The 72,089-nt window shown below is 33.2% G+C and overlaps 6 protein-coding genes across 8 annotated transcripts; 5 read left to right on the top strand and 1 right to left on the bottom strand.

The window, feature by feature from the left end:
* Positions 1–23,095: 23,095 nt before the first annotated feature.
* Trmt112 (tRNA methyltransferase subunit 11-2) lies at positions 23,096–38,101 on the bottom strand. Its single transcript, XM_076442301.1, has 6 exons — positions 37,568–38,101; positions 37,281–37,382; positions 24,262–36,565; positions 23,948–24,151; positions 23,620–23,680; positions 23,096–23,473 (listed from the first exon to the last, which is right to left on the bottom strand). Exons 1-3 carry the CDS (start codon positions 37,643–37,645, stop codon positions 36,371–36,373), a joined length of 375 nt encoding a protein of 124 aa, XP_076298416.1. The 5' UTR covers positions 37,646–38,101; the 3' UTR covers positions 23,096–23,473; positions 23,620–23,680; positions 23,948–24,151; positions 24,262–36,370.
* LOC143217736 (HIG1 domain family member 1A, mitochondrial-like) lies at positions 24,973–26,801 on the top strand. Its single transcript, XM_076442300.1, has 3 exons — positions 24,973–25,357; positions 25,814–25,962; positions 26,346–26,801. Exons 1-3 carry the CDS (start codon positions 25,290–25,292, stop codon positions 26,537–26,539), a joined length of 411 nt encoding a protein of 136 aa, XP_076298415.1. The 5' UTR covers positions 24,973–25,289; the 3' UTR covers positions 26,540–26,801.
* LOC143217734 (uncharacterized) lies at positions 27,183–33,577 on the top strand. 3 transcript variants are annotated; one of them, XM_076442296.1, is made up of 11 exons: positions 27,183–27,361; positions 27,687–27,831; positions 28,056–28,178; positions 29,387–29,586; positions 30,063–30,272; positions 31,866–32,034; positions 32,110–32,182; positions 32,300–32,459; positions 32,863–33,000; positions 33,098–33,211; positions 33,304–33,577. In XM_076442296.1, exons 1-11 carry the CDS (start codon positions 27,288–27,290, stop codon positions 33,524–33,526), a joined length of 1,629 nt encoding a protein of 542 aa, XP_076298411.1. In that variant the 5' UTR covers positions 27,183–27,287; the 3' UTR covers positions 33,527–33,577. The 3 variants fall into 3 exon arrangements, with proteins under 3 accessions (XP_076298411.1, XP_076298413.1, XP_076298412.1); XM_076442298.1 differs by lacking the exon at positions 30,063–30,272 and having other exon boundaries at positions 27,186–27,361; XM_076442297.1 differs by lacking the exon at positions 28,056–28,178 and having other exon boundaries at positions 27,190–27,361.
* Edem2 (ER degradation enhancer, mannosidase alpha-like 2) lies at positions 37,823–49,655 on the top strand. Its single transcript, XM_076442295.1, has 17 exons — positions 37,823–38,938; positions 39,024–39,069; positions 40,672–40,772; positions 40,958–40,997; positions 41,081–41,193; positions 41,287–41,440; positions 41,530–41,658; positions 41,721–41,892; positions 41,975–42,132; positions 42,323–42,427; positions 42,500–42,844; positions 42,938–43,102; positions 44,289–44,387; positions 44,472–44,789; positions 45,312–45,522; positions 45,676–45,788; positions 46,340–49,655. The coding sequence occupies exons 1-17, from the start codon at positions 38,817–38,819 to the stop codon at positions 47,975–47,977; spliced, it is 4,029 nt and encodes a 1,342-aa protein (XP_076298410.1). The 5' UTR covers positions 37,823–38,816; the 3' UTR covers positions 47,978–49,655.
* A 139-nt stretch (positions 49,656–49,794) lies between these two features.
* LOC143217735 (uncharacterized) lies at positions 49,795–54,027 on the top strand. Its single transcript, XM_076442299.1, has 5 exons — positions 49,795–50,532; positions 50,785–50,969; positions 51,052–51,188; positions 51,267–51,495; positions 51,577–54,027. The coding sequence occupies exons 2-5, from the start codon at positions 50,785–50,787 to the stop codon at positions 51,734–51,736; spliced, it is 711 nt and encodes a 236-aa protein (XP_076298414.1). The 5' UTR covers positions 49,795–50,532; the 3' UTR covers positions 51,737–54,027.
* A 510-nt stretch (positions 54,028–54,537) lies between these two features.
* Positions 54,538–70,614, top strand: Crz (corazonin). Its single transcript, XM_076442303.1, has 3 exons — positions 54,538–55,518; positions 69,780–70,010; positions 70,220–70,614. Exons 2-3 carry the CDS (start codon positions 69,780–69,782, stop codon positions 70,331–70,333), a joined length of 345 nt encoding a protein of 114 aa, XP_076298418.1. The 5' UTR covers positions 54,538–55,518; the 3' UTR covers positions 70,334–70,614.
* The last annotated feature ends 1,475 nt before the right edge of the window (positions 70,615–72,089 follow it).

Genomic DNA, 72,089 nt, shown 5'->3' with positions numbered 1-72,089 from the left:
CAATTGTTACTTTCAACAATTGCGTCCGTTGCCGGTTGCGGCCCGCGCGTATTCTTATGTTTTCACTTTTGGCCCACTGCAGTCCGCGGGGGTTGCTCATCTCACTGGTTTAAATAAATAAATTTATATATTTTTCTATTTGTGAATTATATTATTCTAATAATTTATTGTGAAAATAATTGTTTAAATAAATAAAAACAAATAACAAATTTGTATAGATTATAAAAATCTATTTATTTTAACAATAAATTATTGAAATAACAATTCAAATAATGAATATGGAAACAAATTATAAAAATTTATTTATTTAAATTATTTTAACAATAAATTATTATTGAGAAATAACAATTCAAATAATTAATATAGAAACAAATTATAAAAATTTATTTATTTAAACAATTATTTTAACAATAAATTATTATTGAAATAACAATTCAAATAATTACTATAGAAACAAATTATAAAAATTTATTTATTTAAACAATTGTTTTAAATTATTGAAATGGTATTTCAAACAATAAATATAGAAACAAATTATAAATATTTATTTATTTATAAATTGTTTAAATAATAAATATTAGGTCGAACACAATATAGAATACAGAATGACAGAGAACCGAAATCCGGAACCGAAATCCTGAACCGAAATACATAATATCGGTTCTCCAAAATCGTAACCGTAACCGATATAAGCCAGAACTGCCAGCCAGTACCGATATTCTCGTAACAGTTATAAGTGTTATAACATAACATCATTTCGGTTCTTAATAACTATTTCAATCAGAACCGAAAAATAACAGTTTAAACAGTTATTTTCATAACCGTTCCAATCCCTGTCTGTAGCGTAGATTTACCACTATTTTAATATACTATACGATTTGAACTTTTTTTGGAAACTAGAGCAATTAGTTTACTGCAGGATGTGAAAAGAAGTTTTTTAAAAAATTGCAATTGATCAGAATTGTAGAAAAAATACTAAGAGTTGCGTTTTACAACTTTTTAATGTGGGTCTATCTACAGGGTGATTCACGCAATTGTTACAAGTCATAACTCCGTTTTTATTGCATTTACAAAAAAATGCCAAAGGAGAAAGATAAATGGTTCGAAGAGAACTACATCTGTAGGCCTTTCGATTTTTTTTAGATGCAGCAGTGCATGTGCAATTAACAATTGCATCATTTCATTAAATAGAAATGCATATTGTTTTTTACACAGATCGATTCTTCTGTTCATCCTACGTAAAAAATGATTAGGGTACACACGGCAAAAAATTATTAGATCTCGAGATATTTTCAAAAAATGTCTTTATTGAAGAAGATGCTCAAACGCTTCTCCATTACATTCTAAACATTTCTTATAACGTTTTTTTATTGTTTGCATAACTGCGTTTATACATCAATACGTTGGCCAGCCCGTGCACCTGATTTAAGTCCCCTTGACTTTTTCTGTGGGGTTATTTGAAAGATAGAATTTATTCAAACCCCATAGATTCTGTAGAGAATCTGAGAGAAAGAATCATAGTGGAATGTTCAGCAATAACTGCAGATAATTTAAACGCAGTTATGCAAACAATAAAAATACGTTATAAGAAATGTTTAGAATGTAATGGAGAAGCGTTTGAGCATCTTCTTCAATAAAGACATTTTTTGAAAATATCTCGATATCTAATAATTTTTTGCCATGTGTACCCTAATCATTTTTTACGTAGAATGAACAGAAGAATCGATCTGTGTAAAAAACAATATGCATTCCTATTTAAAGAAATGATGCAATTGTTAATTGCACATGCACTGCTGCATCTAAAAAAATTTAAGTCCTACAGATGTAGTTCTCTTCGAACCATTTATCTTTCTCCTTTGGCATTTTTTTGTAAATGCAATAATAACGGAGTTATGACTTGTAACAATTGCGTGAATCACCCTGTATAATTAAAATTTAAAAAATACGTTTTATAGATTTGTGTCAATTAAACATATTCTGAAAATTTCAGGGTAACCCTAAAGTTATTCTTCTAAATTTTCGTAGAAAGAATTGGTTTTCAATTTGGTTTAATTAATAATAACTGTGCCTAAAAATATGAAAAAAATTGGAGACAATATTGATGACAGTAAGTATTTCATCATTAAATTAATTTCCAAGATGGTGGCTTTTAAACATCGATATAAAATCTGTGTTTCTTCGAAATCTTCCGGCTTTTCTATTTTTTAAAACTAGAGTTTGCAACAAAGGCTCGGGAAAAATTAAAATACTTCTATGAATATAATTTATATTATTAGAGATTTGTATATTAGTTACATATTTGATATAAAACAATATAAACTGTATGTCCTAATCCTGGCCAATGATGATGTACGATCTGATCCAGTCTAAAGATGATGTAGGATCTGATCCAGGCTAAAGATGATGTAGGATCTGTTCTAGGCTAAAGATGATGTAGGATCTGATCCAGGCTAAAGATGATGTAGGATCTTGTCCATGCTAAAGATGATGTAGGATCTTGTCCATGCTAAAGATGATGTAGGATCTTGTCCATGCTAAAGATGATGTAGGATCTTGTCCATGCTAAAGATGATGTAGGATCTTGTCCATGCTAAAGATGATGTAGGAGCTGATCCAGGCTAAGTACTAGAGTAGGGGGCAGCACTATATGGGCACGGCCAAAACCCGGGCGTGAGCACTCTCATATACTCTCTGCCGAGACGCTGCGATATCGGAAGGTGGTTTAAGACTGTATACAGGGTGTCCCAAAATTCGTGAAAATCCCGAAAGGGGGTGGTTCCTGAGACCATTCTAAGAGACATTTTCCTTTGCACCAATGTCAACTGCGGCTTTGTTTAGGAGTTATTAACGAAAAACACGGACCAATCAGAGCGCGCCCTGGCCCGGCGCGCCACGCCGCGCCGGCAAGCGAGTGTCGGTGGTACGCCGCGACATCGCAACGAACAAGAGTTTCTCGATAATGTGAACCCTCTCCGATTTTGATGAGCTTTGGATATGTTGTCAAGACCATGATTCTGAACAACATTTCTCTTTAGACTTTTTGGCGATCGGCTTTAGTTTACGAGATAAGTAACTTGTAATTGTAAATCGATCGATGTACTATCTGAACTATCTCCTCTCCGATTTCGATGCGCTTTGGATACGTTGTCAAGACCATGATTCTGAACAACATTTCTCTTTAGACTTTTTGTCAATTGTTCATGTTTTCGCGATGCTGGTGGCGCAACTTGGTGGCTTTGTCTAATAGGCTACATTCAAATCAATACCCCGGCTGGTGGAGGCGCCACCAAATGTTGCCCGGCCGGTTGCCGATGCCGTCCACCAGATCGGCAACTATTTTTGGTGGCTCCACCAGTTACCGTAGTCTAATAGGTTACATTTGTTTCAATGCCCCACGACGTGCTGAGCCACTGGTGGCGCAACCAAGTTGCGCCACCAGTGGCCTAGTCTAATAACGGCCTTAATCTCGGTAAAATATATATACATACCGAACAATACCGGTAACGGTACTATGCCAAGTGGCTGAAATAACACCGAAACCGTTAATATACTTTTTCGTGCAAAAGCTCCTGAAAAACGAAGTTTGGGCTTTTGTTGTGCCATGGCCGAACTGCAATGTGCCACCAGCCGTACCCTTAGGAGTTAATAGCCGTAATAACCATAAAGACATTAAAGACCAAATCGGTCTAACCAGATTCCTTGGGGTTACCGTGCGCTCGCTACCCCCGCCATATAAAAGATTCTGTAGACTTTTTCAAATACAGTGATATCCAATATTAATACAGTATGATTGTTTAAACATGTTTAAACAACGGTTTTGGAAACAGCGGGACAAACGATTTTTTCGAATCCATATTTATTAAGCTTAAGATTTTTAAAACTAAGAAAATGAAAAAACACTATCCGATTACCCGAAATGTCATCGAAAACGGTCAACACATAAACCAGATATACATAGTAGGCATTGAAAGATGTAAAGAAAAGAATCTTTGAATTTTTCTGCTCACGATTGATCTAAATCGCAGTTTCTTATAATTGTTTTAATTTTTAATTGTTTTCGAGTATCCATATTTCCATGCGAAATAGAACTACTGTTTCGGATTTTGTTCAAATTTGGATATGTTGCAGTCTTTAGTGAAATATGAGAAAACGTATCTCAAACAATTCCTTGAAGTCTTGAAAATTGTTGGTTTTACGGACGTGTAATATGAGGTGTCACAAGTTTTTCCTTAAATTATAACGGCCAAACTAACTGTTTACCCCGACACGAGCACTTCGTTTAAAATCAGGTATGAAGGGTTGGATCAGTCCGGTAGTGGAGAAAGTGTAAGTGGGTGAATTAAAACCACTGGTTTAAACAGGGAAGCCGGGTTTCTGCGACTTCAAGATCACTTTTAATAATAATTTTAAACACGCGGTACAAATAACTGACAATTGAGATGTCGTTTCGGAGGAACGACTCACGGTTCTCGTTTCGGAGGAACAGAGATCTCTCTCAGTCATCAATCTCGACTGTTGCGGATCGGGGTCCTCGCGTAATACGCGGGCATCCCCACCATACTCTCATACTGGGGAGCTCGTTAGAAATCGTTCAAATTGAACGCGAACGGTAAAGACAATAACACGGGACGAGACGGTAGCACAATGCTTTGAACGTATTTACAATCGCCTGTCAAATACTAACAAAACGATGAAAATTAGTTTTTGGTGCTCATATACAGGGTGCTCGACATAATAAAAAGAGACACCTAGCACATATTTTTAAATTTCTTATATTTAAAGGTGGAAAGTGTACACTCCGTTATGAATAAAACCACTAGAAACGGTCCTAATTCCGTCGAGTTTAGGCTTTTCTTAATCGGCAGAACGCCACGAATTGGCTCGTGTGACTTTCGTGAGGGCAGCACGGAAAATAATTAAGTTCAGCATTCGCTCCTTAGCGGTTTCATGCCGAGCTACCTGTCTGGCCGGGGGATTGTCGGGCCGTGTTTATTGCACTACTATTGTGTTCTGGGCTCAGGCCTCAGGGCTCAACCCTCGGGCGTCGGTCGTGTTCATTGTAGCCTCGAGTTGGCCGAAAGTATTCATGGATTTATTCATTTTCGAGAAAATAGAATAAAAATAAAATCACTAACCAGTGTTGGGCAAAAATTCAATCGACGATTGACGACTAAATTTCTACTTCAATCGTTAATCGCGATTAACAATTAATATCCTCGTTTAGTCGTTAATTGTGGTTAACGAATAAATACCGATTGATCGTTATATTTGCGGATAAGATTAAATACTTATTAATCGTTAATTGCGGATAACGATTAAATTTCTACTTTAGTCGTTAATCGCGACTAACGATTATCAATCGTCAATCGGATGACCGATTAAATGCCCAACTCATCTGTCACCAACTCCTCAAATCACTCGCCGATGTCGAGCCGCTCTCGAGCCGCCCGATGTGTAACGGATAGACTTGGGATCTGTATGCATTTATAGCAAAATTGAGTAGATGAAATTGATAGTTGTTGGAAAATTTTTAAAATTGAAAATGTCAATATATGATTTCTCGTTTATTAAAATCATTAAGGAAAGGGATGACATTCTTTTGAGTTTCTATTTCTTGTAATCAACGCTGACGTTTTTTATTTTGCATAAAGACCCGCTGTCTATCCGTAACACATCGGGCGGGTGGCCCGAACGTGGTCGACCTCGTCGGGCGCGTTCGGACAGAAGCGGACAATAATAACTCGCTCTCTTTTGTGGCAGCTAATTTCCTACATTTGCCACAAGATGGACAGATAGTCAAAGAAAGACCTTTCTCGCTGCTACCTGATCCGTCACCGATCTCTATATATACAGTCTTAAACCACCTTCCGATATCGCAGCGTCTCGGGCAGGGCCCGCCTTACTGATGAGTCCTCTAGCGGTTCAGGACTGGTCGGTCAGAGCTGTGACACACCTTTTTTGGCCATTCCGTCGCGATCCAGGCGGCGACCCTTGCAGCGACCCGTGCAGCTATTGGGTCGCTGCAAGGGTCGCTGCAAGGGTCGCTGCACGGGTCGCCGCAAGTTTCTGTGTTAAAGTCGAATAACTTTCGATAGAAAAGAGATAGAACGATGAATTTTTTTTTAAATTAAAGCTCTAACTTTGCAGAATATGCGGAAAGTAGGGAAATGATGGTACGAACGTTTTTTAACCTTGACAAAATTCGTTAAACCTGCACAATTTCAATAAAACTTTTTTGCAACATGCTGTACATCATTTCCCGTACATTCTTCCACGCTTATTTCAAATCTGGTCTCAGAATTTGTCTACCACCTCAGGATTTTCCAAAAAATCGAATTTTTTGTCAACGAAACATCATGAAATCATATTTTCGTTGAAATCCGATTGAGCTACACTTTTTTTGACCAACGATGCCTTTTTAAGTGAAAGGTAACAACCCTGGAACAGACATTTTCTGACGTAAGGATCGACAGCGTCGGTCCTGAAATTACATATTTCATTCACGTAGTGAAAAAACATTTTAGATTTGTCTATGTCCAACAAGTGATCCAATACACTGCCTCGTAAGTACGAGCGATAGCGGAACAGCAGTGGGTTAGGATACGATACCGTTACCGCCCACTACATACTACGCAATTGTAGGGGATGGCGGCAAGACGCCAACACGCATGGATTCGAACTGGTGACATTGTACTTGGTGTAAGCCTGAGAAGAAGGTTCCCAGGCAGGATTACGGTGACGTGTCTAGGTGCGAATGCGCGGACGATTGGATCAGAGTGGAGGAGGCAGGACTCGTTTCACACGCATTTTCGGCTGTATTGAAATACTTATTACAGCGGTCACACATACTACGCAGCGTGCGCCATCGAAGTCAACACATTGAGACTACGGGCGCGCGGCTGGGGTCGGGCTAGGCAGACCACGGGCGCGCGGCTGGGGTCGGGCTAGGCAGACCCAGGCAGACCCAACCCGGTAGACTCGATTTCTTTCAGTGCCGTTCCCGGGGCTGTTCTCTACAGAGAGATTTATGACAGGTCATTACTATTGAGCTGGAAGTCGACACTTCCTCGACCAACACGTTTTGACTGTAATTTTCAAATCACTCGACGAAGTCGAGCCACTCTCGGGCCGCTTGATATGTCACGAATAGACTGCGGATCTTTATGCATTTATAGCAAACTTGAGTAGATGAAATTGATAGTTGTTGGAAAATTTTTTAAATTGAAGATGTCAATATATGATTTCTCCTCTATTAAAATCATTAAGGGAAGAGATGACATTCAATTTAGTTTCTATTTCCTGTAATCGACGCTGACATTTTTTATTTTGCAGAAAGATCCGCAGACTATCCGTGACACACCATCGGGTGGCCCGGTGGCCCGAGAGTGGCTCGACTTCGTCGAGCGCGTTCAGACGTCAGACAGAAGCGGACAAGTTCGTGCGAACTGGTGCGAACGCAGAATTGAATCTCGAGTAGCGCGAAAACTCGCTCGCCCGAACTTGTCCGATTCTTTCCGAACCCGCCCGACGAGATCGAGACACTCCCGGGCAGCCCGATGCACTCGGGTAGCTGGAAACGCGCTCGAGCCGAAAATTATAAATTAAGTTTCTTTTCCCTTCTACGACACATTTTTTTTGCACGAAGACGTTTCAACCCTCTACACCTACCGAACCTTAAAAGTAACTGGTAAATGTTTCTTTGTATGAAAATGATGAGATTGATTTTATTTAGACTTTATGCAGCTCTCCTATTGTAATATGTTAATGTATTAGCTCGTTCGGAAAGTCATTTCGTTTTCTCCTTTGCTGAAGAAATAATTCAATTCAATTTAGTTTCTATTTCCTGTAATCGACGCTGACATTTTTTATTTTGCAGAAAGATCCGCAGTCTAGTAATGACAAACGGAAGCATTGCCATCCCTACACGATAAACAAAATTACTTTCCGAACGACCTGATAGTATGTAGTATGTAATTTAAATAAAAATATTAATTTTTGTCAGTAAAAAGAAAGACTGCTGCTGCTGCTGCTACACATTTGTACAATAGACATTTACTTTACCGACATCTTAATGTGGAAGATCCACATCAGCGCGACCAGCTCTGTATCACCTTACCGGGGCGAGAGACCCCCTGCTCCCTAGTACAAGGCCTGTACGTGCCTGTATGGCGCTGCGTACGGCATTCGAAACATTGGCGCGACTGTGTTGCCCTCTTACGGTGAGGCAAAATCCCCCACCGTTTTCCGTGCAGCCTCGCGGCAGCAGGGATCCAAAACGCGACATTGCTGCCCGGTGCAGCCCTGGTTGTCTGGTACCACGTCCGGCTAGGCCCTTCATTCCAAATTGTAATATTGCAATATTCCAATATCATTTTCAATATTTCAAGTACTATTTAAAACTATTAATGAGTTTTAACAACAAAATATTTTAAATAGAAAACTAAATTTTGACAAATAAGATAAGATTATAGCAAGCTTGCTATAAATGTCGAAAACTCGAGTCTGGCCAGAGACATTCAATTTTCAGGAAACACTATTCTATGATGACGAACGGAGAAAAGGGAAGTGAAGCTCGAGGGCTTCGGTCGCCGTGGGATGGAGTGAAACATTGTAACATGATACGGGTCGGGTCGGGTATATCGGTGTGAGACTACTAAATCAAACAACAAAGCTTAATTATTTATCATTACTTTTTTTATAGGATTTTCCTTAACATATTTGGTGAATTTTGGTTCTTTTTATGAAAATGATACCAAAATTATATAATTCCGATGATATTTGCTTATGCAATGAGCGACGCAAGTTTCGGACACAATGAAGGACAGCGTGGGGAAAAAAAGAGACGCGGAAAGTCCTTATTCTTTTAAGATTTCGACTTCGACTTCGTCTGCTAGCTCTTCGCCTCGTCGCACAATGTACTCATAAATGAATCATGTTTCAGGAAGTGGTTCAGTTCAGAATGAAATAAAATAATGTTACACGCACTTTTTAAATAGCGTCATATATGGTGCAAGAAACATTCGTATAGAGTCAAATAGAATTATTTTTTTAGATATCTTCGTACGAAATACTGCCTCTAAATAACATTGTATGGATAGGAGCCGTCGAAAATTAGTTTAATTAGTTAATACTTTTATCTTGTTACTACCTCTACTTTAATAATTGCAGTCAATAATGCTGTCGAGCATTACAACAAGTATGGGATAAATAAGAAAAAAAATTAATTTTCTGTTTCCTACTAAGGATCTTAATAAGAACGATTGAATTTTGTCGTTACACAACATAACAAAATATTTTTTAAGAATCATTATTTTATATATAACGCAATAATGTTCAAATTACTTTTAAATTCCAATACATTTGTAGAATATTACGTAGTAATTACTTCCATTTTTCCTACATCTATAAACTATCGATTATATTGTAAACAATTATTACAATGGTGATAATAAGGAAAATAAGAATGCAATAAGAGAATTATACATATATAGTATTATAAGGCAATTACAGAATAGGTAATGTCAGCATTCTACTATATCATTCTTCTTCAACTTGAAGAATATCTCGTCGATTGTGGAACTTTTAGCGCTGTGGTATATCAGATCACTGTAACTTTCACGTTATCCCCGCGCCCGTTGCGCCCGGTTACCGGGCTCGCTGAATAGCACAGGGGCTGGCAGCAGTGATGCCAGAATCGGGGACGCGAGGACGCTTCCCCTCCAGCACAGGTTCCCCCTCTCTGACGGACCGTCCTCGCCGTAGCTTCTGCTGCGCACGCGCTACACACGAACGTACTTCTACTCTGCCCGTGTGAGTGCATGCTCGATTGCACGCGCGCTACACAAACAAGCGTACCTCTACCATGTCCGTGTGACTACCTGCTCGACCGAACGCGTCGGCGACGCGTTCCTTCGATTTTCACCAATTTTCATGTTGCCGAAATTTCGGAAGCACGAGTCGGAAAGTCGGGATCTGGAGACGGCGCGCATTTGAATCCCGGGACGGCGCGGCGCGGCGCGGTGCACATTTTGCTATAACTTTTGATCTAAAAAAGATATCGAAGCGAAATTTGGACTAAATTTTTTTTTTAAAAACCGGGTTTAATGGTTCATCCTAAAATATGTTTTGTATTTCTTAAAAAATTTTTCTCGTTGATTTTTAAAGTTAAGGTAGTCCAGAAGGCCCCCAACACAAATTGATTTTTAGTCGAACCATGCTCAATAAACAATTACGAAAAAATTTATAAATATTCCACTTAATAGCACACATGATTGAGATTTTTTTCAGATTTTTCAGATTATGCAGACATGTTTAAAAAAATTAAAAATCTCGAAACATTCGAAGAAAATGCATATTTCGTATTGAACTTTTCGAGATACCAGTTTTATAAAAATTCATTAGTCCGATATTATTGAAACAATTGTCCTTAATTTTTCTCAGAATTTTTTATAAATTGTATCGTTGTTAAAAAATCAAAATCAATTTTTTCGATACTTCTTTGTTGATGTATTATGTAATACTGAATATTTTTATAATCAGAAAAATAATGTACAGACTTGATAATGCAATATAAAATATTTTATTTACGTTATATTTCAATATACATATGTGCATCACTCCTAACAATTTTGGTAATCACATAATTATTGTAACGACATTTTACATATATCAGGTCGTTAAGTATGAAACTAGACAAATAAAACACAAATTTCAAACACATTTGTCAAGTTTCATACATCTCCGGTTACGAAAATCGATTTTAAATGGTCCCTGCCTTTCTACAACATAAAAAAACACATAGTCAAAGGTATAATTACAAAGTACTTACAGAATGAAATATTAATGTAACAATACACTTCTCTTTTCTTTGAAGTCATTCTTGAATCTGCTAATATTGATTTTACGTTACCGCGATTTTAAATGGTCCTCTGTCTTTCTACAACATAAAAAAAACACATAGTTAAAGTTATAATTACAAAGTACTTACAGAATGAAATATTAATGTAACGATACACTTCGCTTTTCTTTGAAGTCATTCTTGAATCTGCTATTTCATTACCGCTGACACCCACGCGTTGCTATATTCAAAGAAAAAGTAGACATAATAAAAATCGTAATTCTAATTGCAATCTTGTAGGACTCAATATAAATAGTAACGTATACTTATCCTTTTTTATCGATGAATATGGTCACTCACTAAAATAAATTCCTAATAAGATAAAAAAATGTTAAAAACCCATTAAAAAGTATTAAAAACGCGACAAAGAAACTGTAGGCTGTTTACTATAATAATAATAATAATAATAATAGTATTTTATTTCCCATTTCGGGGTACAAACGCGGACCTCCGCTCCGCTTACAAACTTCACCTTCCTTATCTCTTCATTCTTAACTTAAATTTACACTTAAACACGAGAGAGAGAGAGAGAGAGAGAGAGAGAGAGAGAGAGAGAGAGAGAGCACACCGTTCACTCATTCACACACTCTGGACCCCCGGTTCCGCTGCTCATCCTTTCTCTCATCTCTTCCACTCTCTTCATCCATACTGTTGGCTGTTTACTATATGAACTAAACTATCGAACGATTAACGAAGAAAACACGACCTCATTAGTTCGAAAACGAGTGCAAAGTTAATTGATTATAACTTTGCGAGGGCGATGAATTTTCATATAAATGCTTTCCCGACATAAGGGATAAATGTCTGTCATCGACAGACATGGTGCCACTAGACTCCTGTCTAGCTTTCAAGGATGTGCGCACCACACACATGGAATTTAATAGGCCAGCGCCTATTTTATTCCTTTTTTGAGATTTTATGTCGGGAAGCAAAGAGAAAATTCGCTCGGCCTCGGCATTCGAGTGCGGAAGACATCTGACCGTGTTTATTAGAGAAGTTAAAAGGGGGAAACGAAGAACATGATTCGGGTCTGTTTGGTTACAGATGTCTACCCACATATCGTCAAAAGACAGATTCGACCATTGGTCCCTCTGCGACCGGGAAGTGCCGTAGTACAAGAAGTCCCACTCTTTTTGTAGATCTACGGCACTCCAATTCCCTAATTTATAAGCGACAGCTACGAGATTTTGAAAAGTTAAATCTCTGTCGCTGTTAAATAGGGAATCGGGCGATTTGAAGACCGTCAATTGTCTGAGGAAAATATCGTCATGAGGAAGACGATTTCTCAATTCATTGCATAAGGTCACATAAAACCTTAAGCAATTTTTCTTTAAGGTGAACACCTCAACTTCCGCCATTCCATCCCTAACTGCCTCTTCCAAATAATCGTGGCATCTGGAACCAAGCTCCACTTGATCTAGTGGAACTTGATTTGATTCCAACGAGAAATCTATCGCCCTCACCTCACTAAGCCAATCCAAAAGCGCTGGTTTTAAAATCAATATTAGCAGATTCAAGAGAATGACTTCAAAGAAAAGATAAGTATAAACTATACTATAAAGTTATACATTAATATTTTATTCTATACTTTGCAATCATGACTTTAACTAATTTTTTTTTTGTTACGTTACAGTAAGGCAGGGACCATTTAAAATCGATTTTCGTAACCGGAGATGTATGAAACTTGACAAATGTGTTTGAAATTTGTGTTTTATTTGTCTAGTTTCATACTTAACGACCTGATATATGTAAAATGTCGTTACAATAATTATGTGATTACCAAAATTGTTAGGAGTGATGCACATGTGTATATTGAAATATAACGTAAATAAAATATTTTATATTGCATTATCAAGTCTGTACATTATTTTTCTGATTATAAAAATATTCAGTATTACATAATACATCAACAAAGAAGTATCGAAAAAATTGATTTTGATTTTTTAACAACGATACAATTTATAAAAAATTCTGAGAAAAATTAAGGACAATTGTTTCAATAATATCGGACTAATGAATTTTTATAAAACTGGTATCTCGAAAAGTTCAATACGAAATATGCATTTTCTTCGAATGTTTCGAGATTTTCAATTTTTTTAAACATGTCTGCATAATCTGAAAAATCTGAAAAAATCTCAATCATGTGTGCTATTAAGTGGAATATTTATAAATTTTTTCGTAATTGTTTATTGAGCATGGTTCGACTAAAAATCAATTTGTGTTGGGGGCCTTCTGGACTACCTTAACTTTAAAAATCAACGAGAAAAATTTTTTAAGAAATACAAAACATATTTTATGATGAACCATTAAACCCGGTTTTTTAAAAAAAAATTTAGTCCAAATTTCGCTTCGATATCTTTTTTAGATCAAAAGTTATAGCAAAATGTGCACCGCGCCGCGCCGCGCCGTCCCGGGATTCAAATGCGCGCCGTCTCCAGATCCCGACTTTCCGACTCGTGCTTCCGAAACTTCGGCAACATGAAAATTGGTGAAAATCGAAGGAACGCGTCGCCGACGCGTTCGGTCGAGCAGGTAGTCACACGGACATGGTAGAGGTACGCTTGTTTGTGTAGCGCGCGTGCAATCGAGCATGCACTCACACGGGCAGAGTAGAAGTACGTTCGTGTGTAGCGCGTGCGCAGCAGAAGCTACGGCGAGGACGGTCCGTCAGAGAGGGGGAACCTGTGCTGGAGGGGAAGCATCCTCGCGTCCCCGATTCTGGCCAGTGATGGGATTGTTGGCGCTTTTCACGCGCACGCGCGACGACTCTAGCCTCAGTCAAGTACGAAGATCGGGTACCTTGGTCGCCCTGCTAATTTCCCGCCATATAGTCTCCCACTACTTTCCCCCCAGTAGTTCCCCACTTTCGGACGTAGACGTAGACACGGCCCTGACGAAACTCGCGCATGCGTGCGAAAAGCGCCAACAATCCCATCACTGATTCTGGCATCACTGAGCTCTGGCATCACTGCGCCATCATACACTTGCTCCGTGTAAATTTTGTCTAGCAAGCTGGTAGCAGAGAGTATATGAGAGTGCTCACGCCCGGGTTTTGGCCGTGCCGCTTTTGTCTCCACATCATGTTTAGCCTGGAACAGCTCCTACATCATCTTTAGCATGGAACAGAACCTACATCATCTTTAGCAAGAAACAGAACCCACTTTACTGTTAGCACATCTGACGACATCTGTGACAATCTGTGTCGCTCGAATATTTCTCTTACGCCCTCTAGGATATATTCTGACTGGAGTGAGAAACAGGAGGCCACCAGAGGCCACCGACGGCATTTCGTCGGTGCAGAAAACACTGTATACGCGCTACACTCACCAGCGTACCTTTACTATATCCGTGTGCGCTGCTTGTGCGCTTATGCCAGCCACAATCTATTTTTAGCACTTGCCATGTTGCCATGTTGTATTGCTTTACAGCTTACGGAAACGAAACTGAAATTCGACTGTCGAGCCGTCGAGCGTATGAATCGCAATCTGGAGCTAGCCTTCGGGTCCCCGTGCAGCGAGGATTTTTTTTTTATTTTTATTTTTCATTACTTTTTTAATTACATTTTTTAACCTTCCAAAAAATTAAAAATGTTAAAACTATGTTCAAAATATGTATTCATTTTAAATAGAAACGTTTTGTTACTGTCATAATTGCATTAATAAAAATTGGTATATGATCGAGAACAGGTTGATGGTATTTATTTGGACTGATTGGAGAATACGAAAATGCAGGAAGTATTTTTTAGTTTATGAAACAATTTGTAGATTTATTAGTTGTCAAACAAATAATAAAATAAATTGTATAATATATATAAATTGATTTTATACTAGCATACACAAGTTGATTTATTAAAAAATACAGTCATAACTATAATTATAATAGAATTTCATAAAATGTATATTGAGGTTATTGCAAACTCATCTTTTTTCGCAATGATGCTCTAATTTCATTGCTTCTCTCGAATGTCCATTTCCTTCCGAGACAGTGGCGTTTCTAGCAGGTGTAAATAAAAAATGTTGATATAAAATGTATCATAATTAAACTACAATTATTCTAATAACGTGGAATGTAGTACATATTAAGTTTTAGTTACCCGGATTTTCTTCTTCGACGTTAAGCACTCTTTACTGCTTCTCGTAATTTACGTATATGCAACATTAGGGTGGACCTTATTTTTCGACCATGAAATTTTTTTGGTCCCGTAAACCAGAATTGTGACAAATGTTGAGAAAATGGTCTGGAAAAATTTTGGGGCCGTTTGAATAATGGGAAAATGAGTTTTTAATGGAAAATGGGAATTTTTTAAATCTTGACATAAATAGACGTTATGATATATCGTTGAATTTGTCTTTTTTCTCTTTAAGAATCCATATATAGCATAAACAGTTGTTGATAGAAAAAACATCCGTGACCTTGAAAACTTTAAATAATGACTTTGAAAAAATTTTTTTCCTTTGATACTATATCCACCTCCTTATATACTACAACTTTTGTTTGAAGAGTTTTTTCATATATACATAACTGGCAGAGATATTACATATAAATAAATTCATTAATACGCTCCAATCTACAAAAGAACAAGAAAGCGAGCTAATAAAAACGTGGTAAGAATAGTTCTAATATCGGAAAAAGAAGTTATTATGAATAATAAGTAGTCTGACTGAAACATGGACTGAAGGTGGTCAATGATACCGCTGAACGGGGCGTTAAACTAATGGAGGATCATAATAAAATTTTATCTAGAAACAAAGAGGAGAAATAATATATGTATACTATACAAACTGTGATGGAAAGCAGTATCCTGACGCCACAAAGCAGAATTTGTCAAAGGATTTGTAAATATTTTTTAATATAGCGAGAAACACCTGATCAATCCCTACATGATTAATTGCATTTTTAAGAGGCATTGAAGACTGCTTGTTAACTGGGAGTTATTAAATTTTTCATTTTCCTCAGAGTCAGTAAGTTCTTTATTTTTTTCGAAGTCATTAAGTTTTCCATTTTTCTTGGAGTTATTAAATTTTTCATTTTCTTCAGTGTCGTCAAGTTTTTTCATAGAGTCATTGAAGTTTCCATTTTTCTTGGAGTCATTCAATTTTTCATTTTCTTCAGAGTCATTAAGTTCTTTATTTTTCTCGGAGTCATTAAGTTTTTCATTTTTCTTGGAGTCATTGAAAAGTCCCTCTTTGTCGTTTACGCGCTGTCGTTAAAAAAGTTCTGGTATGTTGCTAGTCTAAAAATATGATCAATGCTATTTTTCAGTTTCTCTAAAAAATCTGCATTTGTCTAATTTTTGCGTGTTTTTCAGTTTGTGTAATTAACATTTTGAACCAAAAAATCGGGAAAAAATCTCAAATATCAATTTCAATTAAATGCAGTTATATGATTAAATTAATGCAAGTAAATAGGAAAAATTGACCGAAAATTGAATGGCGCAACGGCTGTTTTAATAATTCGAAGGACTACCTCGTCCGGCTAGAACCTTCATTCCAAATTGTAATATTCCAATATTTCAGTATCATTTTAAATATTTCAAGTACTATTTAAAACTATTAATGAGTTTTAACAACAAAATATTTTAAATGAAAAACTAAATTTTGACAAATAAAATACGATTATAGCAAGCTTGCTATAAATGTCGAAAACTCGAGTCTGGCCAGAGACATTATTTTCAGGAAACACTATTCTATGATGACGAACGGAAAAAAGGGAAGTGAAGCTCGAGGGCTTCGGTTGCCGCGGAGTGGAGTGAAACATTGTAACATGATACGGGTCGGGTCGGGTATATCGATGTAAAATAACACAATATTTTTTAAGAATTATTATTTTATATTAAAACGTTTGTAGCTTATTGCAACGTTGACCGATTTTGACGAAATTTTCAGAATATGTTTAATTGACACATATCTATAAAACGTATTTTTTAAATTTTCAATGTAGGCCCATATAAAGATGTTGTAAAATGCAACTTTTAGTAAGTAAGTAAATACGTATTTATTTATTTATTTCAGCCTCGTGGCCCAGAAATTGGACTTGGATTATAATTCTCGAAGCCATTCATCCCTCTATTTATCCATTCATCCGTTCCTCCATCCATCCATCCATATCGCATGCCACATCAAATACCTTATTGTCTATGTTGATCTATCCCAATCCCAATGTCTCCCCGCTAATCCCGCCTCTCTCTTGATTATCTCTTGTGATTAATTCTTTCCTTTTTTCTCTATACTCCTAACCCATTCTACAATTTCTCCCACTCTTTTCTCCTGTACTATCTTTTCTATACTTATGTTAATTTTTTCTACCCCTTCACAGTCTTCTGCCAGGTGTTTTAGTTTCCCCAAGTGTCTCTCATTTTTTCTACAATTCCGATCAGTTGCTATTTTTGAAAAAATTATTTTCACATCCTGTACTAAACTAATTGTTCTAGCTTCCCAAAAAGTTCAAATCGTATAGTACAATATTAAAGAAGTTATCATTTTTAGAGCGTCCGAAAATTTTTGCGAGTCACAGTGTCACGTCTGCCGACGTGTTGCCATAGGTTATAAGCATAGCCAATAAGAGTAGGATATTGTAACCGTAATTATTAAGAATATTGATTAGTTATAAGTAGTCATACTTCGCTCCGTTCATCAGATCCGATTCTCACCTCATACCATATACCCATTCTTATCTTAACCCTTGTATAATAATCATATCTTAATGTATTCCCCGTAGCAGTATCACGTAGCATTCACCGTAATCATTAATCGCGCGCTTCTCATAACATCCATAGCGTTATGTCTAACGAGACATCCGGTAGAAAATAAGACACCTATGTATTCGACCTCACGATCCTAAAAAGAGTTCAGTTAGTTCAGTTCAATTCGGACAGCCAGTCTGACACGTTCGTTCAAGACTCCAGCGAGGCTCGCCGCCTCCTGGATGTCCCGGTCCAGACTCCGACGAGTCCTCGCTCTCATCCGCCTTTGAGCGGTCCTGATATAACACGCGCTTCTAGTTCATTATAATTTCATTTCATACGTTACAAATATATTCCCAGTTATTAATTTAATAAGTGAGTCTCGCTTAGTTCTTCTCCCTACATCCTCGCGCTTGCAATACTCTCCTATTCAATTCGCGTTCGTCGCTATCAATTACGAAAGCTCGTGCGCGTCAACGAACGCGAGACGGAGGACAACAGCGGGGTATCTCCCGCCAACCGAGGATCACCGACGACGTGATCTTCCCAGGACGAGTGAGGATCATCGTCCTTCCTACGACGATCCAGCCTGATTCGACTGCAGCCGTCAGCGAGCAACGGAAGCAGTTCGCATAAAGGAAGCCTGCCTGTCTTCACCGATCGCTATACTCAACTGTCCGATAAGTTGCTAGATATTTCCCTGCGAAGATTCGTGCCGTCTCAGTTATCTCTGTTCTCGTCCGCCGCTTTGGGGCGAATCTACTGTAAGCGTTAAGTAGAATACGCATGTTCGCGAAAGTCGTGGTTCCCAGTCAGACGTCGGACGTAACGTGCCGCGTGGACAAAAGGTTGTATCGCATTTGAGAGCGTCCAGTAAGGGGAATGGGTCGCGGAACGATAGTTTTCGCGAAAGTCAGACTCCGGGACGTAACACACAGTATGTACATATATCGCACAGAACACAATTCTTCTTTCTATTAAATCGCATTTCTTAGGTCAAACAATTGCGTTTTGTAATGTATAATAACATGTAATAATAATGTAAAATGTAATAACGTTAAAAATTACTTAATATACACCCGCGGTAAAATCAGTAAGTATAACTTTCGTCCTCACAGCAGAAACGTCGAAAAAATTTTGACAATGATGTCCCACAATAAAAAAAATCTGAAAAAACTTGTCGACACTGCCTGCTGTAGTACTTTATCAAGGAACCAAACAGTAGAATAGCATGTGTCACGTCTGCCGACGTGTTGCCATAGGTTATAAGCATAGCCAATAAGAGTAGGATATTGTAACCGTAATTATTAAGAATATTGATTAGTTATAAGTAGTCATACTTCGCTCCGTTCATCAGATCCGATTCTCACCTCATACCATATACCCATTCTTATCTTAACCCTTGTATAATAATCATATCTTAATGTATTCCCCGTAGCAGTATCACGTAGCATTCACCGTAATCATTAATCGCGCGCTTCTCATAACATCCATAGCGTTATGTCTAACGAGACATCCGGTAGAAAATAAGACACCTATGTATTCGACCTCACGATCCTAAAAAGAGTTCAATTCGAACAGCCAGTCTGACACGTTCGTTCAAGACTCCAGCGAGGCTCGCCGCCTCCTGGATGTCCCGGTCCAGACTCCGACGAGTCCTCGCTCTCATCCGCCTTTGAGCGGTCCTGATATAACACGCGCTTCTAGTTCATTATAATTTCATTTCATACGTTACAAATATATTCCCAGTTATTAATTTAATAAGTGAGTCTCGCTTAGTTCTTCTCCCTACATCCTCGCGCTTGCAATACTCTCCTATTCAATTCACGTTCGTCGCTATCAATTACGAAAGCTCGTGCGCGTCAACGAACGCGAGACGGAGGACAACAGCGGGGTATCTCCCGCCAACCGAGGATCACCGACGACGTGATCTTCCCAGGACGAGTGAGGATCATCGTCCTTCCTACGACGATCCAGCCTGATTCGACTGCAGCCGTCAGCGAGCAACGGAAGCAGTTCGCATAAAGGAAGCCTGCCTGTCTTCACCGATCGCTATACCCAACTGTCCGATAAGTTGCTAGATATTTCCCTGCGAAGATTCGTGCCGTCTCAGTTATCTCTGTTCTCGTCCGCCGCTTTGGGGCGAATCTACTGTAAGCGTTAAGTAGAATACGCATGTTCGCGAAAGTCGTGGTTCCCAGTCAGACGTCGGACGTAACGTGCCGCGTGGACAAAAGGTTGTATCGCATTTGAGAGCGTCCAGTAAGGGGAATGGGTCGCGGAACGATAGTTTTCGCGAAAGTCAGACTCCGGGACGTAACACATGTTTTCATATTTTCTAGAAATCTGCATTTTTCCGATTTTTGGGGGTTTTTCATTGTTTACGACTACAGTTTGCAACCAAAAAATCTGAAAAAATTCTATAAAATGCGTCTTAGGATCCAAAATATGTAACATTTTTTTTAGAATTTTAGAACGTATTTGAGACCGGAAAATTGCGCTCGACTGTGCAACAGGCCTAACGGTTCTGGAGAACCGATTACACTGTCCAACACCAAAGTTTTCAATATACTGTTGGGTCCTTCTTATAGAGTTTTTTGCGCTGATTCCGAATCTGTCCTTAATTTTTCTCCTATACGCACAGTTTTTGAAAAACATGGCTTTGAAAAAAAACATATTTTTCAACTTTAAACAAATATTGTGGTTATTATAAAAGATATTGAATTGTTCTTTACAGCAAAAGATTCTGTAGACTTTCCCGAATACAGTGATATCCATATTAATACATTATGATTGTTTAAACATGTTTAAACAATGATTAAAGACGGAGAGACACTACTTTTGCACCAATTTTTGAGGATATTTTTCAATTTATCTCAAAAAATTAGGGTCCAGCGGAAAATCGAACTATACCACGCGATAGAGCAGACTTTTATCTTGAGAAACCACCCTTTCAAGTTTGTAACGTCGACGTTTTTTTCGAACCAGAAAACAAAATAACTAATATAGAATATTAGAATGTAATGGAGAAGCGTTTGAGCATCTTCTTCAATAAAGACATTTTTTGAAAATATCTCGAGATCTAATAATTTTTTGCCATGTGTACCCCAATCATTTTTTACGTAGAATGAACAGAAGAATCGATCTGTGTAAAAAACAATATGCATTTCTATATAAAGAAATGATGCAATTGTTAATTGCACATGCACTGCTGCATCTAAAAAAAGTTAAAGACCTACAGATGTAGTTTTCTTCGAACCATTTATCTTTCTCCTTTTGCATTTTTTTGTAAATGCAATAATAACCGAGTTATGACTTGTAACAATTGCGTGAATCACCCTGTATACTTAAAATTTAAAAAATACGTTTTATAGATTTGTGTCAATTAAACATATTCTGAAAATTTCAGGGTAACCCTAAAGTTATTCTTCTAAATTTTCGTAGAAAAAATTGGTTTTCAATTTGGTTTAATTAATAATAACTGTGCCTAAAAATATGAAAAAAATTGGAGACAGTATTGATGACAGTAAGTATTTCATCATTAAATTAATTTCCAAGATGGTGGCTTTTAAACTTCGATATAAAATCTGTGTTTCTTCGAAATCTTCCGGCTTTTCTATTTTTTAAAACTAGAGTTTGCAACAAAGGCTCGGGAAAAATTAAAATACTTCTATGAATATAATTTATATTATTAGAGATTTGTATATTAGTTACATATTTGATATAAAACAATATAAACTGTATGTCCTAATCCTGGCCAATGATGATGTACGATCTGATCCAGTCTAAAGATGATGTAGGATCTGATCCAGGCTAAAGATGATGTAGGATCTGTTCTAGGCTAAAGATGATGTAGGATCTGATCCAGGCTAAAGATGATGTAGGATCTGATCCAGGCTAAAGATGATGTAGGATCTGTTCTAGGCTAAAGATGATGTAGGATCTTGTCCATGCTAAAGATGATGTAGGATCTTGTCCATGCTAAAGATGATGTAGGAGCTGATCCAGGCTAAGTACTAGACTAGGGGGCAGCACTATATGGGCACGGCCAAAACCCGGGCCTGAGCACTCTCATATACTCTCTGCTGGTAGCAATACATCGATGGCAAGAAATAGAAATTAAATTGAATGTTATTTCTTCCCTGAATGATTGTAATAGAGCAGAAATCATGTATTGACATTTTCAATTTTTCAACGAATTTGAATTTCATCATTTTCATCTACTCAATTTTTTTTGTAAATGCATAAAGATCCGTAATCTAGCAATGCAATAACTAATCACAAGCGAGGTAAATGTAAATTGTGTAAAACTAGCAGTACTACCTTAAAATGTTGTAAATGTGATCAATTTATATGTAAAAAACCATTTTGTAACCTGCATAATATGTCTTCAGAATCAAATATCGCGCGATTCCTAAAATAGTTAATATATATAATACTATTATTACTTTATATCTTAATAAAACATACAGAATAAACGTCTGTATCTCAAATACAGTTTATAATAGATAATTTCATGATACAATGTCAAATTCTTTGAAATTATCCTGTCCATTCTTCCTGCGTACTGGGTATGTACATGTACATGGCGCACCCGGTGATCCCCCTCACCCCCCACATAAGCCAAGCGTAGGCATTGTCGATGAGCATATAGCTTATACATCTTTCGAGAACGTGACGTCACACCGTCTTCATCTTTTCCGAGGGCCAAATTATCTGCGCCGGGTCTATAGGTATTATATATGGTCTAAGAACCCAACCCACTGAATCAGACTCTCAATCTCCCCTACCAGTCTCTTTGTTTCCCGCGTAGTTTTCAAATGTTCTCATCAATGTGTAGTACACATTGTGTACTTATTATTATGTAGTATAGCTAATTTTCGAAAATAAAAAAGTGCAATAATGGAGATAAGTATTATTTATTAACTTTTTAGGTCTTTATCTTTGTATGTAGCACATTTACTTAATAGAATCTATTGTTTTTTCAATACATTTCAATTTAGTATTAATAACATTTTAATAATATCACATCTAAATTTTTACAAAATCATATGTATTATATACATACAGAGTTTTTAGAAAATATGTTTTACATAGTACTTTTCACAAGTTTTACACTATATTTATTAGTTAATAATGCCACGGCGTTGTTATGTCCCCAATTGTAAGGGAAAGTATAATAGTACGCTGAAAGAAAATAATTATATTTCTATATTTAAATTCCCCAAAAATGAGCAATTGCGGAAAAATGGATGGCTGCTATTCCCCGTAAAAATTGGACACCAACATAATATTCTGCAGTTTGTAGTCTGCATTTTGCAGAAACTGATATCCAAAGGTATCAGAATATTCCATCTCCTAACGGTGTACTGGAGAATGTTTTGTTCAGATGTCCAAGATTTATTATGGAAAATGCAATACCTTCCATTTTTTTCCAATTCACCATCAAAATGTGTGGTACCATAAAGAAAAGATCCTGTAGAGCGCAGGGAAAGAATAATTGAAAAGCATGAAAATTTAGTTATAGAGTTTATTGATTCTGATCTAAATAATTAATGGTTTTTGAAATTTAATAAACAATTATAAAGAAAAGCTTGTAATTTCGAACCATTGGAGTATTAAAACAACAAATTCAAAAATTTATTTTTGCATGCTTATATGTAGTGATACTTTTGATTTCTTGGTACTTAAAATACAGATTGTGATTAGTGATGACACGAAATTACAAGTTTTTCAACAAGGTAATGACGTATTATTTCATTAATTCCGATGATGATAGTAATGATCTTCATAATCTTTCTGTTGATGTCAGCAGTTTTTCAGTGATTATTTATCCACCAATTGTATTGTTGATGATTCCATTAAGATTTATATATCCAGTTATGGGTTCCATTCTGTTACAAAAAAATTAGATTTTAATATATGTAAATTATTAATTGTGGAGGATAAAGGTACAATTGTAAATAATGTATATTTTGATCATTTACAAAGGGGTAGTCTTTCCACTACTACAGAAGATATAACAATTGTATTTACTCACATGTATGCAATAATTGAAGCCATAATAAATGTTCCTAATTTGGAATCAGATTTTCTGAAATCTGAAAATCATAAACACATTTTATGTAAATTAACATATTAGCATACAATCAGATATTCATCATTTAGCATTTTTAGATAGATGCATTTGTGGTAAAGATTATCACAGTATTTTGTGTAAATTATTATGAATGTTTTCTAATATTTTACTAAATGATTATGTTATAACTATAAACAATAGTCAATTAGAAATTAATGCACATATCATTTCCAAAAATTGACAACAATTATAAAATTATCCTTTATAAGACAATATTATAATATATTACCTGCACAACTTTTCTCTTCCGTAACTTATTACCCAACCTCTTTGATGTATACACGCAGTCACTTAACCTCTTCGACTTCGTCACAATAATTTCGTCTATTTCAGGCTTCTATTGACTTCCATATCCCTTCATTCATTTTTAAATGTTGCATTTTAGATCAAAGATGATTTCCCATTACTTCATGCTTCTATTTTCTTAAAACCACTGGAAATATTTCACATATTATGTATCACAACACCAAACTATTCCGAGAGTCCACAAAATGTATACCGCATTTATAAATACTAATATGCTTTAATATCACTTCTACTTACCATAGTTATAATATTTACACATTGTTTAAACATAATCAACAACGAACTATGTATTTTAACATAATTTTCTATGAAAAAAGCGATAATTATAATCCCAAGCACAAGACTCCCAGTATTGAAAATCGGACTCCCGATCTGTAAACAAAGCGGTGTTGCCACGTTGTTCAGCACGGCTAGTACTAGAGTAGACTGTGATATTACATTTATGTGATATTTCACGATACAACTCCAATTTGCGGCTGTAAATGACAATATTTCTATATATATCATACATACATGTATAAATATATATGTGCGTATTTATATGAAGAAGTGGTATTTAGTGCTGTTGCTAAATAGGTTTTCAAGGTCGCCAAATTTGGACACGTGAAGTATGGCGGTTCTTGAAGATTGTGGGCGTTTCGTTTCTGCAAGAATACCGTGTACTGTCTCTATTACTATAGATAGATAAAAACTGAATGGCAAAGATAATTGTAGTATGATCATGACAGTTGCGTCATGACATTCTCACGCTCACGTCAGTCGTGGAAAAAGTTTTAAGAGCACATGTCGTCACTTGAACAGTATTATTGAAAAAACAGTGAAGTTTGTATATTGTTTATAAAACAAAGGTAAAAGTCTATTATAACTTATTCGTGCATAATAAAACATTCATATTTATCGCAAAATCAATTGAAATGTTTGCTATTCATTTATATGAATGGTAAAAAAAGAATAGTGAGACACAACCACCACCGGATAGGTGATCATTGAAGTTTATCATTTTGTTTTATAATTCATAAAAATTAATGTTTCACATTATGTGCTACAAACGAAGTTTCGTTTGAACAACCATCGAAATTTGCAATCTGAAAATGACAATCAGAACTAAATATATGAAGTATACAGCGAGTTTTAAACAATTAAGTGTTGTTTTGGTACATTCAAGAATAATTACAATTAACATTTTTGCGATTAGATTTTGTTCATGGATTCTAGACGGCCGTATTTAAACTTCAATACTTTGACATTGACCTTGACTCTTGAAAATGCCATATTTAAAATCAATACATGTAGTATTAGAATATGCAGCTGAACGAATTGGATCGAAACATAAGTACAGAAATTTTTAACAACATGTACAGCAATATATATTTAGACATCATTTGTCAAAAAGTATTAATGAATAAAATGAATGTATTTTATTGCACATGATGAAATACCTGTGACGCAATGAGCACGTGTGAGGTTAATCATTAATATATATGTAGACATTTTCAATCGTGTCTTTTATATATTTCGTGTATTACATAGACGAATTAAAATACAAATTTTTATTATTTTATATTTATACAAATTTTGATATTTCAATAAATAGTAGAAACTAACAAATTAAACTTTTATAATTAGTCCTAAACAATTGAAAAGTAATAAAATATTTGTAAAATCTTTTCATTTCGGACAATTACATAATCATATATATTAGTGAAAAAATATTATACAAACAACAATATGTTATTCTACTTGAAGACGGCAATAAAGCTTCCAATAAAATTTTAATTATGTTTTCTAGACAAACAATGAGTGTACCTAACTGGCGGACTGCAAAAGAAATAGAGATTCCTGAAGAGGCTCTTAGACAAACATTAGAAAATGAAGATCGTTCATCTATAACAGATAAATTGTATAATGTTGTACATAGGCAACCCTTTCTTGCAGCAGGTACATATTTAAATCAATAAACAGTTTCTTTTTCATACTTTTCAAACCATACAATTATATTAATTGTTGTAGAGCAGTCACATGAAGTTTCTGTTTCATACTTTTCAGACAAGTAATTACAAAGTCTTCAGACAGTAATACAATTCTATTCTTTAATGCAAACAATGTCAATTTTTTTAAATACATTACAATGAGTTATATTCATTGTTGTAGAGTAGTTACATGAAGTTTAATTAAAAAATATATATACATGTTTGATATAAAAAGTATATATACATGTTTGATATTAAAAATATATATACATGTTTGATATAAAAAGTATATATACATGTTTGATATTAAGAATATATATACATGTTTGATATTTTTGTTTTCTTTCATAGGGCTAATAGGGTTTACAATCGTAACCGGAATAGGTATTTATAAATGGAGAACAAAATCACTACCAGCATCAATGTTTATTGTACAGCTTAGAGTTGCGGCTCAAGGCACAGTTATAGGGTGTTTAACTCTAGGAATGATACAACAAATGTATAATACGTATACAAAGATGAATGAGAAAAATAGAAACCCTTAAGAAATGCAACGTACAAAGAGGAAAACATGTAGGAAATTTTAATATAACAAATGAAAATAAAAAATAATTTAAAAATGGTTATTTATTTTGATAGAACAGATATTAGGAGTATTAAATACAGTTATCGTTTAAAAACTGTGAAGTTTCGATTGACTTACGACAAAGAAACTCGATAAATTATTAGTTAAATGTATGTAAAAATGGTATTATGCATTGCATATGTATAAATATGCTTTCTCAAATGTATATTTAATTAAAACATCTTGCTTGCAATTTATTTATTATCCCCATAATGTGTACTATGGTAAGTTTGCAATTATTATTAAGATATTATTAATTACCTTATAATAATTATTACTTTTTTTAACGTTATTTTTATTATGAAAATATTTTAGTATACGTTGTACTTTCATAAAAATATTAAAATAAGAAGAATGTAGATTTAGATTTAAAAAATAAACAATTGTTATTCAACTGTTATGCTTTAAATATATTCCATACATCTGCGTGTGAAAACACAAATTTTTTTACCGATCAATCTCTATATACATATATATATATATTCTAAATAGATAAAAATATATATATAAACGTCAGTCATATCTTTTTGTGTGATTAAATATTCAACAAAAGAGTTTCAATATTACAAAAATATGAAATAGACGTAATTAAATTTGGTCACGGTTAGTATTTACTACGTTATGGTGGCATCGGTGGATTATATTGCGAGTTATCAAAATACGCAAAGATGGCTGAAGAAACTGACAGGAGTCAATTGCCACCCGGTTGGGAATGTAGATACGATATCAGAAGTGGACGTCCGTATGTAAATTTTTGTAAAACTACTTTTGTTTTGTTCATTGAACCGATAGTAAAAGAATTGTAGTAATAAATATCTTTATTGCAATGATTTATGTTATGCAACGACGACTTACTTTACGCTGTCGTTTACTTTAACGATACCGACAAATTAATTACATATATCGATGAATAAAATTGTTAATTTTATTAAAAATCTATTCATGCATTCGAAAATGACCATTATAAAAATCTTTGTACCAAGAAAATAGTACGTAACGCGATATATGAAAAAGATGTTAACGTTTGTTAATAACTTTATACGTGAATCCGATGAAACATTTTTCAGATATTTTATAAATCATTTTAATCGAACAACGACATGGGAAGATCCGAGAGTAAGGTATTGGCAGTATTCTCAGTATATACAATCACAAAATTCAATGGCACTGAGTTCTGCTACAACTATAACTTCCCAAGATATACCTATGCAGGTCAGTAAAAAGTTCTTGCTGTGCATTAAATTGTTGTGCCAAATTATATCATTAAATGTATAACACACTCACTTTTACTTCTAAATAACCATTTGGATATTTACATATATCATGCGCACATGCACAGATTTAAGATCTCTGTAATTGCACTCCCAATATATGTGTTTTTATCATATGCACATGCTGCATTCGGATAAAATATAAAATATCATACAAAATAATAGACTGGAGGAAATGGAGGTGGTGGACACATAGGTTATGCAGGAGCTCACAGAGCTCCGCAAATCTATCCAACACCGTCTCCCTATCTTAATCCACAACTTGCATTTTTACCTCCTAGTCTACAGGTAGGTAACTAAAAATCGGAAATGTATTCAGTATTATTCGCTTTGGTACGGGGCTTGAATGAAACTGTAAACTTTTATATATAAAAGTTATTTTGTAAGCTTTAAACTTTTAAATTATTTCTTTTCTGTTTTAAGTGAACTTTGTATGTTAATGCTTTAGTTCTGTCATAAATGTTCAATTTTAATAGTTATTTTATACTTGGTTGATAAAAGTTTTGAAGGAACATTTCTTAACAGATATTTTAAAGTATAGTATAAAAGTTTAAACTACTTTTCGCTTACTTAGCATTATTTAAGGAATTGAAAACGGGTTCACTATAGATGAGTAAGCAAGTCGCGATTTTCATGTAATTATTTTATTCTACTCTTACGTACTCTTATGTAGACAGTATACGTTCAGCATTCAGCATTTAGTTTTAGAATGTAGAATTACAAAGATATTTGCTTTTCATCCCATTATGTTCACAACTTGTAAATGTAACTCTGAGCTGATCACAGAGTTGACTGAAGCACTACTACTGATTCATTGTTGTTCCTTGCAAATGTTTGTACAGGTTTTGCACTCCAAATTCACCCTTCTACACGTCAATTTCACCCTTTTGCAAACTAATTTCACCCATTTGCAAATCAGTTTCACCTTTTTGTATTTGAAATTAATTTACAGAAGGGTGAAATTGATTTGCAAAAAGGTGAAATTGATTTGCATAAGATTGAATTTGACTTGCACAAGGATGAATCACAAGTGCAAAAAACCTACATACAACTAGAACTATAGAGTTCATTTAGAGAATGATTCAATGTTTCAACGTCAACCTATGTACATAATACTAAACGGTAAATTTGTTTGAAAGTACTTTAACTTTTTCAAAGTAGAATAACTCTTACTGTCCAACCGGAACATTTTCCCATTTCTGAAAAAGTAAAAATGTTCTATTTATGCATACATATATGAAATAAAAGTTTCAGTGGATTTTTAATTGTTTTCTTAGAACATAAAAGTTAAAAGTCAAAAAATAACTGTTGTATCAGAACTAATTGAAAATTTTGACAGTTTCCTTCAAGCTCTGCTTTGGTAGACAATTACGTGATGGTAGAATAAAATCTTTGCCAATTAATATTATATTATCGATTAGAAATGCGAATATATCTTTTAATACATAACAAAGAATCGAAAAAAAGATGAATACTAATTAAAAATATTTATGCAGGAGCTAAAAACTCCGTTATCATTGAAATCAGTTAGCGCAATGACAAACAGACTCGGGGATATGACGTTAGGACCGCCAACACCGATAAAGAACATGGAGACAAGTTTAACACAAAATTCAGATATCGAGCTACAAGTTTCCAAAATCAATGCCATGTTTCCTACAGTTTCCGACACTCACATTCGACTTCTTCTAAAAAAGTAAGTTTAACAAGTAAAGAATCACATGTAATTAAATCTCTATTGTATTTCCTATATCATCATTATTATTAGAAAATATTTTCTCTCTGACTCTTGTTCATCACAATTCTTGTACTCTTAATCGCAGATTATATTAACTCCTTGCCCTACGATGTATTTTATGGTTTCAGTGATTAGAACTTTTCTTATAGTTCGTAATTTCCTATAAAACGAGAAAATTTATATGTATTGTATGCCTGCATGTTCTCCGATAACTAAACATTAACAAAACCAAAATAAAATTTCATCTCAGTTTAAAGGAGATTAATAACATACTGACACGATATTGTAAGGCAAGGGGTTAAGAAGTTGCACAAAACAGCTTTATGGCATATTCTGTTATATTTTTCTACTGGTTATATATTATTTGTTTTATCGATAAGTTTGAATAGTGCTATATCAGACATAGCGCTAAGGTGGTAGCTGATGTCTTTCAGATACCATAACAGAGCAGCTTTGGTTGTCAGCGCTCTCCAAGTGGAAAAGAATCCCCTTTGTACTCCAGGACCATGCACACCTGTGGGAGTGCATTCAAACTATGCAATACCAAGATGGAGATTACCACCTCACACTATACATGCAGCTCTAACATTGAGTCCGCCTCGGGGAGCTCGGCCAGCTCCCAACTCCCCAAAAATGAAACTTAGGTTTTTCCCATTCTTACAATTTCAGTTTCACCCAATATGGATGCTAGATGTTGATATTGTATCTTGTGATAGGCACAGAGAAATATATCAGATAAAAAAAGTACTACCACCGTCGAGGTATGTATTTTTGCTGCCCACTTTTGTGGGGTCGCGTAACTCCATTACCAATTTTATTTTGTTTATTTGTGAAATAGACTTATTTATTTATTTGTGGCACGCAGATTCTGCCATAAACTCGTCTAAATCGCGTGAAATGAAAGTGGTAATGGGATTACATGGCCTCCGAAAAGTGGCCTGCAAAAATACATTGGATGATAGGTCTATCACTATACATCGTTGGTGGTACTACTAATGTACTACTTTCTTTTGAATATCTGATATATTTTCTACACACATAAGATGTTCGGTACTGTGTAGTATACAGCATGTTCTAATGCACATTGCAGATCAATTGTTTAATTCAATATTTTTACATAATTTATATGAAAAAGTAAACAGTTTGTACCATTATATCTGCAATGTGTTAAAAGTTTGTTAAGTAAAGTTTTAAAACAGCAGTATTTTAACCGTCCGTGTAACAAAGGAATGCAGAACTTCATAGTGCATACTTGACTTAGTAAACTTTCGTGAAGATATGAATCATGCATATTGAGAGTAAATCCATATGAAGTAGTCTCTGAAAAAAAATATTCTTAAACAGGCCAATTACACTTTTCTATTATTGTATTTTCTGTTTGTTCTGATTTGTTTTGCTGATTTTGTTTGATTCTCTAGACATTATTTTTAGTTAGATTTTTATTTTATATACTGTATGCGTGATTTAGAACTCATTTTTCATTTCAGTTCCTTCCTGGTTTACAATACAACACATGTTGGATAGTGTAAGATTTACACAGATCGTAGATAGGTTGGTTTCAGTTTTATATCATCAATGTATTTTTTGTTCAATTTTTAGTGGCGCATTGAAGCTTATATCTTTTATTAACACGTTGTCTCTATATTGTTTTAAGGAACTTTGCAACAATAAATGAGTTTTACGAAATGTACACATTCGGATCCGTATATAAATTATTTTCAATAATTTTGGATAAATATCAAATATTTGAGTATTATTATATACATACATACTGAAATTTTAAGTAAAAAATCCTAGCATACAATCGTAACATATATATACAAGAAAAAAACTCATTTATTCAAAGGAAACATATGATCCAAGCATGGTAGTATGTGCACGTGTATTATGATCGAAAATATTTATATGTATTTCTTATGCAGTCAGAAAATATGATTGTATCTCTAAATATTTTGAAAATTTCAGTACATTTAAGTTATCTGTAGTAAGTATACAGTAACTTTCTTGATGTGAAATTGCCAAAGTGTTAACCACATGTACGTTTATACCATTTCAATTGTTGTTCCTAGTGTATTGTCTAATGTTTTTTAAAATAATTGATCGTACATACATTTTGATTTATTAATAAATGATCAATTATGTAATATTTCATCTTGTATTGTAGACTTTGTCTGTACTTGTACTTGCTGGGAGATCGAATATTTATAGTAATTGATACATTGGCAATGCTTCAACAGGTACCTGAAAAATATATTTCCCAAGGTGGAAGAGACTATGTTGCTTGATATTTTGGAACAAAGCGATAATAACGTCCAGAAAGCTTCAGAAAAATTGATTGATTTGGGCTATGAGAAACGAAATCCTACAGCTCCTAGATCATTAGCAAGAAAGAGAGAAGAGGAACAAGTAATATATTAAATTTTGTTGTACTTTACTTAACTTCTGTTACAACTTTCATTCAATTTATATTGTATTTTATAGGCGGCAAGGAATAAACAACAAGCTGCCCCTACTCCACCACCACGAATGAAAAGTTTAGAAGAAAAAAATAAAAGTAAACTTTTTAAAATATTTTTCTAAATAGCTAACGCCAAATTAAAGTAATCAATGTGGCATGAAATTACTTACATTAGTATTAACATTTCATTAACTGTCGTATTAAAATTTTTAGTGAAAGCACGTTTAATGGAGAAGTATAAGACTGTACCGGAAAGAGTAATAGCGCTTGCTATGGATAGTGTCGATTATGACGAAGAAAGAGCCATACATATATTGGACATTATGGTTATGGAAGAAGCCACGAAACCCCCGTGTACATCCAGCAGTGAGAAGTAAGTTCAAATTTAAAGATATACATACATTGATACGTTAACACATTGTACATCACCTAATTATCGGATGCTTAAAAATTTCTCCAATCTGTTTTCTCTCTGACCATTGTCTGTGTTTTTGTTTGTTTTTACAACTGGAAATGGGTAAAGCTGAATACTTTTTGAAAAGACTATAGATATACTCAAAAAGAATATATATTATAAAGAAAATTATAATATATATGAGGATATACATATATTTTATAAAGAAGAGATTATATAATATATATACGAATATATATTATAAAAAATTTATTATATTAAGTGACATTGTTTTCAAAACGTCATTTTCTAAATAGTTTTGATTGTATTATATATGTAAGTATGAGTTGTATGCTAAGTAAGTATATATAAAAATTTGCAGCAGTAGAAGTGACGAAAAAGAAGACAGTCCTCCAGTAACCGAAGCAATAAAATTAACAGCTTCACCAATTAAGAAAGTACTGAAGGATCCAGAAGTGGAAAAATCTAAGCGATGTAAAAATAAGATAGAAATACCAAAGTAAGGCCCATTTTCGCATGCTAATTGAATTTGAATACTAACATAACATTTTCACGTTGAATAAATTTAAACACGTGATGCTCAACTAAATTTCTAGAGTCTCTCGAGGAACCAGTACTAGAGAAGATAATGAATATAAATCTCCATATCTAACAAAACCCGTTGGACCAAATTCTGATTTACCAAAAGGAGCTAATAATGATTTGCTTCTGTAAGTTCAAAACTTGTCTTTCTCTATTAATGAAAATCTTTCAATTTGTACTTTTTAATTGTACAGTTCTAACTGTATAACTGTTTTTATAGGCCCGATTATGCACCATGGTCAGGACCAGATCCAAATTTGTTAACAAATGACACCTTTACCAAAATAATAACACAAGGGCATGATACAGGCTTGGTTTCTGGGAAATATTATACTGCTAAAGGTCCAGATCCACAATTGAGAAAAGGTCCATTACGTGGGTTAACTCAAGGTTCCATTTATTCTCAAAAGAATGCAATAAATACAGAATGTCGTGGTAAATGAAATTTATGTAACTGTTTTTTTTTTAATTTATATGTTTGTTAAAATTGAAAAGATTGTTATCATTTACTTTTATGTTAATTGTGTTTTTATATATGTTAATTATTTAATTTGTGTACATCGAATTCAAGAGATCATGATTGATTATATTTTTAATCAATTGGGATATTAGTTTGTTAACTTTTAATATGTTACATGACTGTGCATTTATAAGAATATTATTACTTCGTATAAATATTAGTAGATTGTATGTTTTATTTGTTGCTTGTGTCCCTATTGAAATTAATTACGTAGTACTTGTTATATTTACTTTGTTATAAATTAATATACACCTTGTATTCTATTTTTATGTTTTAAAACGTTTATTTTAACATATTTTCTGCAAGAAAAAAGATCTTTATTGAATAATGTGGACAAGGTTATAGATGAATTTCAAAAATGTGCAAAGAAGTGTTCAAATTTACTTGCATTCTCGTATACACTTTAGATAATTTAAAAAAGTATATCATATTATCATAGACTACTATGTGTTATAAATTTGAAAGTATCTTAATGCTTCCATTTGTGACATATCTTGTGAGCGTTGATTGTACTTATATGTGTCCAAATTTCTACATGTTCACAAATAATTTAAAAAAGGACTGGTCATTGAATTGTCTATATATCGCGTATTTAAACAAAAGAATATAGACAAACTTCTTTGCAAATATAAATCAAATCTCACTAACTGTTTTAATTCGATGTAACATAATGGTAGTTCTTATAGTGGTAGTAATTAATTCTGTATCAGTATTAATGCTAATTTTAGTATCTGTGGTATAATGTATTTGTTTGTTACATTATATTCAAACTTACATGGATTGTCTTAAGGAAATGAAGTGTTGAAATATATTAAAGCTGGCTAGAATGTTGACATGTTTCATAAGAGAGGATATCTTTGCTTAATTTTAAATATGTTTTCCTATCAACAATACTTTGGATTACATATATCGTACTCGATACAACATGACATTTGTTGAAAATTTAATTTGTAAACACTTTTTGAAATTGATATTTCAGCACTAACACAGTCCTTAAGATTACAATTTCGTTCGTGAATTAACGAATTTATAATTAATAGTATACACCTAGGTCCTATATATGCAGTATTATTAAGCATTTGACACGATGTACGTGTGAAAAAAAAGGTTTCATTTTGCGGGAAACATTTCGGAAGCTCTTACATTTTACAAAACTGTACGAATTTTTAATTGTAGTAAGTAGAACCGATGTGAATACAAATTTGCATATCCATGATGCAAACTCCCAGTCGATTATTGCATAAAATTTAGGCCGTAACCAAAATAGGGTTTCTAATATATGATAAAACGAAACAAGGAAGAAACTTGATATTTATATGTGCTATAGTTAAATCAATGTACAAAAGTATTTTCATAGCTTAATCCAGAATAATCCTGCCTTTAAGAAACCTAATATGTGAATAAAAAAATTAATAACAGATGGGCTGTGGCTGAAATATTAGTTGAGAGCTATTTTTATAGCTTTTTGACTCTTAAAAACTAGAAGGGGTAAAATAATCTATTTTGACTATATTTTGAGTATTGCCTGATATTACATGCAGAAGGTTAACATGAAATGGAATGAATGAATGAATACTTCGATTAGATTATCATTGTAATTAAATATTTCAATGTGAAACACTCTCTTGATTGTTTAAATATACATACAATGGTTTAAGGTTTGTCTATGGGATGTATTGCTATGGAGTGACTAACAGAGTCAATATGTAAATTGCCAAATTTGTTTCTATCAAAACTCTTCCATCCAAAGTCTTATTCCAAAATACTATTTTACAACGGTATAATAACAAAGAAAAGATTTTTGTCATCATTTTTTTGTTTCATATCACATATAAATTACTTAGATAATGTAGGAGGTTGTATATCTAATAGATGTTAGTTACATTTCTTGCCATTAATGTAATAAATGTATTTTACCAAGCAAAATTCGTTAATCCAAAACGGATTTTCTGTTACGTTATTAACATAAGAATAGTCACTGTATATTCGAATAATAATGTTAAATATTAATAGTGTTACCCTATTTCATAATTAAGATTTCAAGTTCCAAGCAATTTCTCTTTACATAACACATTATTTTATTTACAGAAATAAAACTATTTTTAACAGATTTTACGCAATATAAATATATAAAAGGAAATCTATATATTTAGATATTTTACAAATTACTCCTTGTTTTATATGGTCATAGTAAAATGTATTGTCGAAAAGAAACTATTCGAACAAAGTACTTATAACATTCAAAATTTTTTAAATTATGTAATGAATATACTAAAATAAAATGAATCAGAACACAGAACCATCCACAACTAGCACTATAAACATGATGTAAATGCAAACAGTGTATACAGAATGTCGCAGTGATACAAAAATTGTATTTCATTGTATTTACACATATCTGTACAATAAAGACATCCATAACCATTCTTCTTGTGCAATAATTTATTAATGAAATTCAATAGATATAGTATGTACTATAATATTTTACAGATATTATGAACTATAAAGTATTAGACATTGATATATGTATACAATAAAATGTAGTATTGATAAATGATCTACATTGTTCAAAGATTTTAACAGTTTAATAAACTTCATAGCTTTTACTATATTTATTGTATTGTATATTTTTAAATTATAAAAAATTCTATATTCGTTAGACGACAACAGAAATATGGAATATAAATAAATTTTTGTACACATTTGAACATCTACTACTTATAAAAAAAAAACAATGTATATTAACATTTACATTTATTTGGAACGTTTAAACTTCATCTTCATTTAACAGCATATTAGGTATACCATCATTAATAGGAAATTTTCTACCAGATTCTGGACACAATAGATCTCCATTAATAACTTCGACTTCGAGTAATACATGGTGGACTTTCTTCAAGAATTCCTCGTTCGTTTCAAAATCTTGAATTAAAGTTTGTGGCAACTCTCCAACATGACCTATCTGTTTAACATTTGATATGTTACTCTCTCTCTTTTAACAGTAATATATTACATAGATTTCAAATATAATGTTTATCATTCTTATAAGCAGACTATAATATAATTTAAAAGAAGAAGAAGAATCAGTTTTAAATACACATATTTTTCAGATAAACTGTATTATATATTTGTAAAATACTTTTCATGTTAAAGTAAGCTTTTTACTTTTCTCTTATTTTCTCTTTTATAAATTTACATTATACAGGGTGAATTGTAAGAAATAGAACATTTAAGTGTCAGAATTGAAGATATGAAATTGTTAAGGCGGTAGACTCGTTTCCAGAATTACAAGGGTACGGGATGCATGTTCTCATCTCTCGATAATACAAAGATTTTACAGTAGTCAAAAGCGCTAAATAAAAGATCAATCTAGGCCGTGATCGCCCTCAAAAGTCCTATTTTTACGTTTATGAGGCGTAATTTGCATTATTCGGCAGCATGTAGCTGTCAATGCTTTATAAAAATAGCTACATGTGCAGTTGTATGCTTCCGAATAATGCAAATTAATTAATCATGGTAATGTCTTAAAAATACTCTTTTCTGAAAATATTTTAAACTTGTATAAATATCTTTGTACAAGCTATTAACTACATTTTAGTTAATAACTATAAAATGTAAAGCTTCTAATTGATAATGCTATACGATTTAGTATTCTTTCTATTTAATTATAAACTTACACTCTCTGCTGCTTTCCATAGTGTAGCCCAATCAAGTTTTGGAATTATTCTTGCAATAAATTCTGAATTAAAGTCCACTTCCGATACTTTAATATCTTTCGCCTGCAAATACAAATTTGTATACATACGCTCTCGTTATTAAAAGTAATTCTATTTAAATAAAACACTTACACTTAACAAGTATTTCCGTAAATAAATGTTGATATATTTTCATAAAGATCTTATCTATATTAAACATAATTTCTAGCGGAATTAACCTTAAAATATGAAACACATTAGAAACTTACAACAATTCCTAAGGGATATCCAACAGTCACGCCTTTCAGGCATTTTGAAGTTAGCATATTATGCGTTAGAAGTTTCATTTTCCGTTTAGTAAATTGTTCGCTTGAATAAAAAGTTACGGAAAAATTTGGTCAATGTTTAGCGTGAAAAGTATGAGTTCATTGCACGGCACTTTTGTCGCCGGCTTTGATGGTTTATGCGCGCTTCAAGCTTCAAACTTCAAACACAACTCGATCGAAACACTTTAAATTTTCATAGTTGATATAAATATATTTTTATATTCTGTTTTACATCGTAGATATTTAGTGTTCGTAATTTTTACGAGATAAAACGAAAAATTATTCAATCAACGAATTACATCGACGGGAAATGTTGTATACTATATATATATATTTACAATTTAAATTTCTGATAAACTTCCATAAATTGTGTAGCAGTCACGTGATTCTCCTACTCAGTTGTGCTTTTATAAAGAGGTTAGCTTTTCAGGGAAAACGTTCGCTGTCGTAGTCGTGAATAGAGCATTGCATTTCATTAGATATATTTCAATATGCAGTTTTTAATATGACTACGATACAGATTCGGATAAAGAGTAGTTCATATAAAATAAAAGTATCATAAGTGTTACGAAACATATGGTGTCGCCTACACGTATAAAATCAGTTCGAAGTGGAAAATCGTTTGAACAACAGCAAACTGACAGTAGCCACATCATCTGGCCTTGATGAAAATACGCAATCACCTGTTATTATTGCCGGTTTATTTCTTGTTGTATTGTATTCAATCGTATAATACCTCTTCTACCATCTGTCAGTCATATTTTGACACATCAGCAAATTTCGTGAAAAATAATTAAAGACTTTTCTAACCTAAACACTGTGCTCAATTGAAATTGCTATTTCTCATATTTTTACGCGCGCTCAAAGTTATTTTTAATCAATGACAAGGACTAAGCGTTGTGAATTTCTGTTTCATTCATAATACTATACGCAAGATTCGATTTTAATAAATTTACGGTGCTTGGATCTGTGAAACAATGTCGCAGAAGAAACCAAGATAAGGATTACCATCAAAAAAGGAAACGTGTCGTAAATAGGTGCATTTATACTCTATAATGAATTGTGTCACTTGATTATTGTGCTATAATGATCTTCTGATAAAATACATCAAGAAAATTTATGAAAGACAATGTGTGCTATTACAAGTACAAGATCTTGACATCAAGAGGAATACATTTTCTAGTATAACAAAATGGCTTGTGATTTTTTAATTTGGGTGTTAATTATGTTTGGATGCAGCATACAAGCATTGTTAGTTGCATCTAAAGATGATCCGTTGGAATATATGAGCAAGGAAGAACGCGACGCATTAAAGTTGGTATCATTGTCTATTTTTATATATAAACTTATGATTCTTTGTGCATATGTATTTTTATTAATTTTATTCATTTGATTACAGAGAGGAATCCCGAGATATGTTCTATCATGCATATAATGCTTATATGGTAAAGTTTATATAATTCTTTTTGTAGATCTTTAATAAGTAGACTGCAGATCTTTATGCAAAATCAACATTTCACCAGAAATTATAAATACAATATATCTAAAGATTTATGGGGGTAGACTCCTTTTTCCAGAATTGCAAAGGTGTGGGATTCGCGTTCTCATTTCTCGATAATACAAACACGGGGTTTTTCAGTAGTCAAAAACGCTAGATAAAAGTGCTATCTCCCTCGAAAGTCCTATTTTTCCGTTTACGAGGCGTAATTTGCATTAGTCGGTAGCATACAACTGTAGCTATCTTCATAGCTACATGCTACCAAATAATGCAAATTACGCTTTGTAAACGAAAAAATAGGACTTATGAGGCAGATAGCGCTCTAGATCGATCTTTTATCTAGCGTTTTTGACTAGTGAAAAACCCCGTGTTTGTATTATCGAGAAATGAGGAGGCGAGTCCCGCACCCTTGCAATCCTGGAAACGGGTCTACTCCCTTATTATTCATACATCAGTTGTACAAAGATATTCCATAATTGTAGTATAACAAGGGCAGTTTCATATACTGAATTCTTGCCCAATAGTTTGCTTCCTTATTTCAAGAGCCACTTTTATAATAGTTCATTCATTACATATAAACAAATAACAAACGATTGATGAAAACAACCACGTCTATGCACGAGGAAACTTTGTCAACAATCGCGTTGTTCGTTTAGTTTTCCACGTATCAAGAGTAATTGGTAGGGGTATCTCATTGCATGGAAAAATATTCCTCTACAGCCCATATTTCGAACTATTGGGAGAGAGTACTGTATTTCTGTTACAGTAGAATCCTGTTAATCCGGATTTCCGGTTTACCTGGATTGTTAAAAATAATCCCTATCTTTTCTTATCCGCTAATTGATTAATATTCTGAGTCTACAACTCAAAACTGAATGAACTCATGATGGTAAAGCATCTATGAGACCGCACAGCACATAAACATCACTTAAATCTGACACAAAATAAACTTGCACACTACTTTTTACAATAGCCTAGTTAAATTAAACTTATAGTGTATGTACATGTCTTTTACTTCATACTAACAATATCGTTGTAAAAGTGTACATATACAATGTGCAGTAAATAAAATATATACAATGTACAGCTTGTCAAATCTAGCTGTGCGGCTGAATGTCCCCTGCAAGGGGAAATGACCCTGCTGCGCAGTGGTAAATAGGCGGAACTTCACAACGATAGAGATAGACAGTTCAGTTAAAAAGTAAAGTGACACAAGTGTATTCACACAAACATATAAACAGTTGTTTTGTATGTTTACTGCTGTAAGAAATAATGGACAGTACGCCCTTTGACGAGGTGTGTAGCTTACCGTTCAAATGTTGCATCCTTCTCTCGTCGAGTGCGGTCTGTGTTTTTTTCTGCGCATTCCTAAGTTTTGGTCAACCGCACAGCTAGATTTGACAAGCTGTATGTGTTATTTATGTTAACGAATTTTCTGGATTATCTAGATTTTTAATGGAATTCTACTGTACTTATGAAATGACTGCATAAATTTTTATTATGAAAATCTATGCTCACATGCTAACTCACGTTCATTTATGTATTAAAGGATAATGCGTATCCTGCCGATGAATTAATGCCATTGAGTTGCAAAGGACGATATCGAGGATCAGAACCAAACAGGGGTGATATAGATTCCACGCTGGGAAAGTAAGAACCAGAATTGATTTATGTTTCATATTATTTTTCAAAATTTTATTTTAAGCAAAGGTATTCCCTTGGGCTTCCACTCGTTGTCACGAGTAAAATTTTGTTAAAACGTCTACATATTTATCAAATTAAATTATTCATAATAAAAATATGATTTCTTATAAATATATAATATTTGTTTTCAGTTTTTCACTTACATTGGTTGACACATTGGACACACTTGTGGTAAGTCCATTTTCTTATACTCTATACAAAAATCACATAAAGTTTATAAAGTACTTGTCAATTTGATTGTAATTGTTTATTAGGTGTTGGGAGATTTAGAAGAATTTGAAAATGCGGTTAAACTTGTTGCCAGAGATGTTAGCTTCGATACGGATGTTATTGTTTCTCTATTTGAAACTAATATTAGAATGCTTGGGTAAAATATATTATACTATATACATTTTGATGTTTTATTTTACTTTCTTTTACATATATATCGATGTTTCTTTTTAAATAAATTGTTCAACAGAGGTCTTCTAAGTGGTCATATACTAGCAGAGTATTTGCAGCAAAGAGCTGACATAATGCCATGGTATCGAGGTGAACTTCTAAACCTAGCGAAAGATTTAGGATACAGATTTCTACCAGCATTTAACACAACAACAGGAATACCATATGGCAGAGTAATAATATTTTAATGTATTATATCATAAAATAGTATACACAAAGAATCTGGAATCATTACAAAGTTCTGGTTGTATGCTTTCTTTAGATAAATTTGAAATATGGTATGAAAGGTGTACCCTTAGAAGTGTCAAGAGAAACATGCACAGCCTGTGCGGGTAGTATGATCTTAGAAATGGCAGCTTTGTCGAGGTTAACAGGAGAATCAATTTTTGAGGTAAAAATCATTTTTAGAAATGTAATCAATTGAATTTTATTATACAATATTACGTGTTGTAGGAGAAAGCACAAAAGGCGATGGATGTTTTATGGAGAATGCGTCATCGTGGCACTGATTTAATGGGTAGTGTATTAAATGTACATTCTGGTGACTGGGTACGAAGAGATTCCGGTGTGGGAGCAGGTATAGACTCCTACTATGAGTATTGTCTTAAGGCATACATTTTATTAGGTAACTATTACGTAATTGTTTCGAAATTTATCATTTTATTACGAAGCTTGCAATGATTCATTTAAGCACTAATGTTATGCAGGAGATGAAAAATATCTAGGAAGATTTAATAAGCATTATCAAGCTGTAATGAAGTACGTAAGCCAAGGACCGATGTTGTTAGATGTACATATGCATAGACCAAATACAAATTCCAAAAATTTCATGGATGCGTTATTAGCTTTTTGGCCTGGTTTGCAGGTAGGTTTCAGACAATATGTGTTTAAGGGGGTAGTTTCGTTTCCAGGATTACAAAAGTGCGGGATGTGTCTTCTTATTTTCTTTGTCTCTCTCGAAGCCTAGCTATTTCCGCTGGAAACAACGAGTCTACCCCCTTAAATTGATTATTTCATGAATATTATTGTATAGAAATCATTATTTAATATTTTAGGTATTAAAAGGTGATATTAAGCCTGCTGTTGAAACACATGAAATGCTGTATCAAGTGATGCAAAGACATAATTTTATACCAGAAGCATTTACTACGGATTTCCAGGTTATTTAATTTTTGAAAAAATACAAATTTTCATTTAATGTTGAAAAGATTACTAATCTGATACGATTGTAGATACATTGGGGACACCATCCTTTAAGACCAGAGTTTCTAGAATCAACTTACTTCCTTTACCGTGCTACGGGTGATCATTATTATTTAGGTGTTGGGCGTAAGGTATTGAGAAGTCTACAAACTTATGCTAGAGTACCGTGTGGTTATGCAGCCGTGTCGGACGTTAGAACAAATAAACATGACGATACAATGGATAGCTTTGTATTGTCAGAAACGTTTAAATACTTGTTTCTATTATTCGCGGAACCAAGTGAATTGGTTTTAGATTTAGATGAATTCATTTTTACAACTGAAGGACATTTATTACCGTTAACACTTGCTTCCAAAAGAAGTAATGTTTCTTCTGTAAGTATGCCAATAATTAATATAATGAATATGTCCGTTTAAATAATCAAGCAGTCATTCAAGATTAGCATTTTTACGTTTCACGAAATAAAGCAAGATTTTGAACGTGATATGGTGCACGTGGATGAAATGGATCGCACTTGTCCTAACAGTCTACACCTATTTCCTGCATCGGTACGTTTACCTTTGAGAAATATGGTCGAAGACGTATGTCCAAGGCGGACAATAAAACGGCGATTAAGTGCTGCACAATTCCAGGTGATGAATATTGATTAGTACATCAAAGTCGCGATCTAGCTTCTTGAGGATCTCCACGATCACTGTCCCATCGCCTACCCCTTCCACTGAGGGGCATCCCTGCGAGGGCCCGGAAAGCTCGAGCAAATATTATTGTTATATACAATAGTTTTACCTACACGATCTCTGTCTCTGCTCGGAACAGGCGATAGGAGCTAGATCGTGACTTTACTGTATTGCAATTTGTAATAATCAAGGGTTTGCGAGAATCCGAAATATTGGGTCGGGAACGCGACATTTTTGCGGGATCAGGACGGGTTCCCGAAGATCTCGAGATTCTCGAATTTATCGGGAATAATTTATTCTTTACTAGAGAGGGGGGGGGGGGAGTTGTTGCTCGCTCGCTTTGCGAGCTTCGCGAGTAGGATTAGTGGTATGCATTTTATTTTTGCGAAGGTAACGAAATAAATTGTAATCGAAATTAACTAACTGGCGAATGTTTATAATGTCGATAATGCAAACAGACGTCGATAATGTAAATTTCTATTGAAATATTGATTAAAAGCTGCCACGTTCTATTGAAATATTGATTAAAAGCTACGACGTTCGTTTTTTTGTTGTATTGAAATATGATTCTAAAAGCACTTTTAGTTTTTCCCGAATTTTCAAGTTTCTGGGCAACTTTTCCAATTTTTTTAAATCTAAAAACCTGGTTCGGACTACAACGAACATTTAAAAAAAAAAAATTAGCCAAATCGGTTCAGCCGTTCTCCCGTGATGTCGTGACCAACGAACAGCATTTGATTTTTATTATATAGAAGATATACATATTTATAAATATATTATATAGTTAATATCATATAAATGTTTAATTATTATACGAGATTCTTTTCATTGAAAGAATGTTCTCCACATCACGAATTCTTTTCACGAAATTTTTCTTGAAATTTTGGGGAAACCCGATTCTTTCAGACAATCCGATTCTTTCGGGAATTTCGAAATTTTCGGGAACCCGACCCGACCCGTCTCGTCCCAACCCCTTCTCGCACACCCCTAGTAATAATATTAGATTGGGGAAAAAGAAATCCATTATTATTACGTTATCTCAAACGGAGAAGTGATGGATTTCTTTTTCCCCAACCTAATATAATATGTAAGTATTGTTTAAATAAGAGATAAAAACTATAGGCGAATAACTTCATTATAGGCGAATAACTTGGAGCATTTGAAACTACTAAGCGATATGGGAATAACAACTTTAACCTTAGCAGATGGACGATTTCAACTTTTACACACCTTTTCTAATGTAATACAAAAGTTTTTTCACACGAATTGTTACAAGTAATTATTTATATTTGAATAAAAATATATACTCGTTAATCTTTTACAGGCAAAAACACCGCAAGATTCAGAGGAAGGTTTGTTGTTCATGCAAGAAATGGTAGAAATAAGTAAAATGCAGTCTCAGCAAGCCGAGAATAAACCACAGGCAGTTACATTTATAAAACCAAATACGAATCCACCGCAAAAAGTGACATTGTTTGCCGGGCCAGCACATTTTGGGTTGGAGTTGCAAGGATTAAATAAAGTTACTGGAAAAGTTATTTTTACACATCCACCTGCTGCTTGCACCGATCTTCTTAATGCAGATAATCTTGCAGGCAAGATAGTAATAATGTTTCGTGGAAATTGTATGTTTATAGAGAAGGTAAATATCCTCTAGTTGTATAATAACTACTCAATAAGTAACTATAAAATTAAAAAACATTTAAATATTCTAGCAAAATTATAAAATTATAAATAGCAAAATGTAAAATTGTTGACTTACTTTCGTGTTATAATACAAATCTTAATTTGAATCGATCTTTCAGGGATATTATGTTCAGCTACGTTTGTTAAGCTTTCCAAATCGTATAGTTTCTATTCATTTTGATAGACAGTTTCATGCGTGTATCCAAATGCACAAAAATGATAAGAAACAATGTAATGTATCTCTGACATTAGAATACGAATTAGAAAGCTTAATAAATATAATTTAACGCAATATCTCTGAAAAATCGATTCAAATTACAATTTGTATTATAAAACGAAAGTAAATCGACGATTTCACATTTTCCTATTTATATATGCTTGCTACACTGTAGCGTTACTGAGTTAAAGCTGTTCCTGAAAAGTAAATGTTAACTATTGCTTTAGATAAATTTCGTAGAGTTATATATTTTGGTTGCAGGCAAGGAGAATTCAACAAGCTGGTGCTATTGCTGGAATAGTATTAGATAATGTTGATGGTTCTAGTGCTGCAACTTCACCTATGTTTGCAATGTCAGGGGATGGAAAAGAAGTGGATGATGTAACTATTCCGGTTGTATTTTTGTTTAGTGTCGAAGCTTCAGAATTGCTAAAAGCTTTTACAGCCGCCAATGATCTCACAGTTACTATTGGTAAGAAGTTACTATTTTCTACAGGAGGAATATATAGAATCTTTTGTTAAACGTTTTCACTAAGTTTGTAAAGTTTTAGTAAAGAAAAAACTCTTACATGTATGTTAAAATATGAATGCAGTTTGATTGTAATTTTTCTCTATATATTCTTAGGAAATTTCTTCTCCAATGAAGATGTTCAACTAAAAGCACCTACCGATTTGTCAATGTTCGAACGATTGAAAGGGTCAGTGAAATCCTTCCTTACTCGACAAATGACACCACAGGTTTGTCAAAAATCTACATTATTATCACAAGACAAGTTGCTTTTTATTTAATATTTATTAGTCATGGCAAAACGATTACATACATTATCCAATTGCTCATAATATTATGCAATGCCAACTGTTATTTAAGTTTCTCAAATTTTAAACAAATTAAATTGTTGTTTGGCTCTTTTGACTAACGAATAGACAGCAGATTTGATGCGTTTATGACAAAAATGAGTAGGTGTAATTTAAACTGGTAAAAACATTAGATGAATTTATAAATACTGTTACATTGTTTTTAACCTATTAAACATATCTAGGCAGAAAATAAATTTCTATTTCATTCCAGTATGTTGCAATTCAGGTAGAAAATTTTTATTTTGCATGAAGATCTGCTGTCTATTAATAAGTTTGCCGACCACTGTCATATACAAATGAATCTCACCTTGATTTCCACAAAAACAGTGTTAAAAAAATGTCTAATGTTTCTAAAAATGAAATCATATATTATCCCATCTCATATCATTGTAAAATGAAACTGAAAAACGATAGATATTTTTTGATGACAGACATCTAGAAGCAGTGGGGCGAGTATAGAAATGGCCTCTGAGATGAAGCATGACGAAGATGAAAAGGACGTGGTTACTCATTCCGATTTGCGCGCAGAGATTTTCAAGGATCCGCTCGGTGGAGAAGTGAAAATCACGTCGACGTGTAAACCGCTTCGTTTCATAAAGAGTTCAGATGATGGCACGTTAATAGAACAACAATGGCGTCAGTTGAAAGAAGTTTTTGCTAATCAGATATATGCGGATCCGAAGCAAAACATAGGCCTGCAAATTCGAAGTTTCGTACTAGAAGGCTATTGTAATTGGATAATGAAGTCACGTGGTGAAATAGATAATTCATTAAACATGTCCCTACAAAATAAAGTTTTATGGTTTCTAGAAGAACTAACTAAAGTCGCTCCAAATCCGTCCATTACAACAATGGGCCATTTGATGGATTTCAATAATCAAAAGTTATTAAAACAATATTTACTCACAAAGATGGATCTTATGGTATTAAATATGAATACTGTAACAACAATGCTAAAGACAATGAAGTACGAGGGTCCGAATACCGAACAACTGATTAGGTTGACACAACTCAGCATTGCACAAAACAGTAATTATGGATTTCTGAGAAAACTGGTTGTGGGTCTTTTCGACGTTGAAGACGAGAGTATCCCACATCTTACTCAATTGGATCACTTCAGTCAAGCAGTGCTCAATGAGTATCATGAGATATTATCGAACAGAGCGCAAAAATATTTGGAGAAAACAATTGTGAAATTCAATGAAAATTCTTACTACGATGTACTAATTAATAATTGGAAGAGGGATTTGAAAAGTTTCGAGAAACTGGATATACTAAAGAAAACTATAGAGAACGATTCTACCATTGCAGAATTTATAAGAGACAGCATTGAAAGTAGAAAACCGGAAATGAAGTCTAAAGACGTTGTTAAGATGCCTAAGAAAAATGAAGATATCGAGGTTAGAAAATTTGAAGATTTTGAATATTTTATATTAACGAAAATAGAAGAAGCTATACAGAATGAACGTAATAGTATTCGTAAATATAAAGACCACATTAAAAATTATAAGGAATACATGAAGAAACTTGAAGATCAGATGAGAAAATATAAAGGACATATTGACATTTCGAAGGACTTTGCGGACGATATAAGCACAGAAATAATTAATAATGTTATCTTAAATATATCTTCTCAAAGTCAAAATGATGTTGATGTGTTAGATGAACTTATAACAAAAGTGAAAAATTCTTTGGAGGATATACAATCGAATATCCTAGAGTTTTCAGAACCTGTTACAAATAACAATAGCGCCGAGAAACAAGCGTACGAAGAATCTTCGTTAAACGACAATGATTTTCAATTAATAGATTCGCAAATAAGTTCGTCAAATGTAAAAACGATCATGAAAGATCGAGAAGAAACGGTGTTACAGAAGGATGAAGACAAAGGGATTTGTCTTCAAGATAATCAGGAAATGATGTCCTCCAATCTACCTAAAGAATTTAAAGATAAACTACGAACATCCGAAGAAGAAAACAATGAACAGTCTATTCACATTAAACAAGAGGCACAAACTCCTTCTCATGTACAGGGACATGGAAGTAAACATATCGACGACGAACTATAATGATAGCTTCAAGTTTCAAGATGAATTATAAATATTAAGAACACACAAATTAATAGATATCTAAATGTTACAAGCCTGGCAATCCTAATCACACAGCATTTGATATTTTTGCACTAAAACTCAAATCTGTGTGCAGTGAGCTTTAACGTTTTTATATACATAAACCCTTTTAGAACAAAAAAAGTAGCTATTTAATAAAAAAAAAGAGAAAGGATACAAACGACCAGACGATATCAGAGTCACACTAGGTCTGTTAAACTGGTGCTTATAAAAGAATTCAACTTCGTCTATTCGTTTCGAAAAACTAGTGAAGTTGTGAGAAAATGTATGATACTTATAGACTGCCTATGTGAGACATTTATCCTATCGAGGTTGTGAAAGAATATTCTGTTCAGATTGTAACAGTTGTACATTTTATATATACCATTTAAACATAGTATATTTCTTGTGCACACTACAGTACAATGACAGTATACTGTTTTCCACTTGATAGAAGTGTTTGGTTCTACTACTGTTTTTTTTTCTTTCTACATGACACGTTCGCGATTAACGAATATTTTATCGATTCCAGTACAACTTTGTTCTTTCTTCTAAACAGAGATATGCATAATTGCTACAAAATGGTTCTCAGCTTTACATAATTCTTCTGTCATTTCAATATCAGGACTATTAATACTTTTTACTTACCACATGTCATATTTTGTTAATAAGGTGAACAGTACTCTCGATATATAACATTTTATTTGATAAGTGTAAAGCTTGGTACACCTTTTCTGAAATATTTTTCTTGTCCTTTTTGTAAAAATATTTGCTTTCATTTTGAGTTACGCTTATCAATTTTGAAAACATATTAATATACTTTTTATTTTGATTTGTTGTTACAGTTCTACATAACTTGTATCTTTTTACTTATTAATTTGTGTATTAATATATGCCTTATATGTACATAAAATTGTATAAACAGTAATGTATATAGAGTCATATGGTATGTAACAAAGTTAATAGCGATACAAATTTTAATAGATCAAATAATGTTCAACGAATCGAAGAAACTTTGTTTCGTTACGATTATATTTAGACTTTTACTATCTTTCAGTTGAAAAAAAAAATTGTACGCGGATATATTATTACGTCTTCTGTAAGCGTGTTGTACAATTAACAATGCGAATTTGTAATTGTATTATGTGCCATAGAACATGCACAAGAAATTGTTATGTTTTAAATTAAACCAATTTAGGATGATACTATGTGTATTTGGGTTAAAACAGTGCAATATGCAAGGTTTGACTCTAAATGTAAATATTATATAAATAAGTATGTAATAAGTTTGTGTTCAACAACTATTATGTAAAAGTTTGTATAATGAATGCCAAAATGGACATTACAAAGTTTATTGTACATTAAACTAGCTGCTATTTTGCATAGATTGTACGAATATACACACACATACATATGCACATACTTACATATATAAATATTATATGTAGATATATGTATATGTAAATATGTACATATATGTATGTCATTTAATTTGTTGTTTATCATACAAAAAAAAAAGAAGGTATAAAGTTACATAAGAAAAATGAACATATGCGATGCAAGTAATATGTTAACAATTTTTGGTACAGACATAGAATATGATAATGAAAAATGCAAATAAAATTTCTGTTATAAACTACACTTTTCTTTTTCGAAGTAACTATAAAATATTAGAACCATTTATTTTTCGGTAGTATATAACGCTAATATGCTTTCCTTTTATTAAATACTATCCTACAATTTTAATTTCAATTATATATTTTGTGAGTACTTTGTGGGTACTTGGTGAGTATTTATAGTGGGAGTCACTGTATTTATATATTTACATTATGTAACTAATATAAAGCGTTTATTGCTTTCCAACTTTTGCTTTAGCGGATACAAATCATGTTGAATCACTTTAGAACGTAAATATTAAGAGAACAATTGTTTATGATTAGGTTGCGGATCTTTATGCATTTATGATTTATAAAAATTTTCAAAAACAGCTGAAGTGTCAAAAATTCGACAGAATTTAGTACGATTTTTATTTATTTAAGACCTACAAATGTTATTACCAATGAAAATAAGATCTTATTTCGTACCACTTTGTTAAAATTTGTCTACAAAAATTGGAAATTGCATAAAAACACCCGCAGTTTATTTATAATATTATCAGAGAGTATATCTCTGATTATATATATTACAGACTTATACATAAATATAAATAAAACATTAAATTTCACATAAGAAATATTGAAAGTAAAATTAAAATAATGTATCTTGAACAATAGTATAATGAATCTTGAACAAAATACATTTGAGCATTCATACATTAAGCCGCTTTCCATTGAGGTCTTCGAATTACGGCAACCTGTCGTCAGATGTTGGCTTTGCGTCAATGTATGTAAGGGTGCTATTTTAATTTCGAATTTCGGACGACCCTGATGTACTCTATAAGGTATACAGTTAGTATTTCATTTCAACAATTGACCTGTGAAATCGGATTTTCAACGAAACAATAAATAATTTGAAAGGTAAGAATCTGAATTGTCATTGCTGTGAAAAGTAACATGTATAAATACCATGTGTTTCTAACCACACAATATCCTAGTTACACTGTAACACAATAGTATAGTAATCTAATATAGATTTGTTAGTTTTACGTAATTGAATATTTTTTATTAACTTTGGAAAATTTCATTATCCTTTCTGTTCTCTCGATTTTAATTTATTTAATATTAGGTATCATAGAATGTATGGAGAATAATTCTACTTTTACATTTTAGATGTGCGAACCAAAATACTATGGAAAACGAAGAAGCATTGTTCGTAGAATTGGTTCGTTTTTACCTTTAAAACCTCCACCGAAAATATATGTAAGCGTCACTCCTTTACACTCGATGACAAGCTCTATGATCAATGAAGAAACAAGCAGTGACTCCAAAAATCCAAATGGATTCGGACAAGCAGGGTAATCATATATTCTTAACGATTCTCACGTTGTTTCATTAATTGGACAATTTATTAATACAATAATGTATGCTTTATATTAGGTTTTCTAATATCAGGCCAGATTTATTGGAACCACTTAGTTTCGGGTCCGAAGTTCGATTGCTAGCATTAGAGCAGGAACTTCAAGAACTTAGGGAACAAGTATCGGCGATAGTTAAAAGCAACAAGCAATCTAGATGTTCGCATGAATAGAATATTGATAAATAATGATAAATATTGATAAATAAGATTGTGCATTAATTCAAATATATTTCAGACACGTCCACTGTGTCTCTAGCGAATGGGGATAGCGATAATGCTACAGAAACACAGCCACCGCCACCACCGCCACCACCATTACCACCACCTACAACTCCTCACATTGCAAGAAGAGCAAGTTTACAAGAGCATAAAGTCGAAGAACATAGAAGACCATTAAACTCGCAAGCATCTATGATTGATGTTTTCAAAAACATTGAGGGAACTCAAGTAACTTCGGTTGTGAAGTAATATTGATTATAATGTCTGTTGCGTACGTATCCGATTATTTATTGAGAATTATAATACGGTGTAATATAATATTTCAGATCTCCGAGAGGACGAACTTTTCATATAAAACATGAGAACAGTCCTTGTAACGACTTGCTCGAAATATTGAGAAGACGATACGTTCCGATGAATTCTGGCAACACTAGGAATTCCACAGTTGACTTGGCACTGGATGATTCTCTTCCAAGTGATGCATGAAGACGTTCTATTGAAAGTTTTCCAAATGAGCATCGTGTGAGATACATGTGCCATATATTGTTTCGGATGGTGTTAGTAACCGGCTAATGAATTTAACGGCTAGTTTCGAGACAGGTGTGCATCGACGATGCAGTGCGATGGTTGCGAATGATGTAAAACTGATATGGCCAAAACCATTTAAATTGTGATTAACAGTTTTATTTCACAAACTGATTTTTACAGTGTGATCTTCATCACATTATCCAAAGATGTAATTAATTACATCGCAAGCACAGACTAAAACATTAAGTTGTTGATTAATAGACCATTGTGTAAGGTACTTTCAAATTAAAGTAAATATTGGGTTGGCAAATAAGTTCGTTCGGTTTTTGTGATTTATTCCACTCTGAAAAACCGAACGAACTTATTTGCCAACCCAATAGTTACACACACGTTCTTCAAGGTAAAGGAATATGGATCATTTCGTTCGAATTAGTGAAAAACATAACTTGCTGGAATGTAAATAATCGTGACATGTATACTAAAAAGTTACATTTTTTTCATTAATTTGAAAGGATCATAATTGACAAAGTGTCTTGAATTGTAGTAAATAACGATGTAGTTCTCTTTTTAATGCAAACAATCCACTGTTTTTAATTACGAAGTTCTTATCGTATGAAACGCTATCGCATTGATTAAAAAAAATCGTTTAGTTTACGTGACGCTTTTGAATTTGTTTTGTTTCGTTTCATCTGACATTTTTTCAAATTTGTTGCTCAATGTTGTTAAGTATTTTGTTTCTTTTAATTTTTGTCGGAGAACTACATTACGCGCTTTGCTTTAGCGAAGAAAACTAGTATTTATTTTAACCTTTAGAAGGCTGCAAATTGGGAGTTTTGTGTAACACATTGATTGTTTCCTAGTAATCTTCTAAATACGAAAAATTTATATATATTATGCAGAGTGTCCCGCATACAATGGACAACCGATTAGGAAATAATTCTACATGCAAAAGTGAGACGAAACTGAAGAATACAATTTTTTCATTTGACATTCCGTTTTCCAGTAAATCGAGTTTGAAAATTCAGCGAATACATGTGCTATTAGTAGACCGGATTTTATGCATTTACGACACAAATGAGGAGGTGTAATTTAAAACAGCGAAGACATTAGAAGAATTTAAAAATACTGTTATATTATTTTCAACCTACTAAACGTATTAACGCAGAAAATTAATCTCTATTTCTGTTGCAATTCAGGTACAACATTTTTATTTTGCATAAAGATCCGCTGCTGTCTAGCTATTAGATAGGAATTGTTTGATGCGTCTGACCATGACCTGCCGATTATACTGCTTGCTATACTAAAGCACGCAATCCCGATGGATTTTTAAACTACTTTTTCTCGAAAAGAATGCGTCAAATAAAAAATTGTTATTTTTCAGATTCGTCTCACTTTTATGTGTAGAATTATTTCCTAATCGGTTGTCCATTGTATGCGGGGCACCCTGTATATATATAGAACATATACATTTTTTTCGTAAAGAAAATTCAAGTTGTCAATGGAAAAATGCCGGCCCTCTAAAGGTTAATTTCGATGAAATGCGGTGTCGCAGACACTGTGTTCTAAAGCCATAATAGTTCAGTTTAAATTATGTACGTTTAAGCTCTACGAATTCTTAGGCAAGAATGTTGTGATATCAAAGTCATGCAATTACGTTTACGCATTAGATCCTGCTGTAGAGAACGGTATACATATTCTCTATAGGTAAGAGCACAGGCTTTCCACGCAATGGATAGTCGTACAGTTGTATTTATGGCATAACATTATATAAAACACATGTTTTCACAGTAACGAGCGAATGAAAATTTAATAGAATATGCACACAATGAGACGACGAAATGGACTCTATGTCCTATGAGATTATGCTCTCAAAATATCACTGTGTGATGTACATATTTTACGTTTACCTGACTAACGGTTGCTCTTATAAAGAATCTAGGGACGAATGTAGTACAAGATCGTCACAATAATTTGTGATTAATCAATGGTGAACATACTTTCAGTTTTTATTCCTTTTATTTTATTAACATTCAATGTTTGATTTCAACGATTTTTTGACACGGACGTATTTAGGGAACGCAATCTTCTGTTGAAAGGGATGTCATAATAGATTTTGGAGACTGAGTGTATCATTAATGATATTACAAATGTACAGAAGATCTGTTTTATACATGAAGCTTTTATCAATAATTAAAAGAAAATAAACGTTATTGTTGAACAACAAACTGTGTATTTACTTATTTGCAGGTTGTCCTATTTTTTAGGTGACCGTTGTTTTTTTATACGGAACCGTATAGAATAAGTTAATAAGTAAATGTATAGAACTGTATTAGAATATTGAAGTTTCATGGAAAATTATCGTAATATTATTCGTTCGAAGAACCGAGCTACAGTCGGTGTACAAAGTATTCGTACACCTTTTAGAAACGAATAAATTTTTCAAAATTGGACTCAGCAGCTTGAGTTTTTTGGAGACGTTAGAAGGATTAGTTTACTAGCTAATGTGTAAATAATTTTTTTTGTAATCGTTAGTGGTCGCAATTATGAAGGAAACATTAAAAACCACGATTCTTAAATTTTTTATCTGTGCCCGTAGTAAAAATTTAAAACATATTTTGTAAATCTAAGTAAATTATATGTATGTACAAAGTTTCATTGTGTGTGTGTGTGCGTGCGTGTGCGTGTGTGTGTGTGTGTAGCTTCCATTTAAAAAAATTTCATCGCTCTATCTCATTTCTATCGAAAGTTCTTTGATTTTGACACAGATTACATCGGTTTGGTCGTTGGGTGCGGCGCGGCGCAGTGACGGGATATGGAGCGGCGAACGACCGTTCTGGTGGTGAGCACCACTGGCGGCAACTCATGTCGGGCGAAGATATTTTGCTTTCGGGTTCGAAAAAAACGTCGACGTTCCAAACTTGAGAGGGTGGTTTCTCAAGATAAAAGTCTGCTCTATCGCGTGGTATAGTTCGATTTTCCGCTGGGCCCTTATTTTTTGAGATAAATTGAAAAATATCCTAAAAAATTGGTGCAAAAGTGGGGTCACTCCGTCTTTAATCATTGTTTAAACATGTTTAAACAATCATAATGTATTAATATTGGATATCACTTTATTTGGGAAAGTCTACAGAATCTTTTGCTGCAAAGAACAATTCAATACGTTTTATAATAACATCACAATATTTGTTTAAAGTTGAAAAATATGTTCTTTTCAAAGCCATGTTCCTCAAAAACTGTGCGTATAGGAGAAAAATCAAGGACAGAGTCGGAATCAGCGCAAGAAACTGTATAAGGACCCAACAGTAATTAGGGAACAGATTTGGTGTTGGACAGTGTTATCATCGTATAGACGTAGATGATCTTTGAAAATAGCAGTAATGACGTAAATGTATGAACTACGGTAGATTCTTGTTCGTTAGGTTTAACAACCCTTTAAGAACTTTTGTGGAACTAATAGGTCCCGTGTAGGTTCAATACTCAATACAATGTTCTCTGATAATAATTAATGTGTTGGTATCGCCGGCTTTATTATACACGTTATTAAATCGAAACTTTTGATAGTATGGTGCGTTCTATACAACGTCTCTAGAGAAGGGGTTTTAATAAGTGACATATGAATGCAGGGTGAGACACAGTTTCGTATATAAAGCTGCAGCCAACGAATCTTGGTATCAGTATCGTAAATTTTGCAGCAACTGACTCTTCGGACATTGACAGGTGTATCACCAGTATCGCGGAAGGTAATGATTCTATATAAAATTGATTAAAGTACAAATATTATAATCAAACTGCGAATCTTTATGCATTTATGAAGAAATTGCGGTTGGGTGAAATATAAAACAGTAAAAGATTTAAAAAATTCAAGAATGTTGCAATGTTGCTTTTAATGTAACAAAATCGTTAAGGGATGAAATCAATTTTTATGTTATTCCTGCTTCCCAGAATCAATGCAAAACATTTTTATTTTGCATAAGATCCGCATCAGTCTAATTATAATATTCTATAATTTATTTTTATAACGATACCGTATCAAATGTTTTTGCCAAAATAGAAGTTTTAAAATAATATAATCTTAAATTACCGGTATGTATAGGGTTTGAATATGTTATTAAACAAATAGCGATTGTATCCTTACATTTGATTAATTATTATCGTATTGCCCATGCATAAATATAAATATATAAATAACTACTGACGTTTTGCGTTCGTAATAGATATAATGCAAATGTTACTCAATCTGTTGTATAATTTTTTACGGATTATATTATTTATTTATAATAATCGAATATTTTACATTTTTGGCCGCTAGATATGGCTACAGCATTTCTGAGTGTGCACTTTTTTTAATTAACATAGAGATTGTGTAATTTAAAATCTTGATTTTCTGCAAATATACAGCAGTATAAGTTGTAAAGTACTTTTGCACGATTTAATTATTCTCTTTGAATTATATTGATTTATAATGGAAGTTATATAATTCAAAACACGTTTTTTTTCAACACAAACACTACTTTTTACAACTATACATATAATGCTAAAGAAGACAATAGAATTTTAATAGTGATCTCGCGTGATCTAGTAACTCTTCTAAATTATACAGCTTTAACGAGTGTTATTTGAAAACAATTTCCTCTGTAACTATAACCAAGGAATACCGAAATGCAAGATTCAGGTAATTAGAAAACATGTTGCTCGTAAAGAAAATAATTTAACAAACCGCGTGCAGATAATGAAGCCAGTAATACCTAAAATAAACCATAATAGACCAATATTTATTGCCGAAAAATGGATAAAGTAAATGGGATAGCAGCGTTTATAATTGCCGTAACACGAAATACATTGTGCGATAATACGACGAGGAAGATTGAAAACAATTTTCAACCTAATAACAAGTGTGTGAAAATATGTATAACTAATATTCCGAATAATTGATAGGGAAGCAATATCCGACGAAAAAATAATTAACGGGTTGAGAGTCTATTTTCGAGGTTTGAATCGTAATTTACAAACAATCATGGAATGAATTTACTCCTTGTTCTAATAGCTTCATTTAGTTGTAAAAATACAGAACTTAAACTTTATAAATTATAGAATATATTAGCAGCTTTTTCTTTCTAAATTATGTCTACAATGTAAACGTATTATAATTGAAATGCTTCGTTACAAAGAAATTTGATGAAAACCCTTAAAAATTCTTTTAACCCTTTGCACTCGTTTGGTGACTCTGAGGTGCCACTAAATATTGTTTACATTTATTATAAATATACCCGTATCTAATCAATTACTAAACATTTAGGTATTGTATGAGGTATCGTACCAATTTCGTATCCATAAAATATAAAAAATCATGGGGATGGGGAAATATTCTAGGTCTGCAATTAATAAATACGAATTATCAAATGCCATGGAAACGAAGGATCATAAAGATAAATTTCAAATTCAATTCTTCTGTATAATTTTTGCGAGCACAGCACAAGGTAAATTTTACAGAACAGTTAAAGATACTGTTACGTCCTAATGGTGGACGTATTATACATATAGATTGTATAGTTTAATTGAAATTTAATTTAAATGATTTGAATTGATTGGAAAGATTAGAATTGAGATATAACGCAGTTTTGAACCTACCTGCATTCACCGGCTTCGGTTCGGGTAATTGAGGATTTCTTAATATTCTATGTGATTTTGATCATGGAATTGGAATGTAGAAATCGAAGTTGGGTAATTCCTTTAATAAATGATTTGATGTGTTATTTGTTTGAATAGAAATAAACAAAAGTATATTTTAAACTCCAAATTTCGGATACATAATATTTCTCGATATAATTATTATAATTTGTTAGTAATTACCGCTAAGTAGACTTTTTCCTTATCAATTAAAACAATCTTCTTGCTGATGGGGGCTGGTGCGTTGCCTTTTCCTTCTAATATGAAGAACCTCAGCCTCATCTCACACACCACACACAAATACAATAAACTGACAAGTTAATATTTGTAGACTGTACTAAGGACTTGTGTACTGTTGACTGACTGTTGTCTGACTGTTGACTCTTTACTGTTGACTGTTGACTGTTTTCTGAGCTTCTAATGAGGAGACAACCCTTTTATAGATTGATCAATCCTTTATGATCAGTTCTTATTTGTCATACTTCATCACCAATTCCTCTTAATCGCTTTCTTCTCTGTCACTCTCTTCTATTGTATTTTTCATCCTCCTCTTGGCTAGATCATATTACTCTCTGCGCATCTCCTAGATCGATTTCTTCTTAGTTGCTTTCTTCTCAGTTTTCAGTGATAGACAGTCTTCAGCGGATATTCGCTCACGATTTATATTTGAAAATGACTCAATCATTTAATGAAATAAATTTCGCTACGCATTTATTTCGTTCAATAAGATTTAAATTAAAAATGAGGTTTCCTAATTCTATCGCACGCAATGTGGTATAATATACGATAGTTCGATATTGATCATCAACAATAATATTTAATATTTAGTTTCTCGTACAACATTATTAGATTAAGCATAGAAATAAATTCAAAAAGATATATGTTATACATCATTGATTATATCAATTATTAACGATGGCTGAACCACCGGACGTGACAATACGAACGAGCGCGGAAGTACTAGTAGATTCAATCTGCAAAAGACACACAAAAAAAAAGAGTTGGTCTTCGGAATCGACCAAAATAAAAAAAACAACTTTTGATCTGTATGCACAACACCGATAGAATGGCACGAGATCACAGTTTATCGAGTGCGCGATTATTTTTCTTCCCCCGTGCGGATTGCAGTTTCGGATGATTGATTTCTTTGATTGCATAGTGAGTTATTCGCGTGAGATTCAATCGGTCATATTGATTTTTTAATCCGCCGAATAAAATTTATTTCCGAAGCGTACTGGGACAATTTGCGTGCGAATCCCTGATAAACAAACATGCAGGAGCGTTTGTATTTGAAACGGATCGCGGAGAAAATTTCATTGCAAAAGCTTAAAGAAGTTTCGTTTCATTTGTGTGTCCTTCCGTTGTTACGAGAATATGCCAGTAGATTCTATTTGGAATAAGTAGCACAAAAATATTTATGTTGCATTTATTTATAGAATTAATACACGCAATTATGTTGCAAAATGTTAATTTTATGTTATTTAAAATTGCATCGCCAGTGATGAGGTTATACATAAATGTTTATAAATATCTACATTAGTACAAATTAGTACATATTCTCTGCACGTTTTAATTTCGTTATTTATCATTAGACTGCGGACTTTAGTGCAAAATAAAAATTGTCTTCATTGATTGTAAGAAACGGGAACCAAATGGAAATATCTTCCCTCCTTTAAACATTGTACACAGTTGAAAATAATGTGTCATCCTTGAATTCTTGCAATGTCTTCACTGTTTTAAATTGCACCCTCTCATTTTTCTATAAATGCCTAAAATCCGCGGTCTATTTATATATTTATTTATAAATTATTGCTTTAACCTCCTCTCCGTGTACTGTTATTCTAATATTAACCGTGTACAGGGAGGTAATTGGACCCCAGGCATTCTTGAAGCAAAATGTAACAAAACTAGAGGGTTATTGTTGCTCGCGGGTAGGATTGCTCTTGCGAGAGTGTTAGTGGTACGCATGGCTAGTAGGGCCTGCAGCTATTAATGTTTTTTATTTGGTGTGTGACTCTCCAAGAGCCACACAAAGAACTTCCCGATTCGTTAGTTGCAGTACATTATTATCATTATTTTTAGTACGTTTTAATAAGATTATACGTTTTGAGGGAAATTCAATAGTTTTCTACTTATCAAAATGTTTTCTATATGGCGTCGCATTAAACCAACATCGTATGCTCGTTGCTCGCTTGGGTCCTTGTTATAGCATACTAATGTTGCAAAATAAATTGTCTTAATTAGTTTTTCGCAAACGATACAACTCCTCATTATCCGGGTTTGCAGTATTGATCTTGGTTTTCTTCGATACTGTTAATTTAAATTGTCCCAAAATATATAAACTGCTCAATTTTGAAACTCTGCTCAGTTCTACATACAACATTTGTAAAGTTCGTTTTTCTGATGTTTTAAAATTCAAACATACTTTCTCGTATGTTTGTCCCTGACTTTTATGAATCGTAATCGCTTCAGTAGGAACCACTGGAAATTGACTACGTGTGATTTGATATTTTTCCTCACTCGACATATTTACTTGATTCGATATTTTTATTATTGGTGTTAAATTTTGATGAATATTTGCATTTTTCATATAATCACGATAACGAGTTCTTACTTTCACTCCTACTCTGGCCAATTGAAAATCTAACCACAATATAGACGGAATTTTAGTATTTTCTTGAAAAGTAATAAATTTTAATATTCCGCATGTGTGCTCCATTAACCAATCCGTTTTCAACATTAATGTTATTCAATTTAATCTCAGTTAATAATTCGTTTTGAATTGATTGTTTTTTTAAAGATTGTAATATAAATTTTTTTTGTACTTTCATCGATATTCGTTGAAAATGTATTCTTGGGAGTAGAGATGATGAACTCACTCTTGCATTGGGATAATTTTCGATTATTGTAAGCGGAAACATTAGCATAAGGTACAAAAAAAATGAAAAAAAAATTTTTTGTGTAAGTACGTTTGTTTTTTCGGTGGAAACTTTCCATCCTCTCGTATAAATTGCATTGTTGAATGAACTTCTTTCGAAAAAAAATAAAAAAACTACTGGATCAAAATGGACCAAAATCTAATCAGCTCTAAGTTACGATGGGGCACATCGATTGCATCATTCATCATTCTGATCGCGTTGTCACTTCTTCAGAAAACGTTAACGAAAACGCGCGCGCGCGCGCACACACACACACACACACACACACATACGAACATTTTGATAAAAATAGTCTAAAATGACTCCAATGATCATGAAACGTGAAGATCTGCTAAAAAATCGATTTTCGATTTTCGGGGTCATTACAATAACTTCCCTATAAAATCGGGAAGTTAAAAATATGTCTGCATAAGTATTTGTGAATTGATTTTTAAAATACAAGTATACAATACTGCAAAAATGTGAAACATATCACAGAAAACATTCCTAGAATATTTTTGGAAATTTTCCATTCGTCAGGTTTTTATTTGCGTTTTTATCAGCCTGGGGTGCTTTTACACCGGATAACGAACACAAAGTAGGACATTTTAAAAATACATAGTATATATGTTTCGCAGAAGAAAGATGCCCATCTTCTTCTAGATGCCCTTGGCTAACCTGTTTAATATTTTTTCTCTGCTCTTCCTTTAAAGTGAAGAGAATTCCTTTACGGTAAGAATTTACACTGTCAATTAAAAATTAATTTAAATAATGTGTTAAAAAATAATACACAGCGAAAGCACGGAAATTGTGAAAATTCTTTATCCTCGATAAGGAATATCATTTGAGTTCCAAATAGTACCGCATTATTACGAATTGTACTATTTTCATGTTTTTCGTTTCAAATCTAACAAGTATTTTCATAGCTATTCAAAATTCACAATCACAAATTCTCAGGACTATCCGCATGGGGTTAGGAAAAATTGCTTTATACTTGTTAGTCCGTCTTAAAAACGTGGTATATATTAAACATTTTTTTAATTATTTAAATAATTATTTTTTGCTTTTTAGTAGTTAATATTGCGTTGTCATCCAGTTCCGAAAGTTTCGAGTCTCTAGCTCATCGGGAAGTTAGTTTAAAATCAATTGCAAAAGTACCGAACAGACAAACAGACAGACAAGAAGCGAGTTAATAAAAACGTGGTAAAAATAGGACTTTCGAGAGCGATCGCGGCCTAGATTGATCTTTTATTTAGCGCTTTTGACCACTGAAAACCCCTGTCTTTGCATTATCGAGAAATGAGAACGCGCATCTCGCACCCTTGCAATTCTGGAAACGAGTCTACGGAGGAATCCGCGGCGAATCGGTTGCGTAAATTCCATCGTAAACACGAAGAGGGGGCGGCGGGCGGAAAAATCGTCGGCGGATCGTCTTTGCGAATCCCCGTGGTATCGCCATTATTGACTAAGGTCGAACAATGCAAATACGGTGGACACGTTTCGCGCGTTTTCGACGACACCGAGAAATGGATCGTCTCTATGCGACAGAGAGATGCTGGTCACGTCTCTTATCCACGGGACACTTAGTAGCACTTACTCTTATCTTAATGACCGGGGACGCGCGTAGCGTTAATGGTTCCTTTAAAATTAGCACGTGGAAACGTACGAGGGTACTCTAAAATTTTTCGAAAAAACCCTCACGTGACGGTCCGCGTACTCGGTTGTCAATGCGACGACGCAGATAAATGTTACTTGTTTTTCTGCTGGTTCTTTTTTTTTCTCTCTTTCGAACGGTGATTCCCCGGGGACGAGCAACTGTCGAAGAACGTACCCGAACTCTAACGCGGCGCGGCGAATGTTAAGTAAATGCGTTTTAACATCGGGGAACACCGGACTCACTTTTTCTTTCACTTAACGAGCCCGCTAATCGGAGAATCTGCGAGTTAATTTGTGAAATGGATGGAATCGAGTGTGACTTCGAGGAATTCGATAGCCGCGCAAGAATTCTCGTTGCTTGTTTCCTTTTTATCGCCGCGCGCGAACGTTTCGGCTCGTTAAGGGCTGACAATTATTTATTTCTAAGAATAGGATCAAATCCCCCTTTCTGCGATAATGTCGAGAGGGAGTGGATCGTTTGTCCGATTTTATTTATACAGTAGTTAAACTACTTGATGGTACAGAGCGGTCTGGTTTCTAACGTTTGCACAACGCACGTTTGCATTACAAATGTATAAACATGACGGACAATTTATTTGTTTCGCGTGAATCCACAAAATTATTGATTGATGACTAGACAGCGGATTTTACGCAGTTCTGATAAAAATGAGTTGGTCTAATTTAAAACATTAAAGACATTAGATGAATTTAAAAAAAATACTTATATTATTTTCAATCTATTGCACACATATTCAGCTATGTTACAACCTATTATACATACTATAAATAGGGATGGGATCAAGTTCAGTATGCACTCACGAATCAGAGTCAATTTCAATAAAAGCTACTTAAAAGCAATAATATTTCAATGATTATATTTGAAAAGTATTCATTTTATACAAACTGTTATCGTACCTCGGAATGAGTACATCGATGTTGAAAGGAATCGAATCTTTCATAAGTAGTATTCGAATCTTGAAAATCAGAACTGCATAATAGGTTTTAAGAACTTTCTTTAGTAAATTCGTAATTATTTAAGAATAATATTTCCGATAGGTTATGAAATTATAGTTACACATGTTGAATTAAATTATGCATTAGAGGACAACATAATTAATTTTAAAGGTAAAAAAAAGAATGATTAGAAAAATCAGAGAATTTCCGGTACGATATTCATAAAAGTTTCGAGTCTGTTCGACCAAGATTCGAATATACTTGCATGTATTGTTTACCAAAGTACTTGTAAAACGTTCGAAACTGTCTGGCATAGGTTCGAGTATACTTAGGAGTACTATTTCTGTTTTCCGAAATAGTCATAGAGAGTTCGAATTCAATCAATCAAAGTTTGAACCTGTTTGCGAGGTACTTGATCCCATCCCTAATTATAATTATTCTTAAATACTACTTTTTGTCCCATAATAATAGTAGCAAGTGAATATTTAAACACGAATTATTGGCGAATGCAGCTGTAAGTTATGTTGTTGCGCAAAATTGCGAAGCCTTCAATCAAAATCAATATTTCATGACATCTGTCATTTGTTTTGACACATCTTTCAATTTTTAGGTTAACCTAATTATTACGAATTATCACTATTTTTCTAATTTCATCCGCTGATCGAAATTAATCGCTTTATCTCAGTTGAATATCAACCCATTGTAAAAGTAAGATGAAAAAAAACAAGTAATGCTGGAAACAATGGAGAACGATGGCTCCAATAATTATAAGCTCATCATTAAGCTCTTTAAGCTTAACGAAATTATTGAAAAATCCAGAAACTATCTGAACACTTTAAATAAAAATTAGGAGTAATATATTTTTAATTTATTGTTAAGAGTGTAATCTAGTTTTTTGATAATAAATGTTGCGTTCTATATTTATTTTCTTTTGCTACTATTATATTATTATGGGGCAACTTAAATTCATCAACTGCTACTATTTCATATTATTTATTAGATAAATATGAGGTTGGACGGTAAATAAATTTGGTTCCAATTAAAAACATGTTCTTACTAAAAAAATTTAGTTAACAAGAAACCACTTTGTAACTATCTGAATAAAAAGAGTCACTTTCAGTTAATAAAGAAAGCACTTTATAATAAAGAAATATATCGAAGACAACAGAACTGATTTATGTTACGATTCAATATCATGCTCTTTAGATTATGTATATCCGCTACTGGAATCTTTTTCTCGTAATTCTATCAGCAATATCTTTCCCGGCTCCAAGTTTTGATCGACCGATGATATGGTTAGTATACGACCGTGAAGAATATACATTCTTCGTTAACCGAACAAATGAGTATGCCAATAGATGAAGCTTAAAGTGGAAATTCGAGTACAGTTTGCAATTAAATTATCATCCAATTCGGTTCGCCGTTTCATACGATCGGGCATTTTACGTTGCGCCGCGACGCGATGCGACGGTCCATTGGCGATTTCATTTGAACGACGTGAAAATTGCTGCGGTAAATTGCGCAAGGGTGTATAGTTTCATTGAATCTTTCATTGCATCACGTCGGATATCATGTTTCCCCTCGAAATTGTTATACGAGATTTCTCAAGATCCGCACGATCCGTTGCGATGTACAGACTCGTAACATAAAATGCGTGTGAAATGTTACAACGGTTATTGCTAGACTGTGGGCCTGTAATACATACAGTGGATAACAAAAGTAAGTTAATACTCATATTTTCAATAATGAAATCACGATAACAGTAATATTTATTCACTTATAAAAATAAACAAGTTGATTACATATTTAATGGTAATGTTGAAAACAAAATTTATCACGACAATCGCAGTGGTCTGAAGATTTATCAAGATATTGATCTTTCTATACTAAACATACAAAATTTGGTGTGCCAAAAGTATATTAAAGTATCGTTTAATAACACTGTCCAACACCGTTTCACAATTGCATTGCGATGGTGGTACTTATAGAGTTTTATACGCTGATTCCGAATCTGCCCTCAATTTTTCTCCTTGACGAACAGTTCTTGACAAACAAGACTTCGAAAAAAAAAATTTGTCAACTTTAAACAATGTTTAAACATGTTTAAACAATCATTGAAGACGGAGAGACACCACTTTTGCAGCAACTTTTCAGGATATTTTTGGTTTTATAAATAAGGGTTCAGTGGAAAATCGAACTATACCACTCGATAGAGCAGACTTTTATCTTGAGAAATCACCCGTTGAAGTTTGCTACGTCGACGTTTTTTCCCGAATCAGAAAGCAAAATATCTTCACCCGGCATGAGTTGGCCAATTTATGTTGAGATCGCGCTAGTGGTGAGCACCACTGGCGGCAACTTATTGTTAATGTTTCTGGTTCGGGAAAAAACGTCGACGTAGCAAACTTCAAACGGTGATTTCTCAAGATAAAAGTCTGCTCTATCGCGTGGTATAGTTCGATTTTCCGCTGAACCCTTATTTTTTTTAGATAAATTCAAAAATATCCTGAAAAGTTGCTGCAAAAGTGGTGTCTCTCCGTCTTCAATGATTAATGTATTAGTATTAGATATCACTGTATTCGGGAAAGTCTACAGAATCTTTTGCTGTAAAGAACAATTCAATATCTTTTATAATACCAACACAATATTTGTTTAAAGTTGAAAATTTTTTTTTTCGAAGTCTTGTTTCTCAAGAACTGTTCGTCCAGGAGAAAAATTAAGGGCAGATTCCGAATCAGCGCATAAAACTCTACAATAAGTACCACCATCGCAATGTAATTCTGAAACAAATTTGGTGTTGGACAGTGTTATTAAACGATACTTTAACTTACAATTAGTTTTGGCACACAAAATTTTGTATATTTAGTATAGAAAAATCAATATCTTGATAAATCTTCAGATCACTGTGATTATCGTGATAAATTTTGTTTTCAACATTACCATTAAATATGTAATTAACTTGTTTATTTTTATAAGTGAATAAATATTACTGTTATCGTGATTTCATTATTGAAAATATGAGTGTTAACTTACTTTTGTTATCCACTGTATGTATGTTTGCTATATGTTATTTCTAAACTGCGGATCTTTTTTGATTTGCAACAAACTGGAGTAAAGTAGAAATTTATTTTCTTCCCTATTATGTTTAGTAGGTTGAAAATAATATAGTAGTATGTTTAAATTTTCCTAATATTTTTGCTATTTTAAATTACACCTACTCATTTTTGTCATAAATGCATAAAATCCGCACTCTAGTTTCAAATTAGGTAATGAAGAAGAAAAGTAAGCTGAGAAGCAGCAATATTTTGATAAACCACGATCTGACCAAAGGAGAGAGAGAGAGAAATTCAAGAGAAAATTCTAGTAGCTGCAAGAGAGGAAAGGAAAAAAGGGAGAAGTGCGAGGGTAGGTTACCAGAAGTTAATGGTAGAGGGAAGATGAATAGATTGGAATGACAAGGTAAAAGAGAGATCGGTCAACAAGGGGACATCAGGATTTTTAATAAATCGGCAGTTCAACCAGGACACCGGTAAATAAAGGGCAAACGAAGAGAGGAAAGGACGGGTAAAATAATCTTCTGGAATGTTGCGGGAATCTCAAATGTTATTTCAAATTCATTAAATTATTGAAGAAAGAACACATTTTTGTTTCGCTGCTGTTCCTCTTGATCGTAATCGATGGAGAGCATTTTTATTTTGCATAAAGAATTGAATTTTTCAGTCGCATGTATCTACATACATGAAAATTGTCGCTGTTGAAATGCATGGTCTTATTCATCGTTTTTTATAGATACTGCAATTAAATAGAAATTTCTTTGTTGCATTATTTTGAGCGACTTTCAAAGAGAAGAAACTTTTTCAGAAACTTTAGTAGAATTATTTTAATCGAACAAGAACTGTGAAGTTGAATAATGGATGAGCATGAGTATACGTTTTAACGTGAATCGAACAATAAAGCGTCTCGGGCTAATATAATCGTTTAGATAGGGAAGAAATACATATAAATACGTAGAAATATGTGCAGCTTAAATAACTATCATTTCTATATGTAATGTTACTATGCAACTTGCAGCTATATCGAATTTAAATAATTGCGTTTGACAAATAATCAATAATAATTTCTAGTTTTATTTTCAATCAAAAATTTCATTTTTATATTCTGTTTAGCTCCGTACCGTGTGATTTTCTTTGCGGTTACAGTGACTAGAATTTCCTTCACTTTAATCATTTCGTAAAGGAAAATGTATGTCTACATTTATTTCGATGCTAGGTTGCGTATTGTAAAGAGATTAGAAGAATTTAACACTAACCGTACCGGATACAAGATAACCGGATATACATTGTTCTATGAAAATTAAAAGACTGAACTTATCCAGATTCGTCACAATTTTTATAATAGTACGTGCTTGGATGAAAAAATGTATCGAATAATCTCAGTAATTAAAAAATAATATTGTTGGCTTCTTTCGACTTATCAAATTATTGAAAGAAGAAATATATTTTTATCCGACTTCCATTTCTACCGATCAACTTGGAAAATGTTTACTTTGCTTCGAGGTGTCTATTGTTAAGTCAAAAGGAAGAAATGGCATTTATATCCTTACGAGTCTGACTTGATATATCGTTCATTCATAAGGAAAGTGACATAGGTCATAAAAAGGAAATTTTACAGGAGAGCCATTTGAAAATTATCTATTTTTTAAATTGTATATCACCAACTTAGAAATGTAAAATAATTTGACGTTATTTAGATACTGATTTCATTGTCATGTACATACATTAGTTATAAAGTACACCACAATTTATATGTATATTTATATGAACGATATGGCAAGGGATGAAATATTGTTTTCTCTTTTGGCGGTTATTTTTTTCACGCACTTTTGCGTTACTTCGAAAACAATTTCTGTCCGTTTCTGATTAAAACAGGTGACGGAAGCGTTAAATAGTTCGGGTTATGCTCGTTCTTAAATTGCCCGGCTTCGAACGGATCGTTGAACCGACAAGCCAACCGTGACACTCGAACAATCCATTGTTTTGTGTTCGCACTCGTTGCACACAGTCTATGCAAACCACTTTTTCTCGTGGCTCAGCTTCAGTGAAAGAGTGCACGAAAAAGATACAAATGCAAATCAGGTGCCGAGAACCGTTTCTGTCCGGAATACGTGTTTATATCGATTTATGACGTAATAATGGTTGGAACGCGGAATTCTTGTTTCTGCGACTTGAATTAAGTTTAATAGAATTTCCGGTAAAATATAGCACTTCGAAGTTGAACGCAAAAATTTCGAGATTTGTTTTAAAGTGGGCCACGGAAGGATGTTCACGATAAGTGTTACGAATTTTACATGTTTTAACGTGGCTATTACATTATGCTAGTAATAATTCACTGTCGAGAATCTCGGATAACGTGGAATTTTATTTCCTGCATCAAATGGCATAAATGTTTTAAAAGTAGTACAGGAAAAGTTTTTATAGAAGTTTCTGTTTTATCTTTCTCTCATTATGTTTATAAATTAGAATAAGCAATAGGGCGTCACTAATACTTACGGTAAAAGTTCGCGTTGAATTATAAATGTTACTTTGTCGTAAATATTTTACGTACGAATGTCGTAAATATTTTTCAGTTAACGTAGGTTCTTAATTTGTTCAAAAATAAATACTGAATTTGCTAAAATGTAATAGATTATGCATCGATATATATTTAATAATTTCGTTACTTTTTTGGGGCAGTTAATTATCGAAAGTAACTGATGACTAACAATAAGCTGCAAATGTTTACTTTAATAAAATACAAATTAGCAAGCAATTGACTTAAAAATGTTAGTTGGTTAAGCTTAGATAATCTATACTTAGGTTTTTTAATTTAACTGTTGCTTTTGTATTCGTGCAGGCGACAAATATATAAACAATATTGTATACTGTCTAGTGCAGTTGTGTAAAATAAAAAAGCAGCAACATTTAACAAATACCTTCATAAATAGTTCAAGTTAAGATCTAGGATCTAAGGTCAATGCTAATAAAAGTTCGTGTTCTTAATGTGTTGTTAATTGGAAATACCACAGAAATTTGCTATATTACCCAGTATTATTGCAAGTAGGATATTTACGTGTTCTCCTTTGGCAATATACATTTTATTTGCATAATTTATATATTGGTATATTGATACATCATGTTTACCTAACACATGAATATTCAATAAGACTCGGGAATGTACCTTTTACCTTCTTATTAAAAATTCAGAATATTTTTAGTTCATTGCACCTAACTATTTAAAAAAGTTCATCGTTTAACTGAAAAGTAAACGGGATTTTTCCACGTTTTTGGTATTTAATAAACTATTTATTGTACTTGACGTTACTATAATAATAACTAGACTACGGAACTTTATACATTTATAGCAAAATTGAGTACATCAAATTCAAAATTATTGGAGAATTTAAAATATTGAAGATGTCACTATATGTATATGATTTCTCTTCCCCAGTTTTTATTTCTTGCAATCGATACAGACAATTTTTATTTTGCATAAAGATCCGCAATCTAATAATAAGTTATTAGTAGACTACGGATTTTTTTTTTATGCTTTTATGACAAAAATCGTTAAGCACAATTTAAAGTAGTGGACATATTAAAAAGATTTAAAGACATCAGTGTATTGGCTTTAATTTAATCAGATAATTGGAGAAGAAAGAAATTTTTATTTCGCTCCTGTGTCTTGCAATCAATGGAAACATTTTTTATTTTGCATAAAGATCCGCAGTCTAGTTATTAGTGACAACAGTGATTTTCTGGTTTTCTCTTCAGATGGCTACCAGACACGTACTCACTTTCTTCGTGTTGTCATTGATGACAACAGCAGTTATTTGCCAGACGTTCCAATATAGTCACGGTTGGACGAATGGTAAGAGATCGTCATCCATGCTGGACGATCTCGTGAATGCCGCTAGCAAGAATCCGCATCAATTAGACAATACCCTTGTCGACTGCGAGCTACAGAAGTTGAGATTACTGCTTCAAGGAAACCCTAACAGCCAAGTAATACTGCGCTTAATCGTCGTGTCAGCCGAAGTTGCTTCATTAGAAATTTGTCTTCTAATCCGTCGTTTTGGCTCGCGAAACTGTGGCGTCGCATCGCTCTGTTTATACTTTACACTTTTTATTATTCTTCCGATTCATTGCGTAGTACTATATTCTGCTATTTTAATCATATTTATTGTACAACTTTTTCAAATCTTTCTTTGCAGCTGATACAGCTCCCTTGCGAACTATTCTTCTCTGCAAAAAGAAATTACGCGGAATCCATGGACCACGCCGAGCACGTCCGGCAACAGCCTACTTCCATCAATAACAATTATTAACTCATTATTCATTAATCATTAGTAGACTGCGGATCTTTATGCAAAAGAAAAAATGTTTGCATTGATTGCAAGACACAGGAGACAAATAACAAAATTCTTCTTTTAATTATCTTATTAAAGTGAAACTAATACACTGGTGGCCTTAAATCTTTTTAATACCTCCACTGTTTTAAATTGTACGTACCCATTTTTGTCATAAATGCATAAAATCCGCAGTCTAATCATTAGATTGGATTAATTAATTAGATTGACATTTTACTCGGAACAAATAAAAAACTATATCCACGAAACTGTTTTGTGCTTCTGCAATTATTACGCCCTTCCCAATCTTTGCAGATGCTATAAAATAATTATTAGCTTGTTGATTTTCATGCGAATTTCCTTTTCGCGGGAACGATGTTTGTAACAATTGCGCATAGCGCTCCGTCGTTCTTCTCGAACAATAATAATTATCAGTAGACTGCGGATCTTTATGCATTTATGGCGTCTAAAAATGTTCGCGATAATTGCTAGAAAATAAAATTCTACAAAATTTAGTTCGATTTTTATTTATTTCAGATCTATAAAGACTACTACACCACTGAAAATAAGATTTTGTGATTCCACAATCTTAAATTAATTTTAACTAATCTATAATTTTAAATAATCTTAACTAATTATTAGTTTGTTTTGCCCCACTTCTGTTTCTGTGTTCAGCGAGATCGTACACGCGCTGTGTTATCAAATAGAATATAGATGTATGAATCTAATAAAATCCTTTCTTGCTTTAATCGTTTTTTTATTCATTATGAATTTTATTTATTTTTTATTAATTTTATTCATTTCATAGATTGAAAGTAATACATATATTGAGATGCTTACATTTTTCCAATCGTTCTACTATATTAAACATCACCTGGCAATTAGAGTTATGTAGATAAATAGTATACTTACAATTAGATGGTAGGAAGAGGCAATGATGAGTAATTTTTTATTCATTTTGTTCATTTAATAGATTGAAAGTAATACATATATTGAAATGCTTACATTTTTTCAATCGTTCTACTGGGTGAGTCCGAAGAAAGAGAACACTTAAATATATCTCCGTTACTTTACGTTGTACAAAAAAACTTCTTAGGACAAAGTTACACTGTTTGAAGGGTCACATGTGATGGTGTAAAGGAAAAAATTTTCGAAATCATTTTTTTACGAGATTTTAAGGTCATCGATATTTTTTTAAATGGAATGAGGTATTTTTTAATACATCAATCGATGCAACTGGACATTCGTTATAAAAAAGTACTAACCTATGTATGTCGAAAAGTTAGTAGATCACGAGATATTTCAATTTAAATAACTCTAAAACACCATTACTGTCGTACTAAGACGTTACACAAGTAAGTAAACGCTAACATCAATTTCAATATCAATGTCAATTTTTCAATTTCAACTTCAATTTCAATATAAACTCTTCAACTTCATTTTCAACTTCAATTTTTCAATTTCAACTTCAATTTCAACTCTTCCATTTCAACTTTAATTTCTACTCTTCCATTTCAACTTCAATTTTTCAATTTCATTTCGTCAATATCAACTTCAATTTCCATATCAACCCTTCAACTTCAATTTCAATATCAACACTTCAATTTCAATTTCAACTCTTCAATTTCAATTTTTCAATTTCAATGTCAATTTTTCAATTTTAATTCGTTAATTTCAACTCTTCAATTTCAATTTCAACATCAATTGTTCCATTTCAACTTCAATTTTAATATCA

This window comes from Lasioglossum baleicum, chromosome 17 (genome assembly GCF_051020765.1).
Source record: "Lasioglossum baleicum chromosome 17, iyLasBale1, whole genome shotgun sequence".
Lineage (NCBI taxonomy): Eukaryota > Metazoa > Arthropoda > Insecta > Hymenoptera > Halictidae > Lasioglossum > Lasioglossum baleicum.
Note: the sequence above shows the minus strand (reverse complement) of the source record. Positions and strands in the feature narration are given on the sequence as shown.

What these genes read in the sequence shown, in the direction of transcription:
- LOC143217736 (XM_076442300.1), top strand. Translation starts at nt 25,290, where the DNA reads ATGCCATATTTAAAATCAATACATGTAGTATTAGAATATGCAGCTGAA. An exon ending in CGAATTGGATCGAAACATAA is followed by an intron (nt 25,358 to 25,813) that starts GTACAGAAATTT and finishes TATGTTTTCTAG; the next exon opens with ACAAACAATGAGTGTACCTA. An exon ending in GCAACCCTTTCTTGCAGCAG is followed by an intron (nt 25,963 to 26,345) that starts GTACATATTTAA and finishes TTTCTTTCATAG; the next exon opens with GGCTAATAGGGTTTACAATC.
- LOC143217734 (XM_076442296.1), top strand. Translation starts at nt 27,288, where the DNA reads ATGGCTGAAGAAACTGACAGGAGTCAATTGCCACCCGGTTGGGAATGT. An exon ending in TTTTACCTCCTAGTCTACAG is followed by an intron (nt 28,179 to 29,386) that starts GTAGGTAACTAA and finishes ATATTTATGCAG; the next exon opens with GAGCTAAAAACTCCGTTATC. An exon ending in ATTCGACTTCTTCTAAAAAA is followed by an intron (nt 29,587 to 30,062) that starts GTAAGTTTAACA and finishes GATGTCTTTCAG; the next exon opens with ATACCATAACAGAGCAGCTT.
- Trmt112 (XM_076442301.1), bottom strand. Translation starts at nt 37,645, where the DNA reads ATGAAACTTCTAACGCATAATATGCTAACTTCAAAATGCCTGAAAGGC. An exon ending in GATATCCCTTAGGAATTGTT is followed by an intron (nt 37,383 to 37,567) that starts GTAAGTTTCTAA and finishes TTGTATTTGCAG; the next exon opens with GCGAAAGATATTAAAGTATC. An exon ending in TATGGAAAGCAGCAGAGAGT is followed by an intron (nt 36,566 to 37,280) that starts GTAAGTTTATAA and finishes AATGTTAAACAG; the next exon opens with ATAGGTCATGTTGGAGAGTT.
- Edem2 (XM_076442295.1), top strand. Translation starts at nt 38,817, where the DNA reads ATGGCTTGTGATTTTTTAATTTGGGTGTTAATTATGTTTGGATGCAGC. An exon ending in ACTAATATTAGAATGCTTGG is followed by an intron (nt 41,194 to 41,286) that starts GTAAAATATATT and finishes ATTGTTCAACAG; the next exon opens with AGGTCTTCTAAGTGGTCATA. An exon ending in TAAGGCATACATTTTATTAG is followed by an intron (nt 41,893 to 41,974) that starts GTAACTATTACG and finishes AATGTTATGCAG; the next exon opens with GAGATGAAAAATATCTAGGA.
- LOC143217735 (XM_076442299.1), top strand. Translation starts at nt 50,785, where the DNA reads ATGTGCGAACCAAAATACTATGGAAAACGAAGAAGCATTGTTCGTAGA. An exon ending in AAGCAACAAGCAATCTAGAT is followed by an intron (nt 51,189 to 51,266) that starts GTTCGCATGAAT and finishes AATATATTTCAG; the next exon opens with ACACGTCCACTGTGTCTCTA. An exon ending in CAAGTAACTTCGGTTGTGAA is followed by an intron (nt 51,496 to 51,576) that starts GTAATATTGATT and finishes ATAATATTTCAG; the next exon opens with ATCTCCGAGAGGACGAACTT.
- Crz (XM_076442303.1), top strand. Translation starts at nt 69,780, where the DNA reads ATGGCTACCAGACACGTACTCACTTTCTTCGTGTTGTCATTGATGACA. An exon ending in AAGGAAACCCTAACAGCCAA is followed by an intron (nt 70,011 to 70,219) that starts GTAATACTGCGC and finishes CTTTCTTTGCAG; the next exon opens with CTGATACAGCTCCCTTGCGA.